Source organism: Rutidosis leptorrhynchoides, chromosome 5 (assembly GCF_046630445.1).
Source record: "Rutidosis leptorrhynchoides isolate AG116_Rl617_1_P2 chromosome 5, CSIRO_AGI_Rlap_v1, whole genome shotgun sequence".
Taxonomy (NCBI): Eukaryota; Viridiplantae; Streptophyta; class Magnoliopsida; order Asterales; family Asteraceae; genus Rutidosis; species Rutidosis leptorrhynchoides.
Genome location: NC_092337.1, coordinates 26947752 through 27019840, shown reverse-complemented (window position 1 = coordinate 27019840; position 72089 = coordinate 26947752). Strand labels below are relative to the sequence as shown.

Here is a 72089-nt window from a genome sequence, read left to right as displayed (position 1 = left end):
AACAATCTGTCAACGACCAGGCGGAACATACTTGGACACACTCCCAGATTTGGAACTTGCCTCTGTTGGTAATTGTTCTACCTTAGGACCTGATTTATTTATCCTGCCCTTACTGACAAACTTAGGTGACACTCCCTGGGTGTTCTTCTTCTTATTCTGTTTGGGAGTCACAGTTTTCTTAGGCTGAGCCTTTTGACTCTCAGTCATCTTACTAGCATTAACTGGATTTTTCATAATGGTAACTGGTTTAGTGACAAGCTCAAATGGTTTGCTGTCTTTCTCAGTGTCGATATCAGTATCTGACTCTGTTTCATAGACAACATCTAAAGGCTTTTTCGAATCAACTATCTTAACAGTACTCTCAACAGGTGCTTCTTTAGGCTTACCATATTCTAGTTCTACAACAGGACCCTTACTTTTCTCAACTGGTTTGTTGATATACTCACCTAAAAGTGGCGGGGCAACCTGGTTGTAACCTAAACCCTGCTGTTTAGGAGGATTCAAAGTCTGTTTCACATAAGACATCCTCTGCCAATTGTCGATCCTAGCTTTTTCAGACTCGTATTTCAACTTAAATGAATCCCTTTCAGCCTTAAGAGTCTCTATCTGTCCCAAATACATAGTAATCACTTTTCCATCATCTATAACCGTTGATTTTAAGTGACCCACCTGATTTTCTAAAGACTTAATCACATCAACATAGTCTTTCTGTTTATTAAGGTAGAAAAGCGCATCATCATAGTTCTTTTTATTAGTCTGATTCTCCAAAATTAAATTCTTAAGGTCAACTCTAAGCTTAGGACAAGTCTCACATGTAACAGATATCTCATTAAGCTTTGTGATAACACATTCAAGCCTCTCAATTTCCTGTTCATAACCAATGCATTTAGAACAATTAGAAACTGAGTCAATACATACCTTATCATTTCCGGGCGTGTTAGCCATGAATGCATAGTCATTTATTCCAACCTGAGAATCTGCATCTGATTTTGACTCTGACTCTGAGCTCGTACTATCCGAGTAATCAGCCTCATAACCACCTCTACTCTCACCTTGATCTCCACAAACTGGACTCTGAACAGTAACAATCTTCTCATCATCACTCTTAAGATCATAGGATGATGAAGGATATTGTCCGCAGGGGTTTAAAGTCAGGAGCAAGGTATTCGTTAATGACTTCAGCAAGTACTAAATCATTTGGATTCTTTGAAGGCAGGTTCAGCCTTTGTGATTTGTCCACAGCCTCCTTCATACTTTGCTCAATCCGTTTTCCAGTTCCAAAGCTTCTCTTTTTCTGAGCTTTGCCAATATACTATCCTTTATCATCCAACTTTTTACTGTTAAGGTCATTTACAGTTTTTGCTGTTTCATCAGTATTTTTCAAAATTTCGAGAACTGGTTCGCAGTTTAGGGTGTTTTTCAGAAATTTCTCATTCAAAGAATGTAAGTCTTGGAGGTAGACGTTGTGTGTATATGTAATTGTTGATGTACACATGCTACGAGGTTTCAAAATACTGATTGCTGATTCTCAATAATTGGTATGGCAATTCTTGTTATAAGGTACGAATGAGTATATGATAGGGTTTCGATAATTATAATGATTTTTTTTTTTGGAAAGTCAAAGATCAGTGAAGTTGTTGGTAAGTTTATTGCTAATGTGGTGAATATAAACGATTCCCCGGTAACGTTGGCGAAAGGGCAACATATCTATCGAGGTTATAATAAGACTGTTTTGATTGAGAAGTCGAAGTTGACTTGCTGGAGCTGTGACAAAACTGTCTATTTTGAAACGGAATTGAAAAGCTATTTTAGCTAGTAAATGCCAAAGGGTCTAACACGGATACGTGTCGAACTATGACTTGGGTTTTGAGAGTTTTTCTGGTGTATAACTGTGGGTAACATGTGGTTGGATCATCATCTCGATTGTTCCTTAGTTGAAGTGTCTTCAGGAATTTCGAAGGGTTTGAGCACATATTGTAATCGTTAATACATATGATGTTCTAACACAGTTTTGAAGTCAAAGTATAGCTTTGAAAGATATAGGAATCTAAGAGTGATGATACTGGTTATATTTCGAATTGAATTATGTGATTTCAAAATCAGAATATGTAATTGAATTTGAATGAGTATGATTGTTTTGATTTATATGAAAGAATGGATATTGTTGTGAAAGTAGGGAGTATAGTTGATGATTGCTGAATCAGTTTCGAAAAATGTAATATATTAATTGTGAATTTATATCTCTCGGGTATTACCTACCCGTTAAAAAAATTTTCACAATTAATATTTTGTACAAAAGAAGTTTATTACAGTCTTTATGAAAATATATGTGTATATTTTCTTTAGATGTAATATAGATTTAATGAGTTAATATTAAATTAAACTCATTTGTTTTATGGTTGGAACTAGAATTGAGTAATCCCTAAAACTTTATAAATTGCATAAGTATTTCTTCAATAATATTGAAATTATGAATCATTACTTTGTTATTTATTGGTTTTCGTGAAATTCTTGTGAACTTCGCAAGGTACGAATGATGTTATTTGAAAAGTTTCGAGTACATCGATGATGAAAGTGTAAAATCAAACATATATTCGAATAATACACTTGATTTATTATGAATTGGATTTTTATTGAATTGAGACAGAGATTGTAATTAACGATGGTTAAGTTGCGGACGAAGGACGTACATCATTGCATATTTGTAATATGAATTAACTGAGTAGTTAAGATTCACACATAATAGCTTAGTACGGGAAGATTTATTATGGTTTAAAAATTTATACATATAAAATATACATATAAATCTTTCGATTGGAAATGAGTTAATACTTCATAACTCGTTGATACAATATATTTGTTGTTGATTCGTAATGATGTCCACAATGATTCTTGAACTGACAGAGTTTGTGATGTTACAGGTGCTGTTGATTCTGACGATACTGACGGCACTGACTATGTTGATGATGCTACGGTCCTGTTGATGCTATTGGTAAAACAATTCTAGCTTGTAAATCATACACCATTTTCGATCAAAGTTTCTACTCTACCATCTCCGTTCACTCATCCGATTTACGGTCAGAATTAAATAATCTCTAAGATTTTGGAGATTACATAACTGCCACAGAGATATCTCTTCAATGAGGTTTATGAATTAATACTTCATCGTTTGTTGTTGTTGATATTCCTGGATATTTACAGGGCGTATGACGTTGATGTTTGAGATACAGATTGTGATGTTGCGGTGTGGGATGTGGATGTTGTTGTTGGTGGTGGTGATGGTACTGTTGGTGTTGCTGATGGTGGTACTGTTTATGCTGCTGGTGCTGCTGGTGGTGTTTGTAACCTTTGCACCATATTCTCCAAAGCCACTACCCGAGCGCGAAGCTCGTTGACTTCTTCTATTACACCGGGGTGATTGTCGGTTCGGACGAGCGGATAAATAAAATCAAGAATTTGATGTAGTATATAATCGTGACGAGATACTCTGGAAATGAGAGAGAAAATGGTGTTTCGGACAGGTTCGCGGGTAAGTGCTTCAGATTCTTCGCCAGGAGGGCAATGTGATGGATGGAAAGGATCGCCTTCTTCTTGTCTCCAATGATTGAGGAGGCTACGAACCCATCCCCAATTCATCCAAAATAGATGATGGCTGATTGGTTGATCCATTCCAGTCACACTACTTTCGGAGCTTGAGTGGGATTCCATATCGGAATTCGAGGGACTTGAACTAATGACGAATTCCATTTTGTTCGATTGAATAAAGGATTTTTCGATATGAAATGATTTTCCGGCTATCGGGTGGTATTCCAATTACATAGAATATCCATATATATAGCGCAAAAGATTTCGTAGATTACGGAGGAATTTACGGGATATGTCAGGTAAAGTTTATAGTAACAGATACGCTAAGATATGAATTTTATCTATACACTATTTATGCAATCAATGCAGTAAGACGTGTCTAGACTAAGAATGATAAGCAGGCAATTTCTGACAAAAATGATAAGCAAAAGTTTTGACAATGCAGACACGGTCGAAGTCCAGACTCACTAATGCATCCTAACGACTTATCAGTTAGACACACTAATGCAGACCTGGTTCGCTAAGACCACCGCTCTGATACCAACTGAAAGGACCCGTTCATATACATTATAAACAATTCACAATAGTTGATTACATCGCGAGGTATTTGACCTCTATATGATACATTTTACAAACATTGCATTCGTTTTTAAAAGACAAACTTTCTTTACAACGAAAGTTGATGGCATGCACACCATTTCATAATACATCCAACTATAATTGGCTTAATAATAATCTTGATGAACTCAATGACTCGAATGCAACGTCTTTCAAAATATGCCATGAATGACTCCAAGTAATATCCTTAAAATGAGCTAATGCACAGCGGAAGATTTCTTTAATACCTGAGAATAAACATGCTTTAAAGTGTCAACCAAAAGGTTGGTGAGTTCATAGGTTTATCATAACAATCATTTCAATATATTAATAGACCACAAGATTTCCGTTTATAAATATATGTACACTCGGAAGTGTATAAAAGTGTTCTATAAGTTGTAGGCACCCGGTAACAAGCCTTAACGTTCATGTTTTACCCTCTGAAATACACCAGATCAGGTGTGTTTAAAATAACCTCGAAGTACTAAAGCATCCCATAGTCAGGATGGGGTTTGTCAGGCCCAATAGATCTATCTTTAGGATTCGCGCCTACCGTACATAGAAAAGTAGTTTAATGTTACCAAGCTAAGGGTATATTTCTGGTTTAAACCCACGTAGAATTAGTTTTAGTACTTGTGCCTATTTCGTAAAACATTTATAAAAACAGCGCATGTATTCTCAGTCCCAAAAATATATATAAAAGGGAGCAAATGAAACTCACAATACTGTATTTCGTAGTAAAAATACATATAACGTCATTTAACAAGTGCAAGGTTGGCCTCGGATTCACGAACGTATCAATATTGAGATTCAATATTGCAGGAAAGTAGGTAGACGCAACGGAGATGATAAACACTAGATTGACCTCACGAGCATACCCATGAACCATACCCATCACCTCCATAGCTATAACCCATAATTTCCTTAGCTTCGACTCATTCAAAAAAACTATTTTGAAATCACTCGGACAGCACTCCATCGTAATATTTTATGTATACTAATAATATCTTGAAATAATACAGAGCAAATATATAAATCGATTGAGAGAGTTTAGAGAAATATATTTTCAAGTTTCTATGAAATAATGAAACATATTGAATTCTATTTATAATAGATTTTTGAATTATTAAAGTGAATTATTAAAGTATGAATTATTAAAGTGAATTATTAAAGTATGAATTATTAAAGTGAATTATTAAAGTATGAATTATTAAAGTGAATTATTAAAGTATGAATTATTAAAGTATGAATTATTAAAGTGAATTATTAAAGTTAAAGTAAAGTAAAAGTAAAGTAAATGTAAAGTTAAAGTATAGTAAAAGTATAAAACTATGTATGTATAATACGCGTATAAATATATATAATATTAATTTAAATCGTTATATATATTTAATGAAATAAAATATAAATATCATTATATTTATTATACTGGTTAAGTAATGAGTTGTCAAAAGTGATTCTAGATATTTGTAAAAGTTATATACGTTTTAATAATAAAGTTCTATTTAAACTGAAAACGTGTTTGTACGTTTGAAAATAGATTAATAGAATATTATGGAAACCAATTCTCCACTAACTTTTGTCTAACTTTCATAAATGACATTTTTGTTTTTATTTATAAATAGCTTTACAAATTATTCTGAATATCGTTAAGAGGAATAGATTTTCTCAAATCATAGTGGACCTCTCAACAGAGACTTGTAATCATAATTCAATGTTTCTGATAATTCAATCATTTAATATATATATATATATATATATATATATATATATATATATATATATATATATATATATATATATATATATATATATATATATATATATATATATATATATGTATGTATATATATATATATATATATATATTTAATTTTGTCGAAAATCATATTGAAACAAATACGTTCGTGTAAAGTATTATACGTTTAATACTTTATTAATATTCTCAAGTTATAATATATATATATACATATACATATCTATTCATATATAACGGTTCGTGAATCGTCGGAATTTGGTCGAGGTTATAATGAATGTATGAACACAGTTTAAAATTCTTGAGATTTAACTTAACAAACTTTGCTTATCGTATCGGAATAATATAAAGATTAAAGTTTAAATTTGGTCGGAAATTTCCGGGTCGTCACATCAATCATCTTAATTGTAGAATTTTGAGCTTGTAATTTAGCATTAAAGTAGCCCGACTGAGACGATGGTGCAGACATTTTTAATGCATTGGCTGATATGTATGCTGTCTGTAGTGGAGCATGAGTACCAGAAGACGAAGCTAAAGATGATGCAGCAGCTGCTACAGAACCAAGTCTCTTTCTCTTTGCTTCATCTTGAATGTCTTTCTCCATCAACTTCGACGTAAAAGCTGTTAGTGTCAACGGACAACCTGATGAGCCGTACCTGTTCTGAATCTTTTCAATCTCATGATCCCACTTTTCTGGAAGACCATCTTTCAACACCCTTACTGCCTTTTCATCAGGCACCTCAATCCCATAATCTGCCATCTCTGCAACCAATAATCGATATCTTTCCAAAGTCTGTCCTAGAGATTCTGAGGGAAGAGCCGCAAACACCCTCCATTCATCCTTCAAAACCTTACCCTTAGTCGCACGATAAGTAGCTGTACCCTCTGTTGCTGATTGAAGAGCCAACCAGATAGTATATGATGTTTTGTTCCTGTTCTTAAATTGCTGAAAAATCTCCTTAGACAACGCTTGGGTTAGCTGAGCATAACATCTACACTCAAGATTGTACTCTTCACGCTCTGTGGGACTAAACTGTGAAGTTTCTTTGGGTTCACCATCTGTTCCGCATGGCCATACATACGGATTCTCAATACATTCCCAAAGTCTAGAGTCAACTCCGTTTAAGTAAATAACAAACCTAACTTTTCAGTCCAAGAAATTCTTAAGGTTGTCAAGTCTAGGTACTTTATTCGCTGATCCAGATTCACTTTCATTAAGTAACAGTTTTTGTAGTCCAGGTGCAATTACTAACGCGCTGTATTCATTTGTCATTTATTCATTAGTGTCAGACATTTTGGCTGATTAAGATTGATTAAGAATACTTAAGTGCAATTAAAAGATTCTGTCTCAAAAGTGGATCGGTCGAAGGACGAGACGATCGGTCGGAGGACTGTGACAATCGGTCGGAGGTCTAAGACTGACGGCCGATGGTGAAAACTGAGTAGCTCAATCTTAGCGTAAGGACCTTCGGTCGATGGACGAGTCAGTCGGCCGATGATAACAGACGATCGGCCGATGGACAAAAGACGAACGACCGATGGTTAAGACAAACGGTTCTAAGTTATGAAAGACTGTCCTCCGGTTCACTGCTAGACGATCGGTCGATTGTGTCTGACGTACGGTCGAGGGTCGTGACGAACGGTCGATGGTCGAGGACGATCGACCGAGGGTAGTTCTTACGAATTCTGGGCAGATAAAACTAGGGTTTTTCGACAAAAACTTCAATCTTGATCAAATTTGACGTTCTAGACTTAAACAAAACCGATAGAAACCTCAGAAAAACACCCTTGAACAAAAATAGACTCGAAAACACAAGATTTAAACGTAAAAATTTCAACTTTTGATTGAAAACCCGTTTTGACCAAAACCCTAAAACAAGAAAACTATAAAATCGACTCAAAAACGTTTGGATCAGCAACTCTACGCTCTGATACCACTTTGTAGATGAACTATGGACCTTAGATCAAACGTATTAACCTAGATTAACGGCGGAGACGATAACTAGGGCGAGTCGAATACTTAATTAACTATCGAGATCAATCTAACCAACAAATAGTTGATATAATCGATGCCTAGAGCCTTGTATTCGGTTGGGAATTGGTCTGGGACGATAAACACAGAATGATACGACGGCTAAAGGGTTAGTGGTGTGTAACCTTGCAATGAACCACAAAACCCTTATATATATATATATATATATATATATATATATATATATATATCTTCAGTGACCATCGGCCGGTGGTCTGTGACCTACGGCCGATGGTGAGAGTCCCTCGACCGATGGTCCCTACCATCGGTCGATGGTCTGAGCAGCCAACCAACTGCTCTTAACTATTTCACGACATTATACTAAGCAATTCAAATACAAAGTATTAATGACGATGTTCATACATGACTGAAATACGAAATACAAAACTAATAAAACTTATTACATAATAGAACTTGGGATTATGCACCAACAGTAACAATACCCCACTCTTCATGGTCGGATGAAATTGTGGCTTAATATGTAGCCAACGGGGGTTGAACTTCTGACCTCCTCTCTCTGCAATTGCTAAGTACGTTAGTTATTATACCGAAAATACTTGTACCGTACCGAACCGGTACCATTTTCTTAGTTCGGTTTGGTATTCAGTTCTTGATTTTGAGCAATTTCGGTTTTCGTACTTTCGATTTGGTACGGTTCGATACGACGTCCGTACTAATCTCATCCCTAGTTTCCGATAGACCGAAAATGTTTGGAATTATAAAGGAAGAGAGAAAGACTTCAAAATTATAACGACATTAAAGTTTATACTACATCAAATTTAATGCATAATTAACTACCTACAAGTAAGATAACTACCTACAAGAGAGTATGCCAATTAGACAATTATAAAACTACTCAGAAGTTGAGTTGCAGAACAATTGTTGACTACTGACTGTACTGTAGACTGTACCTACAAGAGAGTCACGCTTCATCAGTATAACTAGAAATGTGGCATGCGGCGCGTTGCGGTGACGGACCTGAGATGCTTAAATGTTTTGTTCAATGGTGGTAGCGGTAAAACTATGTGGGGACCAGGGGCACCCGCGGCACCCGCGCCCCAATGGATTTGCAATTTTTAGTGTAAAGATTTTGGATTTTTCAAGTTTGCCCCTAGTGAATTTTTTTTTGCCTAAAAGTCTCCATTTTTCTCTCAAAAACCTTCATATTTTACCTAAAAACCTTCATATTTTGCTAAAAACCTCAATATTTTGTCCAAAAACCTTCATATTTTGCCTAAAAAAATTTCACCCCTGGTGAAAAAATTCATGCTTCCACCACTGAACGGTGGCATACATAACATTCTAACGTTATAGTTCGTTGTTAGAATAAAAATGCTTCAGTTGCTCTTAGATATGTATTGCGAATCATAATACATGTACAACGACATACATTATATGATCTAATTGTTTACAATACGTGGTTATGTTTTACTATTTTTTGACATAACTATATGTTTTCAATGGACAATATACCGATTCAACACTTTAGTTAGTTAATATAAATATAAATATGTACGAAGAAGACGCATTGTAGCCTACATTTTGGATCTCGAAATATTAATGTGGTTTTTCTTAGAAAAGCCAAAAAATATTTTTATATTTAAATTTAACGATTAAAACATTTAAGGACTCAAAAAATTAATAATGGTTCAATTAAAAAAATTAATAAAGAGTTAAAACTAATACAAAAAATTGATAAGGGTTAAAATAAAAAAAAAGTTAAAAAAAAGAAACCTAGGCCCAAGAATTGAATCTATGTTCTTGAGTACACTATAAAATACGCCAACTATCCAGACAAAGTTGCTTTTTTTGTTATAAACAGCAACTTTTTTGTTTTATCACCAGTTAAAAGAAAAGAAAAAAAGAAATGTTTGGCTCTATTGATAATTGATAATTGATAATAAGAATAATAATATCTCACTAGAAGGTTTACTTTTTTGTTTTATCACCAGTTAAAAGAAAATAGAAGAAACAGAAAAATAAAAAAAGTGCGTTGTGGCATTCTTTTCAAAGATAAAACTATTGTGTGGAATGAATTGGGATTTGGGAGGATTCAAGCGAGATAAATTAATATGTCAAGTTAGTTTCGTTCAAACATACCATTGTTGATCTTTTATGTCCATATATGATATATGATGGAACTCTGAGAAATTAATATGCTCTACAATAATTTTACTTCCATATATTTAAAAGTACAGTGTACTTTGATTTATTCATTCATTCTCTCTTTTTCATCGCATCGTTTTTCTACTTGATATATGATGGAACTCTGAGAAATTAATATGCTCTACAATAATTTTACTTCCATATATTTAAAAGTACAGTGTACTTTGATTTATTCATTCATTCTCTCTTTTTCATCGCATCGTTTTTCTACTAAAAAAATATACTATAAAAAAAATGTCACGTAATGACTTCAAATTAATATCGTAAATACAAAGTAGGCATTAAATACAATTATTTGGGAAAGTAAATATAAAAAGTCACGTACTGTTTGCCAATTAATAGATCTCGAAAAATACATGATTTAGAAAAAAAGGTGATTAAATCAGAGCCACGAGTCAAAAGATACAATCATTCAAAGTTCAATTCTCGTGTAGCTCCCCCCACACACCAAATCCCATGCACGGTGCGTAGTGTGTGGTACGTGTTGCCCCAGAATTAGGTTGTCTCGATGAAAATCTTGGTAACACGCACTACGCCGAGTGGTATATCCCCATTCATTGTGTTTAGGGTTAGGGTTGAGGTCGTAAGTTCGAGGCTCCCTCAACTCACCCTCTTAATTGATTTGCCTGAAATTTGGAGCTCCAGATCGACCTTGAGGGGTTTTTTTTACTCCTAGATCCATTCAGGATTCAAACCTGATTCGCCTGCCCCTTCGGATGGTTTAAGGATCGGATTCCTGCAATGTGATTCGGGTTTTCCTCCTGAAAGTGTGTGCGTGTTGCAAATAACCGCGAAGGTGGTTAAGCCACGGTGGGTGATGCCGACAACTTGCCTTAAAAAAAGCACCTTACGTTGATCAGAGGACATATTTGCAATTACGATTTTTTGAGAGCATATTGTTAAACAATTTCGGTAATGCAGACATTTTGACCAATTTCCCTTTTCTTTGTGTATGTGAAACAAGTTAATCCATTGATCATTTGCAACTTTTTTTGTTTATGAAGTTTAAACTTGAGATCTCGTGTGAGTATATCATGATGGAGTTCACAGTGCATAAATGGCAAATGAGAGTATGCGATGCCAACAACTTGCCTAAAAAAAAAAAAAAAAAATAGTTGCAAAATCTTAAAAAGAAAAGGCTAAACTTTTTTTTTTTTCTTTCGATATTCAGATAGCTTATTAGAAATGCCTAAAACATATTACACATCACAGTGGAACTTAAACGAATAAAAAAAAAAAAACTAACATAACATTCTTGATCATGCAAGCTCCATCAAATGTTAATAATATACATTCTTGGTAACTCCACTAATATCAAAATCTCCAAGAAAACTACTACAAGTTCTCTACAATCTATCAATGAAATCAGTCAACTTATCTTCCACCATCCTGTTCTTCGTTCGGTTCTTGGGTCAGCACGGGGTAAGACTAGGACCACTTAATCTTCTAACAAGACAGACTATCTATTGACAATCATTGAGACATTCGATTATTCCTTTGTTTATTACCTTTCTTTTGTGGTAACTTAAACGGGCTCCAACTTTTTCTACGTTTGGATGTTTCACAAAATAAGCCCGAGGCTAACGCTTGTTGTAACCATAACTCAAATTCTTCCTCTTCGTCTGTCATTTCTGCATCCAAATCCCATGGATATCTACTCGAGTTTGACCGTCGACCTTTCTCCAATCCAACCATGTTTACTAGAAAACTTGGACGATGTCTGTTTGGCCTACAAACCATTCCCTGTACATCAATCAAAACTTTTACCTTCTTACTCTCGGCACAAACAAAAGCACGTGGAATTTCCACCTACATGAATAATTAACTAAACAGCATCGTGTGCATCACATTCTGAAGGTTATAATCTTTCACATAATTTGGTGTTCGTGACAGATCAACAATCAATAAATCTATATTACATGTTATATGTTATGAACAATGTTGCAGAACTCGGAATTACGTGTTCAAAACTCGGGATTACTTGAAACATTGGTCAAAACTCGGGATTAGTTGGAAAATCGGTCAAAACTCGTTCAAATCGGTCAAAGTCAAACTAGGTCAACATCCGACTACTCCCCGAGTTGCCAAGTACTCCCTAAACAGTCCCGACCGAGTATTCCCTGAGTACTAATTTGTGCAACCTTAGTTTTAAACGCTCAAAAACAAAATGTTACTCGGTAAAACAGAAAAAATGATCTCCAAACCTGTTGAGGCCGATCAAACACAAGTGAGCCTTTATATTCTACCCACCAGCCCCCACCTTTCGCTTAATGATATTGACAACAATCCTTAAACAAAGACAATCAGTTAAAACTTACAACAATAAATATTGTCGGTCTCACCTGACACCATCTTGCCTTAGACTTGGTCCTATTGGTACATATCCATATATGTGAATGACCACATTTTGTATATTGTATACGTCTTGATTCCTCCGAGCAGTAATCAGCCATGTCCTGCTTTGGGTCAATATAGATGATTAGCATATAAAATTAAAATAGATAATAATTAAAAAATAGAGAGTTTAATTGTTAAAGTAGACGTTTATTCACAAATGTACCTGACGGGAAGTACTCAGGGACTTGTCGAACAAACTTTTGGTTTCTTTTTTTCTCATATGATTATCATAGTCCCTCTTTTTCACAGAATCAGAAAGAACCTAACCGCAATACCAGGTTAGTGATTTATACATATATCCACAAATCCAGTAGGAGAGCTATAGATCGCAGTTTTGGAGTTGGGGAGTAGTCGGTCTGGACCTTTTAGGACTAACCAATCAAGTCGGGGGCTAGTCGGACGTTGACCAACTTCAGACTTTCAACAAATTTAACCAGGCTTTGAACGAAAAAATCAGCCAAGTCGGAGACTGGTCGGACGTTGACCAGACTTTGACTCTGTTTGACCTACTTTCACCGGTTTATCCGACTTTGACCGACTAAATCGGACTTTTGAAAACTTTGTTGAATCAATCAACCAACCAAGTCAGTGACTAACTGGACCACTTCAAAATCCTAACCGGGGACTTTTACAACCATGCTCTTATCGCAAATGGGTCAAATCCATATGAAATAAACAGGTAATTTGTTTTTTTTTTTCGCAAAAAAAACGAAAACACATATAGAAACGAAGACGTGTTCAAAAAGAATTCACAAACAACCGAGGAATACAAAACGGGGGGACGGGACGAAAACTCATATAGATAAACATGTAATTAATCTAAACTATGACGTATACATTTAAAGCATACAACTTCTTTCTTTTTCAAAAAATAGTTTTAGGGTACAAAAAAAGTGTGTTTGCTGGTCAATCCAACCCCAAACCGGCCCGCTTAACCCAACACCACTGTGTAAATTGGATAACAGGTACCTCATATGCACATCGAATCTTTCTAAACGATTCACTTGCAAGCGGACTTCCCATGGTATTATCCGGGTGCACAAGTATAGCTTGAATATAAAAACATGAAACAAGTAAAATTAACCAAAAGGAACAAGTAACAGTAAAATGTGAACTAAAATGGCACATTTGAGAATTGAGACTATAGTGTTAGGATATTAGGACCCAAACAACGCAAGTGATTCTTCAAGATCACTCACCCACTTAATGAACGAAATAATATAAATGCGAAAAAAGTAAATCGACACAAGATATAACGTGGTTATATGCAATCGTTGTGATTGCTTTAATCCACGGACCAACTAGAGAGTGTTTATTACTGAGAATCTGTATGTGGTATGTTACAATTGCATACAATGAGTTCTATATATAGGAGAAAACAAGAACACCATGACAACTAGCTAGGAATCTTCATCATGACAAGTAATCATCTTGTTTACCAACTAGCCATGCTTTCCACCTTGTAATGGCATGATCACAGCCCTAATTTTAGGTGTAAAGTGATTAACTTTGCACCTAAAGTGAAAGGAGGCCAAAGCATGCTCGGATGTAAAGGTTGCAACTTGCCAACTTGCTGCCAGACACCAGATGCGCCGCATCTGATGTGTGATGCGCCGCATCACTTGCTTTTCACGTTTCAGATTAGAGAACCAGCACCAGATGCGCCGCATCAGTTGAGGATGCGCCGCATCTGACCCCCTGATGCGCCGTATCAGCTTAATGCTCCGCATCTAAAACCTTCGGACCTTTTTGCTCTATGAATGCGCCGCATCCACCCTTGGATGCGCCGCATTTGATTGTTTCACGCTTCCCGAAATCTGTAAAATCCGTGCAAGTGTTGAAACAGTTTTTTTTTCTCGTTTTGTATAAATGTCTCCATAATCTAACAAATCTCCCACTTGGAGACTTTGAACAAAACTCCAATCATATCAATGAATTAACCAAGAACATTAAACCACCTTCGATTACCGCCAAATACCATTTGGGACACGCACGCTCAACACATTCTTCGGATGAGTAGACTTTCGATAAAAGGTTTTCAATACTACTTGTTAAACTTGTAACACCATTCACATCTCTAGCTGGGGTCTTCTCTCATCAATTCATGAGAAGACCAATTGAGGTAATGCAAAACCTCAATTTCTCCGTCGTAACCACCTTAGTAAACATATCGGCAGGATTCTTCTTACCAAGGATTTTCTCCAAGAATAAAGTGCGATCATTTATATGTTGTCGAATAAAATGATACCTTATCTTGATGTGTTTCGTTTGACTATGAAATACTGGATTCTTCCCAAGATGAACCGCACTTTGATTATCACAATACAAGACGCAATAGTCTTGTCTTTTACCCAACTCACCTAAGAAGTTCTTCAACCACACTAGCTCTTTAGAAGCTTCCTCAATAGCCATGTATTCGGCTTCGGTGGTTGACAAAGCAACACTCTTTTGCAATCGAGATAACCAACTAATCGCCATCTTCCCCATTGTGAAAACATAACCCGTAGTGCTTTTTCCCGAATCATCACATCCACCCAAATTAGCATCCGCATAACCTCTAAGTATGAGATTGTTTTTGGAGAAACACAATCCCATATTAGAAGTACCTTTCAAATAACGAAGCAACCATTTGACCGCTTCCCAATGCTCTTTTCCCGGATTAGACATATAACGACTTACAACTCCCACTGCTTGAGCAATATCGGGTCTTGTACAAACCATGGCATATATAATACTACCCACGGCTGATGCATATGAAACCTTTTCCATATCCTTCTTGTCTCTTTCCGTCTTTGGTGATTGACTTTTCGATAACTTTAAGGTGCTTCCCAAAGGCATAGAACGGGCCTTTGAATCTTCCATGTTGAACCTCTCTACTACTTTCTCAATATATTTGGATTAAGACAAGTATAGAGTACCCTTCAAACGATCATGCACAATACTCATGCCAAGTATTTGCCTAGCACCGCCAAGATCTTTCATCTCGAATTCTCGGGAAAGTAATCCCTTCAACTTGTTAATTTCGGACATGTTTGAACCTACAAGTAACATGTCATCAACATACAACAATAAGATTATGTAAGAAGACTTGAATTTCTTCAAGTAGCAACAGTGATCCGCTTCACATCTTAAGAAATCAATCTTCTTCATAAACTCGTCAAACTTCAAGTACGATTGCCGAGGTGCTTGCTTCAACCCATACAAACTTTTCTTTAGCTTACAAACCCACTTCTCTTTACCCTTTACCTCAAAGCCCTCGGGTTGCCTCATGTAGATCTCTTCAACAAGATCACCATGTAAGAATGCAGTTTTTACATCTAGTTGCTCAAGATGTAAGTCTTCGGATGCAACCATAGAAAGTACCAAACGGATAGTAGTCATTTTAACTACCGGTGAAAATATCTCTTTGTAGTCAACCCCTTCCTTTTATTGAAAGCCTTTGACTACCAAACGAGCCTTGTACCTTTTCTTGCTATCCATCTCATTCTTGATTCTATATACCCATTTGCTTTGCAATGCCCTTTTATCATGAGGTAACTTCACTAGTGACCAAGTCTTGTTCTTCTCAAGTGATCCCATCTCTTCTTTCATGGCAAGTTCCCATTGTATGGATTCATTTGTTTTTCTTGCCTCAAAGTAACTTTCGGGTTCACCATTCTCGGTATATAGCAAGTAGTTTGCTGATGGAGAATACCTAGGATTAGGTTTGGGCACTCTAGTTGAGCGTCTTGGTGTAGGAGTAACCGGAATGGTTGGACCGGTTTCATTTGTGTCCTCCTCATCACTAGAACTCGCACTATGTTCGGAATCATCACCGCTTTCCGAATCATCCCCATCATTAGCATTTTCCGATGCCTCACCGTTATTTGGTAATTCATTGTTCCCCGTACTCCTACTAGAACCTGCAAGATCATCAATAGAAACATCGTCAAAAGTAACTTGACTCGGTTTAGGACTCCCCGTTTCCGGTTTGCCATAGACCGAATCTTCATCAAAAGTAACATCTCGCGAACGAATTACTTTTCTAGCTTCGTTGTCCCAACAACGATAGCCCATTTCATCCGACCCGTAGCCTATGAAAGTACACTTCTTTGACTTAGCTTCAAGCTTGTCTTTATCCGCATCTTTGGTCTTCACATATGCATTACACCCAAAGATCCTAAGGTAACCATAACTCACCTTCTTACCTTGCCATTCTTCCTCGGGAATTCGGAAACCCAACGGTGTTGAGGGTCCCCTATTTATCAAATAAGCCGTCGTGTTAACCGCATCCGCCCAAAACATTTTAGGAAAAACGGCATGTAGTCTCATACTCTTAGCCCTTTCATTTAACGTACGATTCATACGTTCGGCGACCCCATTGTGTTGCGGTGTCTCCGGTGCCGTTTTCAACATTCTAATACCGAGCTTTGCACAATGGTATTTAAACTCAAGACTACCATATTCCCCTCCATTATCCGACTTCAAGCTCTTGACTTTCAAGTTAGTTTCATTTTCTACCATAGCTTTCCACTTCACAAAAGTATTAAATACATCGGATTTAGCTTTAAGAAAATAAACCCATACCTTTCGAGTGGAGTCGTCAATGAAGGTGACATAATAGCGAGAACCTCCATGTGATTCTACATTGGTTGGACCAAACACATCCTTATGAACGAGCTCCAATTTCTCCAACTTAGGTGCATTCCCTGATTTCCCAAAGGTCACCTTCTTTTGCTTCCCATATACACATGGTTCGCAAAACCCAAGTTCTACCTTTTTTAAATCCGGAATTCTCCCACTCGAAACAAGCATCTTCATACCCTTCTCACTCATATGCCCGAGTCTTCGGTGCCATAGAGTTGATTCGGACTCAACATTAACCGTAGCAACCATCGTGTCTTCATCAAACACTTCAACCATATAAAGTGTTCCCCTTTTATGTCCACGAGCCACAATACTACTACCCTTAACCACCTTCCATTGGCGGTTTTCAAAAGTAACCGCGTTACCTTCATCATCTAATTGACCAACCGAAATAAGTTTCCTTTTCAATTTAGGAATGTACCTTACGTTCTTCAAAGTCCAATTAGAACCAAGAGTAGTTTTCAAAACAACATCTCCAATGCCCTCTATGTTGAGTTGCTTATTGTCCGCCAATCTCACCTTGCCTTGATATGAACGAAAATTCTTCATCATGCTTTTGATATGAGTAGCATGAAACGAAGCTCCCGAATCCAAAATCCAAGACTCCATAGAATTTTCAACACTACACAAAAGTGCATCATCACTTTCCCCTTCGGCTAAGTTTACACCTTTCGCGGAACCATTTTTGCAATTCCTTTGAAAGTGCCCCTTTTGATTGCAACCCCAACAAGTAACTTCACTTCTATCCTTCGATGAATTCCTCTTCTTAGACTTCTTCCTACCCTTCTTCTCACCGCGTTCAAATTTTCTACCACGGTTGTCGGTACTTAACAAAGAACCGGATGTCGATTCTCCCGAGTTTCTTCTACGAGTATCTTCACCAAGAATCAAATCCCTTATAGCTTCAAACGCTAGCTTAGTAGTTCCCGTAGAGCTACTAACCGCGGTAACCGTACCCGACCAAATTTCCGGTAATGATGAAAGCAAGATAAGTGCTTTTAGTTCATCATCAAACTTAATCTCTACCGATTCAAGTCTTGAAACGATATTATTAAATTCATTGATATGATCCGTTGCACTCGTACCTTCCTTCATCTTAGTATTAAACAATTGACGCATGAGAAATACCTTATTTGCAGCTGTAGGTTTCTCATACATGTTAGAGAGTGCTTTCAAGCAAGCAAACATCGTCTTCTCATTCACAACGTTGTATGCAACGTTCTTAGCAAGTGAAAGACGAATAGCACCCAAAGCTTGACGATCCAAAAGCGTCAAATCGACATCGTCCATGCTTTCGGGCTTGGTCTCTAACAAGGGTTGGTGTAGCTTCTTTTGATACAAGTAATCTTCAATTTGCATCTTCCAAAAGCCAAAGTCTCTCCCATCGAATCGGTCGATTCTAAACTTCCCATCTTCCGCCATCGTTCCCTTAACGAAACCTTGTGCTCTAGATACCAGTTGTTAGGATATTAGGACCCAAACAACGCAAGTGATTCTTCAAGATCACTCACCCACTTAATGAACGAAAGAATATAAATGCGAAAAAAGTAAATCGACACAAGATATAACGTAGTTATATACAATCGTTGTGATTGCTTTAGTCCACGGACCAACTAGAGAGTGTTTATTACTGAGAATCTGTATGTGGTATGTTACAATTGCATACAATGAGTTCTATATATAGGAGAAAACAAGAACACCATGACAACTAGCTAGGAATCTTCATCATGACAAGTAATCATCTTGTTTACCAACTAGCCATGCTTTCCACCTTGTAATGGCATGATCACAGCCCTAATTTTAGGTGTAAAGTGATTAACTTTGCACCTAAAGTGAAAGGAGGCCAAAGCATGCTCGGATGTAAAGGTTGAAACTTGCCAACTTGCTGCCAGACACCAGATGCGCCGCATCTGATGTGTGATGCGCCGCATCACTTGCTTTTCACGTTTCAGATTCGAGAACCAGCACCAGATGCGCCGCATCAGTTGAGGATGCGCCGCATCTGACCCCCTGATGCGCCGTATCAGCTTAATGCTCCGCATCTAAAACCTTCGGACCTTTTTGCTCTATGAATGCGCCGCATCCACCCTTGGATGCGCCGCATTTGATTGTTTCACGCTTCCCGAAATCTGCAAATAGGAAACAAAAAGAATTGAGACTATAGGAAACAAAAACTGATTTTTTTTTTCCTAAAAAAGGAGTAACCTATTATTAACAAAAAAGAGGTCATCAAGATGAAACTCAAGTTGTACACACATCGAACTACCGATCTAAACTAAACAAAAGCTAACGACTATAACAGCGATCAAATAACAAACAAAAGAAAACGACACCCTGCAACGAAAACAACCAAACCAAGAGGGTAGCCAATCTACACATCGAAACGGAAGATTAGAAGCCATCTAAAACAAAACACAACTACTGAAACAATCAAAGGGAACATGGCCATAAATATCCTTGATAATTTCACCGAATTGTTTTTGCTCGGCCCCTTTACCGGTTCATTCCTCTTTTCTTTTTACCTTTGATCGGGGCCATAGGCAGGTCGCCTGAGTTAATTAAAATAGCCTTGACCGGTTCACCCTCCATCTCGTCAAACGCTGCCTCGGACTTAGCATGTCTTGCTTTGGATCGAAACATTCAAAGGCCAATCCGAAACCGGTCAATCAACTTATACCCACCATTTGACACAACAAAATTACGGAGTCCCCCAGGCGGTACCAATTAAACCGTCTCATTTAACAAATCCCCACCATTAGTCACAACAAGATTTGGGAGCATATCAGTAACATGTTTACCACCAGTAGCAGAGACATGGAGGGGACAGAGGGGTGGGCAATACGCCCATTTTCAATGAAATATTAGTAACTATTTTTAAATATTTTAGCTAAGCCTCCCTCAATGATTCATCTAAACCAATTGTTTGAGTTGCCAATTTTTCCAAACCTTAATATTAACTGAAACATATCGTATAAGTTTACCTATTAATTATATTTACATGGGCCATATTAGTTTTCATACTGCAAATATAATTGTAGCATTAAAGCTTCGTAAACCAGTTATATATCTATGCTTTAAACAATAAAATAGATTATATATATGAAGTTGGCATCTTTTAGTTTTATTAGGTTTGACACTTTTAATTGTCGAGTAAGCCTCCCCTATCGTCAAATCTTGGCTCCACCCATGTTTACCACAACCCTTCAAACAAACTAAACCACAACTGCAACCAATATTATCATGCAAACTAAAATTAAAACCAAAAGGGTTACCATTAACCGATACGGGTACACTTGAATCACCAACGAAGTGAGGAGGGGCAGCTTGCATGTGATTATTTACAATATTGTATACACGAAGCAAATTATTGAGGTACTCACCATCAAAAGTAGGAAAACCCTCATGAGCATAAACCTGTTTCGACACCAAGAGCATCCTTAACCGAATTAACCAGTGGAATATTGTCTCCAAAACACACGACTCGATTATAGCATTATCCATTCGAAAAAGAATTCATCGTTGAAGACACAATCACGATCACCCTCTGCCACTTCGCTCACACGGATGAAAAACGAGTCCGGGACCAAGTTATTTTGACCTCCTTGACCGCGTCAACTATCAACATTAAAGTATCCAACTCGATAAACAAGCCCCATAAAAAGATCTCGCAACCGAAAAAAACCTGATAACACCCCGATTACATTTATACCGCTCATGACTATAGATATTTCTAGAATTAAAACCGCTTTCTCTCACACATTAACTGTCAACCGTCCATGGATTCCACAAAATCAAGAACAAAACGGAAAGTAAGTTGCTATCTCTCAATGTGTATTTGTGTTTTAGGTTTATTCAATATCCATGTGTATTTGCGTTGTTAGGTTTATTCGATTTCGATGTGTATTTGCGTTATTAGGTTTATTCGATTTCGATGTATATTTGTGTCGTTATTAATTGCTACGTGAACAAATACAAGTATATTTACTTACCTTTGTTGGCATTCCGGAGTAGGAAGCAAACGACATATCTATTATCCGTATGTAGCTTACGAATGTCAAAACAAGCCATTGAATGTGTGGTGGTCCGTAATAAAATCCAAACGGTAAGAGTAAAGAGCTCACAAAAATCAAAGAAAGGTACCAGCCACCAAACGGGTTAATAACGGCTGGTGATATGGGTCGTCGTCCCTATAAGTAGTCAAGAATTCAAGTGTTATGCATATTTACACCAAATTAATGTGTAACACAAATACATTTACACAAATAATGTGATAATCATTCATGTCGCGAGAACAGTAACCATCATTGCAATTTATTCACAATGGGGCTCAAGTACCTCTGTAGCAATCTTACTTGGTTATTATTCTCGTGACAGGAATCATCATCACATTGTTTGCGCAAATGTATTCGTTTTATGCATTAATTTGGTGTAAATATACATAACGCTTAAACTCATGACTACTTATAGGGACGACGACCCATATCACCGGTCGTTATTAACCCGTTTGGTGGTTCGTCCATTTCTTTGCTTTGTGTGAGCTCTTTACTCTTACCGTTTGGATTTTATTACGGACCACCACACATATTATGACTTGTTTTGACATTCGTAAGCTACGTATGAATAGTAGGTAATCCATTTGCTGCTACTCTGGGATGCCAACAAAGGTAAGTACATATACATGTATTTGTTTACATAACAATTAATAACAACACAGATGCACATCGAATTGAATAAACCTAATAACGCAAATACACATCGAAACAGAATAAACGTAACAACGCATATACACATCAAAATCCAATAAACCGAAAACGAAAATACACATCGAAAGAGATACCAACTTACCTTTAGTTTTGGTCACGATTGTTTGTGGAATCCATGGACGGTGACGGTTAGTGATAGGGAGAGAGAGCGGTTTTAGTTCTAGATATATCTGAGCGAGGTGAATGTAAACCGGGAGTTATCAGTTTGTTTTCTTTGGTTGCAAGATCTTCTTTCCGAGCTTAAACAAATCGGAGAGACTTTCATGTTTATCAGATTGAATACTTTAATATTGTTAGTTAAGCGATGAAGAAGGTCAAAATAACTTGGGTAAGGACTCGTTTTTCATCCGTGTGAGTGAAGTGGCCGAGGGTGATCGTGATTGTGTCTTCAACGATGAATTCTTTTTCGAATGGATAACTCTAATCGATGTGTGTGTTTTGGAGACAACATTCAACTGGTTAATTTGGTTAAGGATGCTCTCGGTGTCGAAATAGGTTTGTGCTCGTGAGGGTTTTCCTACTTTTAGTGGTGAGTACCCCAATAATTTGCTTCGTGTATCTAATATTGTAAATAATCATATGCAAGTTGCCTCTCCTCACTTCGTTGGTGATTTAAGCATACCCGTGTCGATTGATGGTAACACTTCTGGTGTTAATTTTAGTTTGCATGATAATATTGGTTGCAATTGTGGTTTAGTTTGTTTGAAGGGTTGTGGTAAACATGTTAGTGATATGCTCCCAAATCTTGTTGTGACTAATGGTTGAGATTTGTTAAATGAGACAGTTTTATTGGTACCACCTGTTACTAAGGGCTCCGTAATTCTGTTGTGTCAAATGATGGGTATAAGTTAATTGACTGTTACATTGGTCCAAGATTGGCCTTTGAATGTTTCGATCCTAAAGCAACACATGCCAAGTCCGAGGCGGTGTTTGACAAGATGATCTGTGAGATGGAGGGCGAACCGGTCAAGGCTATTTTAGTTAAATCAAGTGACCCGCCTATAGCCCTGATCAAAGTTAAAAGCAAAAGAGGAATGAACCGGTGCAGGGGGCCAAGTAAAAACAATTCGGTGAATTTATCAAAGATATTTGAGGCCATGTTTGTTTTGATCGTTTCAATAGTTTTGTTTTGTTTTAGATGGCTTCTAATCTTCCGTTTGATGTGTAGATTGGCTACCCTCTTGGTTTGGTTGTTTTCGTTGTAGGGTGTTGTTTTCTTTTATCTCTTATTTTATCTTTGTTATAGTTGTGAGCTTTTGTTTAGTTGTTTGTTTAGTTTAGCTCGGTACTTCAATGTGTTTATAAGTTTAAGGAGTTTCATCTTCTTGATGACCTCCTTTTTGTTAATAAAAGGTTACTCAATTTTTCCCAAAAAAAATAAAAAAAATTACTTTGTTTCCTATAGTCTCAAATGTGCCATTTTAGTTCACATTTTACTGTTATTTGTTCCTTTTGGTTAATTTTACTTGTATCATGTTTTTATATTCAAGCTATACTTGTGCACCCGGATAATAACATGGGAAGTCCAGGAAAGAATTCAGCCTTTCAGAAGAAGCAGATACTTAAATGTATTTATAAGTTCACAGTATTTGATCTATGAACACCAGACTTTCAATCTAACAATAAATAAGAATTATTTGTACAGAAATTGAGAGAACACAATAATAGAATAGAAGACAAATGATATTGATCGTGAAAGTACATATATCAAATGAACCATACGTCCCTATTTATACAGATAAAAACCAAATCTGGAGATTTGGTTTCCAAAACTACTTAGCTATAAATATGGAAAAGATAAACTTAAAAATAAACCAAATTTGCTTTTAACTAGGAAGTCAATTCTGGAGATAAAATCAAATCTTCAAAACAAATCTTCTTAAATAACAAGCATATCTTCAGAATATTCTATGGCTTTTGCTTCAAGAAATCTTCAAACGTTTACTCCAGCAATTTCAGAGTCTGCAACTTCAGACTCTAAACCTTCAGACTCTAAAATCTGCAAAACACTTTTGACTCATCAGATTATTATTTCTATTTTTCCAATAATCTCCCCCTATCTGATGATGTCAAAACAACCTGTACTCCTAAACAAACATCTTTGCATACTCCCTTTCAATTAGCTTGCACTTGCCCTTTATATGAGAAATTTTCTTCAACATGCTCAGCTTGCTATGCAAGTGTTTTAACAACTGCACCCTGAAAGGAGTTGTCTGCTGTGTTTTACATCTGGACAGTAAACTGATCAACATATCAATGCTAGCTCCTTCAAACTGATCAACCCTAACCAACATTCTTTGATTTTCATTTGTCTTAAACATCAAACCATCCAAATACTCAACATACTTATCATCAACAAACTCTAAATGTTCAGGAACAGCATACCTTTCAACATGTCCCTTAGCTCTTCTCTCCTTCATCTCTAAATCAAACATTCCACAAAATACCTCATAATCCTTAAAACTTATAAACCCTTCTTCAAACACCAAATGTACCAGCATATAAACTCTCTTCAACACTTCATCAACAACAGCTTGATTCCCTGCATATTCTCTGATATACACAGCTATGCCCTTCCATTCACAAAAACCCAAACGCACAATTTGATTTATTTTTACTCTTAACCTCCTATCTGGTAAGTGTGTCATTGTTAGCAGTAGAGTTACACCTTCAAATTCAGATTTATCAACCTCAACCTTGACAACATCACCTTCATATCTTCTGAATCTAAATCTCTTGTTCATCTAAGCCCTTAAATCACCATCTGCTCTTTGAGTAGCAACAACCACAACAACACTAGAACTCCCCTGAATATCACCAACACCACCAACCATTTGAGTATCACCAACACCTCTATCAGTTATATTCTCCCCCTCAACCTGATGCTCCCCCTCAATTTGAGCTCTCTTAGATTGCTCCCCCTCAACACTTGCAAAACCTGCATCTGCAGTACCTGTACCTGTATCATCTGACCTCTTTCTTTTCTCCCCCTTTTTGACATCATCTAAAGGCAGAGAAGATATGACCTTCAAAATTTCAGTCTGTTGATTCTTGAGGGAACAAATATCAGAAGCAAGCCCAGTAAAACATTGTCTCAGTTCATCAACACCAATCATCCTTCTCTCCAGCTCAGCCAACCTGTGATTAATTTCTGTTACAGACCCTGAACCACCTGCACTAGACAACCCCTGCATATCCCCAACCAACCTCCTTACCTCCAACAACTCATCTTTGGAAACAAAATTATTATTAAAGTTAAGATTATTAATCTTAGACTACACACCAGAGAGCTTGTCATCAAACTCCTTAGTCAACTTGGTCAAAGCCTGATGTAGGCCAACCATGGTGACTGGTGCCTCAGTCTGAGAAGTAGTACCAGAAGATAAGGATAGGGTTGGTATGTCCTCACAGCCTTCCTGTTGAAAAGTAGGGCGATCTTTGGACATAGAAGGATTTGAGGCCTGTATCACACCCTGTGACATGAGTGTAACATTGGCAGCCTATGCAAGAATGTGTAAGGATGGAACATTTTGGATGGGTAGTGACAGACTTAAGTCTGGGGTAACAGTTGGCTTGGTCATTGCAGCTGGTTTTTGGATTTGGTTATTTGAGTCCAGGATTGGGACTTCTTCAAATAAGTCAACTGAGTGGGTTTCTTCAGTGACTGTAATGAGGGTATCCAAGTTTACTATCCTATCAGGTTTAGGTTGGGTCAAAGCACTGCCTTCACCAACCTCTAGCAGAGGTGATGAAGTAGTACTAGAAGCACCTTGCCTAGTGAATTTTTGAGGTGAATTCACAAGTGCTGTAACATCTAGGGTTTTAAGTATGGTGGTATTCTCAATATAAACTGGTGAGTTTATAAGGTTGGTTAAATGGAGATTTTGTTCAGTAGCAGCGGGAGAAGATGGGTTAGAATGAGGTAGGATTTCCTCATTCATGTCCTCAGCTTGCTCTGTATGTGTAACATCATGGGGTGGAGTATACCGTTAATTCCAATGATACCAAAAAGGCTATCGTTATTGGTTTTAGCCCCAATAAGGCTCTAGTGTGGGGTTCATCCGCGGGTTACAAGCTTGTGTATTCAAAGTTGTTCCCTGTTTCGAAACAACCACACGTCGAGTAAAATTACCGAGCCAACTAAACCTGGTGTCGGTGTAGGGCGGAAAAGATACTCGAGAATGGCAATTTGTACAATCAATTCAATTCAATTATGGGGTAACAACTCAGACTTCGATTGCTCAAAATCTGCAGGTTGGTCTGCACGGCCAAGATTGACTCAATGCATCATAACAGAAAGTTATCAAAAAGATTGACACAATCATTATCAAATTAATACTCTTGACAAAAATTTTCAAAAAAGTTACCATTAACTCCCTTCATTAATACCAAATTTGACCCTTTTATTTTAGGAAATAGAATAAAGAAAAAAAAATTAACCGAAAAATGAAATTTTAAAAAAAAAACTTTATTTGACTAAAGAAGGAAACAAATTTATACACAAAAATACACTTGAGTAAACTTTCCCAGACTCTGAACAATATTACGTCACCCAGACTCTAAGAAAATAATTCAGACTCAAGAAATATCATCACTGGACAACATTTCAGTTGATGGATTTAACATTCTAAGTTGTCCAAGAAGATAAAAATGCCTTTCTTCAGGAAGTGCTTTAGTGAAAATATCTTTTAGTGAAAATATCTGCCAATTGATCTTTAGTACCAATATGCTTTAAAAACACTTTGCCCTTCTCAACACAATCCCTTATAAAATGATGCCTGATTTCAATATGCTTGGTTCTGGAGTGAAACACTGGATTCTCAGTAATAGCAATTGCACTTTCATTATCACACATTATTGGAGTTTTGGTCAATGATAACCCAAAATCCAAAAGTTGACGTTGTATCCAAAGTAACTGAGCACAACAACTTCCTGCAGCAACATATTCAGCTTCTGCTGTTGAAGTGGCCACAGAATTCTGCTTTTTACTCGACCAGCTGACCAATTTTCTGAAATGTCCCGTTCTTATTGATTAAAAACGTTCCATATTAATTGATTTCGTTGCGAGGTTTTGACCTCTATATGAGATGTTTTTCAAAGACTGCATTCATTTTAAAACAAACCATAACCTTTATTTCATCAATAAAGGTTTAAAAAGCTTTACGTAGATTATCAAATAATGATAATCTAAAATATCCTGTTTACACACGACCATTACATAATGGTTTACAATACAAATATGTTACAACAAAATAAGTTTCTTGAATGCAGTTTTTACACAATATCATACAAGCATGGACTCCAAATCTCGTCCTTATTTAAGTATGCGACGGCGGAAGCTCTTAATAATCACCTGAGAATAAACATGCTTAAAACGTCAACAAAAATGTTGGTGAGTTATAGGTTTAACCTATATATATCAAATCATAATAATAGACCACAAGATTTCATATTTCAATACACATCCCATACATAGAGATAAAAATCATTCATATGGTGAACACCTAGTAACCGACATTAACAAGATGCATATATAAGAATATCCCCATCATTCCGGGACACCCTTCGGATATGATATAAATTTCGAAGTACTAAAGCATCCAGTACTTTGGATGGGGTTTGTTAGGCCCAATAGATCTATCTTTAGGATTCGCGTCAATTAGGGTGTCTGTTCCCTAATTCTTAGATTACCAGACTTAATAAAAAGGGGCATATTCGATTTCGATAATTCAACCATAGAATGTAGTTTCACGTACTTGTGTCTATTTTGTAAATCATTTATAAAACCTGCATGTATTCTCATCCCAAAAATATTAGATTTTAAAAGTGGGACTATAACTCACTTTCACAGATTTTTACTTCGTCGGGAAGTAAGACTTGGCCACTGGTTGATTCACGAACCTATAACAATATATACATATATATCAAAGTATGTTCAAAATATATTTACAACACTTTTAATATATTTTGATGTTTTAAGTTTATTAAGTCAGCTGTCCTCGTTAGTAACCTACAACTAGTTGTCCACAGTTAGATGTACAGAAATAAATCGATAAATATTATCTTGAATCAATCCACGACCCAGTGTATACGTATCTCAGTATTGATCACAACTCAAACTATATATATTTTGGAATCAACCTCAACCCTGTATAGCTAACTCCAACATTCACATATAGAGTGTCTATGGTTGTTCTGAAATATATATAGATGTGTCGACATGATAGGTCGAAACATTGTATACGTGTCTATGGTATCTCAAGATTACATAATATACAATACAAGTTGATTAAGTTATGGTTGGAATAGATTTGTTACCAATTTTCACGTAGCTAAAATGAGAAAAATTATCCAATCTTGTTTTACCCATAACTTCTTCATTTTAAATCCGTTTTGAGTGAATCAAATTGCTATGGTTTCATATTGAACTATATTTTATGAATCTAAACAGAAAAAGTATAGGTTTATAGTCGGAAAAATAAGTTACAAGTTATTTTTGTAAAGGTGGTCATTTCAGTCGAAAGAACGACGTCTAGATGACCATTTTAGAAAACATACTTCCACTTTGAGTTTAATCATAATTTTTGGATATAGTTTCATGTTCGTAATAAAAATTATTTTCTCAAAATAACAACTTTTAAATCAAAGTTTATCATAGTTTTTAATTAACTAACCCAAAACAGCCCGCGGTGTTACTACGACGGCGTAAATCCGGTTTTACGGTGTTTTTCGTGTTTCCAGGTTTTAAACAATTAAGTTAGCATATCATGTAGATATAGAACATGTGTTTAGTTGATTTTAAAAGTCAAGTTAGAAGGATTAACTTTTGTTTGCGAACAAGTTTAGAATTAACTAAACTATGTTCTAGTGATTACAAGTTTAAACCTTCGAATAAGATAGCTTTATATGTATGAATCGAATGATGTTATGAACATAATTACTACCTTAAGTTCCTTGGATAAACATACTGGAAAAGAGAAAAATGAATCTAGCTTCAACGGATCCTTGGATGGCTCGAAGTTCTTGAAGCAGAATCATGACACGAAAACAAGTTTAAGTAAGATCATCACTTGAAATAAGATTGTTATAGTTATAGAAATTGAACCAAAGTTTGAATATGATTATTACCTTGTATTAGAATGATAACCTACTGTAAGAAACAAAGATTTATTGAGGTTGGATGATCACCTTACAAGATTGGAAGTGAGCTAGCAAACTTGAAAGTATTCTTGATTTTATGTAACTAGAACTTGTAGAATTTATGAAGAACACTTAGAACTTGAAGATAGAACTTGAGAGAGATCAGTTAGATGAAGAAAATTGAAGAATGAAAGTGTTTGTAGGTGTTTTTGGTCGTTGGTGTATGGATTAGATATAAAGGATATGTAATTTTGTTTTCATGTAAATAAGTCATGAATGATTACTCATATTTTTGTAATTTTATGAGATATTTCATGCTAGTTGCCAAATGATGGTTCCCACATGTGTTAGGTGACTCACATGGGCTGCTAAGAGCTGATCATTGGAGTGTATATACCAATAGTACATACATCTAAAAGCTTTGTATTGTACGAGTACGAATACGGGTGCATACGAGTAGAATTGTTGATGAAACTGAACGAGGATGTAATTGTAAGCATTTTTGTTAAGTAGAAGTATTTTGATAAGTGTATTGAAGTCTTTCAAAAGTGTATAAATACATATTAAAACACTACATGTATATACATTTTAACTGAGTCGTTAAGTCATCGTTAGTCGTTACATGTAAGTGTTGTTTTGAAACCTTTAGGTTAACGATCTTGTTAAATGTTGTTAACCCAATATTTATAATATCAAATGAGATTTTAAATTATTATATTATCATGATATTATCATGTATGAATATCTCTTAATATGATATATATACATTAAATGTCTTTACAATGATAATCGTTACATATATGTCTCGTTTAAAAATCATTAAGTTAGTAGTCTTGTTTTTACATATGTAGTTCATTGTTAATATACTTAATGATATGTTTACTTATCATAGTATCATGTTAACTATATATATATATCCATATATATGTCATCATATAGTTTTTACAAGTTTTAACGTTCGTGAATCACCGGTCAACTTGGGTGGTCAATTGTCTATATGAAACATATTTCAATTAATCAAGTCTTAACAAGTTTGATTGCTTAACATGTTGGAAACATTTAATCATGTAAATATCAATCTCAATTAATATATATAAACATGGAAAAGTTCGGGTCACTACAGTACCTACCCGTTAAATAAATTTCGTCCCGAAATTTTAAGCTGTTGAAGGTGTTGACGAATCTTCTGGAAATAGATGCGGGTATTTCTTCTTCATCTGATCTTCATGCTCCCAGGTGAACTCGGGTCCTCTACGAGCATTCCATCGAACCTTAACAATTGGTATCTTGTTTTGCTTAAGTCTTTTAACCTCACGATCCATTATTTCGACGGGTTCTTCGATGAATTGAAGTTTTTCGTTGATTTGGATTTCATCTAACGGAATAGTGAGATCTTCTTTAGCAAAACATTTCTTCAAATTCGAGACGTGGAAAGTGTTTTGTACAGCCACGAGTTGTTGAGGTAACTCAAGTCGGTAAGCTACTGGTCCGACACGATCAATAATCTTGAATGGTCCAATAAACCTTGGATTTAATTTCCCTCGTTTACCAAATCGAACAACGCCTTTCCAAGGTGCAACTTTAAGCATGACCATCTCTCCAATTTCAAATTCTATATCTTTTCTTTTAATGTCAGCGTAGCTCTTTTGTCGACTTTGGGCGGTTTTCAAACGTTGTTGAATTTGGATGATCTTCTCGGTAGTTTCTTGTATAATCTCCGGACCCGTAATCTGTCTATCCCCCACTTCACTCCAACAAATCAGAGACCTGCACTTTCTACCATAAAGTGCTTCAAACGGCGCCATCTCAATGCTTGAATGGTAGCTGTTGTTGTAGAAAAATTCTGCTAACGGTAGATGTCGATTCCAACTGTTTCCGAAATCAATAACACGTCCTCGTAGCATGTCTTCAAGTGTTTGTATCGTCCTTTCGCTCTGCCCATCAGTTTGTGGATGATAGGCAGTACTCATGTCTAGACGAGTTCCTAATGCTTGCTGTAATGTCTGCCAGAATCTTGAAATAAATCTGCCATCCCTATCAGAGATAATAGAGATTGGTATTCCATGTCTGGAGACGACTTCCTTCAAATACAGTCGTGCTAACTTCTCCATCTTGTCATCTTCTCTTTTTGGCAGGAAGTGTGCTGATTTGGTGAGACGATCAACTATTACCCAAATAGTATCAAAACCACTTGCAGTCCTTGGCAATTTAGTGATGAAATCCATGGTAATGTTTTCCCATTTCCATTCCGGGATTTCGGGTTGTTGAAGGAGACCTGATGGTTTCTGATGCTCAGCTTTGACCTTAGAACACGTCAAACATTCTCCTACGTATTTAGCAACATCGGCTTTCATACCCGGCCACCAAAAATGTTTCTTGAGATCCTTGTACATCTTCCTCGTTCCAGGATGTATTGAGTATCTGGTTTTATGAGCTTCTCTAAGTACCATTTCTCTCATATCTCCAAATTTTGGTACCCAAATCCTTTCAGCCCTATACCGGGTTCCGTCTTCCCGAATATTAAGATGCTTCTCCGATCCTTTGGGTATTTCATCCTTTAAATTTCCCTCTTTTAAAACTCCTTGTTGCGCCTCCTTTATTTGAGTAGTAAGGTTATTATGAATCATTATATTCATAGATTTTACTCGAATGGGTTCTCTGTCCTTCCTGCTCAAGGCATCGGCTACCACATTTGCCTTCCCCGGGTGGTAACGAATCTCAAAGTCGTAATCATTCAATAATTCAATCCACCTACGCTGCCTCATATTCAGTTGTTTCTGATTAAATATGTGTTGAAGACTTTTGTGGTCGGTATATATAATACTTTTGACCCCATATAAGTAGTGCCTCCAAGTCTTTAATGCAAAAACAACCGCTCCTAATTCCAAATCATGCGTCGTATAATTTTGTTCGTGAATCTTCAATTGTCTAGACGCATAAGCAATCACCTTCGTTCGTTGCATTAATACACAACCGAGACCTTGCTTTGATGCGTCACAATAAATCACAAAATCATCATTCCCTTCAGGCAATGACAATATAGGTGCCGTAGTTAGCTTTTTCTTCAATAACTGAAACGCTTTCTCTTGTTCATCATTCCATTCAAATTTCTTCCCTTTATGCGTTAATGCAGTCAAGGGTTTTGCTATTCTGGAAAAGTCTTGGATGAACCTTCTGTACTAACCAGCTAGTCCTAAAAACTGGCGTATGTGTTTCGGAGTTTTCGGGGTTTCCCACTTTTCAACAGTTTCTATCTTTGCCGGATCCACCTTAATACCTTCTTTGTTCACTATGTGACCGAGGAATTGAACTTCTTCCAACCAAAATGCACACTTTGAAAACTTAGCGTACAATTCTTCTTTCCTCAATACTTCTAACACCTTTCTCAAATGTTCACCGTGTTCTTGGTCATTCTTTGAGTAAATAAGTATGTCATCAATGAAAACAATGACAAACTTGTCAAGGTATGGTCCACACACTCGGTTCATAAGGTCCATGAACACAGCTGGTGCATTAGTTAAACCAAACGGCATGACCATAAACTCGTAATGACCGTAACGTGTTCTGAAAGCAGTCTTTGGAATATCATCTTCTTTCACCCGCATTTGATGATACCCGGAACGTAAGTCAATCTTTGAATAAACAGACGAGCCTTGTAGTTAATCAAATAAGTCGTCGATTCTCGGTAGTGGGTAGCGGTTCTTGATGGTAAGTTTGTTCAACTCTCGGTAGTCGATACACAACCTGAATGTACCATCTTTCTTCTTGACAAACAAAACAGGAGCTCCCCACGGTGATGTGCTTGATCGAATGAAACCACGCTCTAAAAGTTCTTGTAATTGGCTTTGCAGTTCTTTCATCTCGCTGGGTGCGAGTCTGTAAGGAGCACGAGCTATTGGTGCAGCTCCTGGTACAAGATCTATTTGAAATTCAACGGATCGATGTGGGGGTAATCCCGGTAATTCTTTCGGAAATACATCGGGAAATTCTTTTACAATGGGAACATCATTGATGCTCTTTTCTTCAGTTTGTACTTTCTCGACGTGTGCTAGAACAGCATAGCAACCTTTTCTTATTAGTTTTTGTGCCTTCAAATTACTAATAAGATGTAGCTTCGTGTTGCCCTTTTCTCCGTACACCATTAAGGGTTTTCCTTTTTCTTTTATAATGCGAATTGCATTTTTGTAACAAACGATCTCTGCTTTCACTTCTTTCAACCAGTCCATACCGATTATCACATCAAAACTCCCTAACTCTACTGGTATCAAGTCAATCTTAAATGTTTCGCTAACCAGTTTAATTTCTCGATTCCGACATATATTATCTGCTGAAATTAATTTACCATTTGCTAATTCGAGTAAAAATTTACTATCCAAAGGCGTCAATGGACAACTTAATTTAGCACAAAAATCTCTACTCATATAGCTTCTATCCGCACCCGAATCAAATAAAACGTAAGCAGATTTATTGTCAATAAGAAACGTACCCGTAACAAGCTCCGGGTCTTCCTGTGCCTCTGCCGCATTAATATTGAAAACTCTTCCGCGGCCTTGTCCATTCGTGTTCTCCTGGTTCGGGCAATTTCTAATAATGTGGCCCGGTTTTCCACATTTATAACAAACTACATTGGCATAACTTGCTCCGACACTACTTGCTCCGCCATTACTCGTTCCGACACCATTTGTTGCTTTCGTTCTATTAACCCCTGGTCCGTAGACCTCACACTTCGCCGCGCTATGACCATTTCTTTTACACTTGTTGCAAAATTTGGTGCAGAACCCCGAGTGATACTTTTCACACCTTTGGCATAGCTGCTTCTGATTGTTGTTGTTGTTGCGGTTATTATTGTTGTTGGGATGATTGTTGTAGTTGCTGTTGTTGTTGTTGTTGTTGTTGTTGTTGTTGTTGTTGTTGTTGTTGTTGGGCCGTTTGTTGTAGTTGCGATTGATGTTGCGATTATTGGGATAATTGTTGCGATTATTGTTGTAATTGCTGTTGTTGTTGTATTGGTGATTCTTATCACCGTTTTCCTCCCACTTTCTTTTGACTTGCTTCACATTGGCCTCTTCAGCAGTCTGTTCTTTAATTCTTTCTTCAATCTGGTTCACTAGTTTGTGAGCCATTCTACATGCCTGTTGTATGGAGGCGGGCTCGTGTGAACTTATATCTTCTTGGATTCTTTCCGGTAATCCTTTCACAAACGCGTCGATCTTTTCTTCCTCATCTTCGAATGCTCCCGGACACAATAGGCACAATTCTATAAATCGTCTTTCGTACGTGGTAATATCAAATCCTTGGGTTCGTAACCCTCTAAGTTCTGTCTTGAGCTTATTGACCTCGGTTCTGGGACGGTACTTCTCGTTCATCAAGTGCTTGAATGCTGACCATGGTAGTGTGTACGCATCGTCTTGTCCCACTTGCTCTAGATAGGTATTCCACCATGTTAACGCAGAACCTGTGAAGGTATGCGTAGCGTACTTCACTTTTTCCTCTTCAGTACACTTACTTATGGCAAACATCGATTCGACCTTCTCGGTCCACCGTTTCAATCCGATCGGTCCTTCGGTTCCATCAAATTCCAAAGGTTTGCAGGCAGTGAATTCTTTGTAGGTGCATCCTACACGATTTCCTGTACTGCTAGATCCAAGGTTATTGTTGGTATGTAGCGCAGCCTGTACTGCGGCTATGTTTGAAGCTAGAAAAGTACGGAATTCCTCTTCATTCATATTCACGGTGTGTCGAGTAGTCGGTGCCATTTCCTTCAAAATTATCAAATGGAACAAGTTAATCATATAGAATATTAAGAGTAGTTAATAGTATTTCGTAGCATAATATGAACTCATTTATAAAAGCTTTTTCTTCATATTAGCATTTTATAAGTTTAAATTCGGGTAGTACCTACCCGTTAAGTTCATACTTAGTAGCTAATATACAATTCAACTACTACAATTCTATATGAAAAACTGATTATAATAATATTTCGCGTTCAAACTTTTATACAATATTTTACAAACTTACAATACCGCTTATTTTATATAAAGCATGAAGTATAGCACCCAATAACTTTGATACAAGATAGTTGTGAAGATAATTCTAGCTAGTACACAAGTCGTTCAGCAAAGGCAATAAAGACACGTAATTCATACGTCCAGAAACAAGTCATGCATTCTGGTTTTACTAGGACTACTTCCCATCCTTGGTCTTGTGGAACATAACCGTTATGGCCGTTGATAAGACAGCGTGTTGTAATGTCGTCAAAGGGACGAGGGTTACGTAATGTCCAACAGTCCCGTAACAATCTAAAAACCTCATTTCTTACCCCAATTACCGACTCCGTCACTTGTGGGAACGTTTTGTTTAATAGTTGTAGCCCGATGTTCTTGTTCTCACTTTGGTGAGAAGCAAACATTACTAATCCGTAAGCATAACATGCTTCTTTATGTTGCATGTTAGCCGCTTTTTCTAAATCACGAAGTCCAATATTCGGATATATTGAGTCAAAATAATTTCTTAACCCATTGCGTAAAATAGCATTTGGGTTCCCCGCAATATATGCGTCAAAGTAAACACATCGTAACTTATGGATTTCCCAATGTGATATCCCCCATCTTTCGAACGAAAGCCTTTTATAAACCAAGGCATTCTTGGAACGTTCTTCGAATGTCTTACAAAATGATCTCGCCTTAAATAGTTGTGTCGAAGAATTCTGACCGACACTAGAAAAGATTTCATCAATCATGTCTCCGGGTAGGTCTCTTAAAATATTGGGTTGTCTATCCATTTTGTGTTTTTATACTGTAAAATAGACAAGAGTTAGATTCATAAAAAAAAATACTTATTAATACAAGGAATTTTTACATATATCATAAAGCATAAGCACACTATATTACATATATTACACCACACGAATACAACTATCTTATTCCGACTCGCTTGTTTCTTCTTCTTCGGTTTTGGTTCGTTTTGCCAAGTTTCTAGGGATATATGATGTTTCCCTAATACTAGCTGTTATTTTCCACAACAGTTTAGAAAAACCTGGTGGTTTAGAGGTTCCTGGGTCATTGTTACAACTTAAGGACTTCGGGGGTTGACGATACATATAAAGTTCATCGGGGTTGGAATTAGATTTCTCTATTTTTATGCCCTTTCCCTTATTATTTTCTTTTGATTTTTTAAATTCAGTTGGGGTAATTTCTATAACATCATCGGAATTCTCGTCGGAATCCGATTCATCGGAGAATTGGTAATCCTCCCAATATTTTGCTTCCTTGGCGGAAACACCATTGACCATAATTAACCTTGGTCGGTTGGTTGAGGATTTTCTTTTACTTAACCGTTTTATTATTTCCCCCACCGGTTCTATTTCCTCCTCCGGTTCCTCTTCTTCCGGTTCTGATTCTTCTTCCGATTCCGACTCTTCTTCCGGTTCCTCTTCGGGAACTTGTGAATCAGTCCATGAATCATTCCAATTTACATTTGACTCTTCATTATTATTAGGTGAGTCAATGGGACTTGTTCTAGAGGTAGACATCTATCACATAATATCAAACACGCTAAGAGATTAATATATCACATAATATTCACATGTTAAAAATATATAGTTTCCAACAAAATTTGTTAAGCAATCATTTTTCAAGTAAACACGGTCGAAGTCCAGACTCACTAATGCATCCTAACAAACTCGATAAGATACACTAATGCAAAATTCTGGTTCTCTAAGACCAACGCTCGGATACCAACTGAAATGTCCCGTTCTTATTGATTAAAAACGTTCCATATTAATTGATTTCGTTGCGAGGTTTTGACCTCTATATGAGACGTTTTTCAAAGACTGCATTCATTTTAAAACAAACCATAACCTTTATTTCATCAATAAAGGTTTAAAAAGCTTTATGTAGATTATCAAATAATGATAATCTAAAATATCCTGTTTACACACGACTATTACATAATGGTTTACAATACAAATATGTTACAACAAAATAAGTTTCTTAAATGCAGTTTTTACACAATATCATACAAGCATGGACTCCAAATCTCGTCCTTATTTAAGTATGCGACAGCGGAAGCTCTTAATAATCACCTGAGAATAAACATGCTTAAAACGTCAACAAAAATGTTGGTGAGTTATAGGTTTAACCTATATATATCAAATCATAATAATAGACCACAAGATTTCATATTTCAATACACATCCCATACATAGAGATAAAAATCATTCATATGGTGAACACCTGGTAACCGACATTAACAAGATGCATATATAAGAATATCCCCATCATTCCGGGACACCCTTCGGATATGATATAAATTTCGAAGTACTAAAGCATCCGGTACTTTGGATGGGGTTTGTTAGGCCCAATAGATCTATCTTTAGGATTCACGTCAATTAGGGTGTCTGTTCCCTAATTCTTAGATTACCAGACTTAATAAAAAGGGGCATATTCGATTTCGATAATTCAACCATAGAATGTAGTTTCACGTACTTGTGTCTATTTTGTAAATCATTTATAAAACCTGCATGTATTCTCATCCCAAAAATATTAGATTTTAAAAGTGGGACTATAACTCACTTTCACAGATTTTTACTTCGTCGGGAAGTAAGACTTGGCCACTGGTTGATTCACGAACCTATAACAATATATACATATATATCAAAGTATGTTCAAAATATATTTACAACACTTTTAATATATTTTGATGTTTTAAGTTTATTAAGTCAGCTGTCCTCGTTAGTAACCTACAACTAGTTGTCCACAGTTAGATGTACAGAAATAAATCGATAAATATTATCTTGAATCAATCCACGACCCAGTGTATACGTATCTCAGTATTGATCACAACTCAAACTATATATATATTTTGGAATCAACCTCAACCCTGTATAGCTAACTCCAACATTCACATATAGAGTGTCTATGGTTGTTCCGAAATATATATAGATGTGTCGACATGATAGGTCGAAACATTGTATACGTGTCTATGGTATCTCAAGATTACATAATATACAATACAAGTTGATTAAGTTATGGTTGGAATAGATTTGTTACCAATTTTCACGTAGCTAAAATGAGAAAAATTATCCAATCTTGTTTTACCCATAACTTCTTCATTTTAAATCCGTTTTGAGTGAATCAAATTGCTATGGTTTCATATTGAACTATATTTTATGAATCTAAACAGAAAAAGTATAGGTTTATAGTCGGAAAAATAAGTTACAAGTCATTTTTGTAAAGGTAGTCATTTCAGTCGAAAGAACGACGTCTAAATGACCATTTTAGAAAACATACTTCCACTTTGAGTTTAACCATAATTTTTTGATATAGTTTCATGTTCATAATAAAAATCATTTTCTCAGAATAACAACTTTTAAATCAAAGTTTATCATAGTTTTTAATTAACTAACCCAAAACAGCCCGCGGTGTTACAACGACGGCGTAAATCCGGTTTTACAGTGTTTTTCGTGTTTCCAGGTTTTAAATCATTAAGTTAGCATATCATGTAGATATAGAACATGTGTTTAGTTAATTTTAAAAGTCAAGTTAGAAGGATTAACTTTTGTTTGCGAACAAGTTTAGAATTAACTAAACTATGTTCTAGTGATTACAAGTTTAAACCTTCGAATAAGATAGCTTTATATGTATGAATCGAATGATGTTATGAACATCATTACTACCTTAAGTTCCTTGGATAAACCTACTGGAAAAGAGAAAAATGGATCTAGCTTCAACGGATCCTTGGATGGCTCGAAGTTCTTGAAGCAGAATCATGACACGAAAACAAGTTCAAGTAAGATCATCACTTGAAATAAGATTGTTATAGTTATAGAAATTGAACCAAAGTTTGAATATGATTATTACCTTGTATTAGAATGATAACCTACTGTAAGAAACAAAGATTTCTTGAGGTTGGATGATCACCTTACAAGATTGGAAGTGAGCTAGCAAACTTGAAAGTATTCTTGATTTTATGTAACAAGAACTTGTACAATTTATGAAGAACACTTAGAACTTGAAGATAGAACTTGAGAGAGATCAATTAGATGAAGAAAATTGAAGAATGAAAGTGTTTGTAGGTGTTTTTGGTCGTTGGTGTATGGATTAGATATAAAGGATATGTAATTTTGTTTTCATGTAAATAAGTCATGAATGATTACTCATATTTTTGTAATTTTATGAGATATTTCATGCTAGTTGCCAAATGATGGTTCCCACATGTGTTAGGTGACTCATATGGGCTGCTAAGAGCTGATCATTGGAGTGTATATACCAATAGTACATACATCTAAAAGCTTTGTATTGTACGAGTACGAATACGGGTGCATACGAGTAGAATTGTTGATGAAACTGAACGAGGATGTAATTGTAAGCATTTTTGTTAAGTAGAAGTATTTTGATAAGTGTATTGAAGTCTTTCAAAAGTGTATAAATACATATTAAAACACTACATGTATATACATTTTAACTGAGTCGTTAAGTCATCGTTAGTCGTTACATGTAAGTGTTGTTTTGAAACCTTTAGGTTAACGATCTTGTTAAATGTTGTTAACCCAATATTTATAATATCAAATGAGATTTTAAATTATTATATTATCATGATATTATCATGTATGAATATCTCTTAATATGATATATATATACATTAAATGTCTTTACAATGATAATCGTTACATATATGTCTCGTTTAAAAATCATTAAGTTAGTAGTCTTGTTTTTACATATGTAGTTCATTGTTAATATACTTAATGATATGTTTACTTATCATAGTATCATGTTAACTATATATATATCCATATATATGTCATCATATAGTTTTTACAAGTTTTAACGTTCGTGAATCACCGGTCAACTTGGGTGGTCAATTGTCTATATGAAACATATTTCAATTAATCAAGTCTTAACAAGTTTGATTGCTTAACATGTTGGAAACATTTAATCATGTAAATATCAATCTCAATTAATATATATAAACATGGAAAAGTTCGGGTCACTACATTTTCCACCTAGCAATTGACATCCACCAGAAGTGCTTTTTCTGTCTAATTTGCAACCTGCATAGTCTGCATCTGTGTAACCAATTAGATCAAACCCTGAGTCCTTGGAGTACCAAAGACCCAGGTTAGGGGTACCTTTTAAGTACCTAAAAATTCTTTTCACAGCTTTATAATGAGACTCCCTAGGATCTGATTGGTAACGTGCACAAAAATATATATCAAACATTATATCAGGTCTACTAGCAGTTAAATATAGCAAAGATCCAATCATACCTCTATAGGTTGATTGACAAGTGAGTTTTCCAGATTCATCTTTATCAAGCTTTTCAGAAACACTCATTGGAGTTCTCAAAGTAGAACAATTTTTAAAACCAAATTTAGTTAACATGTCAGAAATGTAGTTACTTTGGTTAATAAAAATGCCTTCAGAACTCTGTTTAATTTGCAACCCAAGAAAATAGTTTAAAGTACATAAATTGCTCATTCTATACTCTTCGGACATAATGTCAGAAAACCATTTTCTTAAGTGTGGATTAGTAGACCCAAAAATAATGTCATCAACATAAATTTGAACAAGTAACACATCACCTTTGTCCTTTTTTATAAACAAAGTCTTGTCAATGGCTCCTCTGGAAAAATTTTTTTCTAGAAGAAATGTTGACAAGGTATCATACCAGGCTCTGGGAGCTTGCTTCAGACCATACAATGCTTTCTTCAATCTGTAAACATGCTTGGGAAATTTCTTACTTACAAAACCAGGAGGTTATTTCACATACACCTCTTCTTGCAATTTACCATTCAGGAAAGCGCTCTTCACATCCATTTGAAACACCTTGAAATCTTTGTGAGCAGCATATGCCAGAAACAGTCTAATAGCTTCAATTCTAGAAACAAGAGCAAAAGTCTCATCATAGTCTATTCCTTCTTCTTGTCTATACCCTTGAGCAACCAATCTTGCTTTATTTCTGATCACAACACCATCTTTATCAACCTTGTTTCTGTAAACCCATTTTTTGCCAATAGCAGTTTTACCATCAGGCTTTGGAACCAATTCCCAAACATCATTCCTTTCAAATTCTGTCAATTCTTCAGTCATAGCCTCAACCCAATCATTGTCAGCCAATGCTTCATATACTTCTTTGGGCTCAATTAGTGAAAGAAAACAAGAAAAGAAGCAGTAATTTGCTATAGCAAAGTCAGACACAGGTGTCTGAGCAGAAGAACTAGGTTTAGGCAAACCAGTAGGATCCACAATATAATCCTCAAGTTGCTTTGGAGGGACTATATTTCTAGATGATTTTCTAGTAGGAACAACAGGATCCATAGTGGTATTTGATGACTGATCACTTTCTTGAATAACAACAGTATCATCTTCTTGTGGAACTTCTTCTGTATGAGTTTTATCTGCAGAATCATTTCTTAACCCAGACAAATTTGGTTCATCTGACTCAGACTCTGAATCCAGAGTCTGAACACTATTTCCTGAAATCAAATTTGACAATTCACCAAGTGCAGATAGTTCAATCCCGAATGACTGATCCATTTCTAAAGAACTTTCATCAAAAGAAACATTAATGAATTCTTCAATCTTCATTCTCCTCTAATTGAATACTCTGTAAGCTTTAGATACAGAAGAGTATCCCATAAAAATACCTTCATCAGACTTTGGCCTCATTTTATCAAGCTGATCCCTTTGATTCAAGATATAGCACTTACACCCAAATACATGAAAATAATGAATAGTAGGCACCTTTTTATGATATAACTCATACGGAGTTTTGCCATGTTTCTTCACAATCAAGGATCTATTTTGAGTGTAACATGTTGTATTGACAGCTTCAGCCCAGAACCTTAGGGCAACATATGATTGACATAGCATGGTTCTAGCTGCTCCAATAAGTGTTCTATTTCTTCTTTCAGCAACTCCATTTTGTTGTGGAGTTCTAACAGCAGAGAAATTTTGACCAATTCCAGACTCCACACAAAAATCAATTAAAGTGACATTTTTGAACTCAGTACCATGATCACTTCTCAACTGTTTGACAAGAACACCCTTTTTCACCTGCTCTCTCTTGATCAAATTGATGATTTCTTCAGGAGCATCACTTTTTGCAGCTAAGAAAATAACCCATGTAAATCTAGAATACTCATCAACAATTACCAGAGTATATCTTTTCCCACCCAGACTACTAGTGTTCATTGGACCAAACAGATCCATGTGTAGCATGTGAAGTAGATCACTAATAGTAGCTAGGGTTTTTGAGGGAAACTTTGTTTTGGTCTGTTTACCCATAATACAAGTAGAACAAGGTTTATCTTTCTTGAAAGCTCATTAATGTTTTTGAAATTGAGATGTGACAGCCTTTTGTGCCAAAACCAATTAAGTTCAGGGACAGTCTGTGAGTACAGACATATTTCAATTCCAGCATCAACAGAATCTAGATCCAGCATATACACATTTTGAAATCTCCAGGCTACAAGTGTTGGCCTTCCTTTTGGATCATAAATAATACTAGCTTTCTTTCTTATTCTGATTTCACAGTCTTCATCAGCAATTTGGCTCACACTTAGCAGATTATGCTTCAACCCTTCAACTAAAGCAACTTTCTTAAATGAAACACTTCCAGCTATAACAGTACCATAACCAATAGTCTTAGCAATTGAATTATCACCATATCTTACAGAAGGACCTTTTTCTTTAACAAACCCTACAAGATGCTCTTTGCATCCAGTCATGTGTCTTGAGCAACCACTATCCAGATACCACATATTACCCTGCTACACAAGACACAAACAAAAGAGAATGATTAGTTTTTAAGGGGAACCCACTTTTCAGTGAGTTCAACTGGAGTACCCTTCACTCTCCAGACAAAAGCTTTGTTCCCAATCCAAATCAACTTGTCCTTAACTGTTTTCAAAACATTTTCACAAACTTTAGGTTTTCATACCTTCTTAATTTTCTCAGGAAAACAAGATGTTCTTTTAACTGAAGGTTTTTCTTGACTCTTGATTTTTTCATTGAGTTTTGAAATTTTTCTTTTGAGTTTTTGAATAGTCTTAGCTTGTTTTGACCTTCTCTTAGTTGACCTTATTGGATCTGGACAAGTGTCACTATCAGAGGATGATTCAGAATCACTTTTGCTACTTGACTCTTGGGTGTCAGACTCTAGGTCAGAACATACACTTTTATTTTGAGAGACTAAACTATTAGAGTCTGAAGGTTTCAAAAGTTCAGACTCTAGTGGATTTCTGCTTTCAAGTATTATAGTCTCAGAAGGTTCAACAGGATCTAAAGATCTTACAAAAGCATTAGTTAAAATCTTTTTATCACCATCAAAATTTACAAATGTGTTTGGTAGAATGTCAGGTTTGAATACACTTGGATCAACTTCCACATTATTATTTAATATGTAGTTTTCACCTAGTATAGCTTTGACATCATTTGGAATTTGTTTGGCAATAGCATCAGAATTCTTTTTGGAAGATACACACCATGATTTACAAATTGATTCGTAGTGATTTGACCTTTTCATTGATCTTCCTAATTCAGTATTTAATCTTTTAGTTTCTTCTATGTATGCCATTTTATAGGTGTCAAGTTCAACCTCACATTTTTTAAGTCTTTAATTTCAGCATCTTTGTCTTTGATGACATTTTTAAGATCAAAAATTTGTGTTCTTAACCTATCAATATCTTCTAAACACCACTTAAAGTCAAGCAACAAGTACTGAAACATTCTCACTTTTTCATTATCAAGATAATTCACAAAGTTTTGTACCTTATAGGCAGAAGCTTTATTGCAAGTAGAGTCCTTATCCATCATCTCAACAGCTTTCAGATCTTCCTCAAACTTGCTAGAACCACCATCCCTTTCAATTACAGCCATATCTGGAGTAGTAATAGTACTGATAAGAAAAATATGGATCGTTTTAAAGATCACCGAGATAGGATTTACACCTTTCCCGCTCTGATACCAGTTATAAGTTCACAGTATTTGATCTATGAACACCAGAATCTCAATCTAACAATAAATAAGAATTATTTGTACAGAAATTGAGAGAACACAATAATAGAATAGAAGACAAATGATATTGATCGTGAAAGTACATATATCAAATGAACCATACGTCCCTATTTATACAGATAAAAACCAAATCTGGAGATTTGGTTTCCAAAACTACTTAGCTATAAATATGGAAAAGATAAACTTAAAAACAAACCAAATTTGCTATTAACTAGGAAGTCAATTCTGGAGATAAAATCAAATCTTCAAAACAAATCTTCTTAAATAACAAGCATATCTCCAGAATATTCTATGGCTTTTGCTTCAAGAAATCTTCAAACGTTTACTCCAGCAATTCCAGAGTCTGCAACTTCAGACTCTAAACCTTCAGACTCTAAAATCTGCAAAACACTTTTGACTCATCAGATTATTATTTCTATTTTTCCCAACAGTATTCATCCCGAGTAAAAACAACAAAAAGTTAGAAAACATTTCAGAGCAGTGGTTTAAAGGTGGCATGAAGTGCGGGTGAATAGCAGCACATCAAAACAAGTACGAGTATAAACAAACGTTTTTTTACGGGCTAAAACCATTGTTGCAGAACTAGGAATTACTCCCAGACTACTCGGTTTTTCGAGAGCTCCAAGTACTCCCCGAGTACACGGTCAAACTTGGCCAAATTCAGTTGAAACACAATCAAAATGATGAGGCCACCATCTACTCAGTATTGCTCGAAAAATCGGTAATATTTCGGCCAGAACTTGGTATTACTCAGAAAATCAGTCAAAAGACGGCCAAAACTCGGGATTATTCAAAAAATTGTTCATAATCAGTCACAATTGGCCAAAATTCAGTAAAAAAACACTCGAAGTCAAAATTAGTCAACATCTAGAGCACTCCCGAGTTGCCGAGTACTTCCTAAAAAGTCTAGACCGATTACGCCTCGAGTACCAAGTCTTGCAATACTTTTTGTCAAGTAACTGAACTATCATTATGTGTAATTAGTGTCCCAAATAATCGTCAAGATTAAAACTATCGTCAAGATTAAAACTAGTCCATAGAAATTAGCTTTGAATAAAAGAATTTTTAAGGTTTTATTGCATTAGCATAAGACAACCATTTGACATGTTATGTAGTATTTAGATAATTCTTTCGACATTTCCCCTTTCACTCATTAACGATAATAATATACCACATATGGCCGATTCATAAGACACGGGTTGAACTTCAAACGTTTGAAGTTACCATCTGTACACTGGCGTGTTAATGAAATATCAAATAGAAGGGTCAAAAAAGTCAACTCACAGGTTGAAGGAGGTCTGCCGAACCAAATATTGTATTATGCACGACTCGCGTTGACCATTTTGTATTATGCACCCCTCCCTCCCCTCCCCTCTCTCTCACTCTCTCTGTCTCTGTTTCTCTAACCGTCAGCCATGGCTTCCGCATCCACAAACGATCAACAAAATAACGGAAAGTAAGTTTCTTACTATATGTGGAGGAGTAAGATTAGGATAATAGAGTAAGACCATGGGTTAGTATTTATGGGTAAGGGCTATAGATTTTCTTTTGGTTTATCGGTCTCGGTCTCGGTATGACGACGACGACGACCACTACTACTACCACTACCACTACCACTACCACTACCACTACCACTACTACTACTACTACTACTACTACTACTACTACTACTACTACTATTATTATTATTATTATTATTATTATTATTATTATTATTATTATTATTATTATTATGTGTTGTTGTTGTTGATAATATTAGAAGGAAATCTTTTTGTAGGTTTTTTATATGCTTTCTATGTGTGTTATCTGAAGCTGGGCAGGTATGTTTAGCTATGGGTTTGCAAGCGTATGTTATGTGTGTCTGGGTATGTATGTGTATGCATGTTATGTATGTTTAGGTATAGTTGTATGCTTATCGCGGTTTGTATGCATGTTTAGGTATGTATATGGAAGTACGTACGTATGTGGGTATGTAGGCTTATGGGTATGCATGCATGCATGTATGTGGGTATGCATGTATGTATTTATATTTATGTATGTATGTATGCTTATATTTGTTTATGTATATCTTCGCATCGTTCGGTGCATCTTGGGGCTATTATGGCTGAGGACGACCTCCTCTGCCCTTGCGCTTAGGTGGTTTCCTTTTAGTCATGTGGTTTCAAGGATGTCTACCGTAAAGGTGCATGAGTGGTGCATGGTTTGTTAGGGTGGTCGGCTCTTTGCTTGCGCAACAACTTCCACCTGGCATGCCTTTCGAGTTCTGTTTCCAATGCCATTCGGCTCTATTAATTGAGGCAACAGCAAATGACGTCTTATTGGCGATTTGACTGCCTCGTAGAGCCTAAATTGAAATCACAACTAACTTGAAAACCCATTGAAATTTGATTCTACCATTTTCATGGTTTTTTTTCATGGCGTCTCAATTTTTTTTTTTTTTAATTTTATGTTCTATTTTCTATCTTACTATTTTTCTTTTAAAAAAAAGAAATTTCCTACTTTTTGGCCGGAGGTCCACTCGGAAGCAATCTCCTTATCCGTCGAATAGAGAGAGGGATGACTGCCTCGTAGAGCCTAAATTGAAATCACAACTGGCTTGGAAACCCATGAAAATTTGATTCTACCATTTTCATGGATTTTTTTTCACGGCGTCTCAATTTTATTTTTCTTTGTTTTAATTTTATGTTCTATTTTCTATCTTATTATTTTTCTTTAAAAAAAAAAGAAATTTCCTAATTTTTGGCCGGAGGTCCACTCGGAAGCAATCTCCTTATCCGTTGAATAGAGAGAGGGATGACTTTCTCTACTTTTGTGAATGTTTTCACTCTGGGTGGAGAAATGATTTGTTTCTATTCTCGGATAGGGGAATGATTGTGTATCTCACACCTCCCTCATACACCACTCAGGTAGTATTGAGTTTGTTATTGTTGTTGTTGTAAGTTTCTCACTATAGATATTTGCCGTATTTGCGTTTCGTATTTGCATGTTTGTGTATTTGTTTTGCGTTTTCTTATTTATATTAACTAGATAGGGAAAGTGAATTAAATAGTCGAACGAACCGAATATTAATGGATAGACGTTGAGTGTATTAGCTTTGCTACTATATGTAACGTAAACAGATACATTTATATTAGCTGGATAGGGAAAGTGAATTAAATCGTTGAATGAACCGAATATTTAATGGATAGACGTTGAATGTATTAGCTGTGCAATTAATTAATAATTGATGGATAGAGAGTGACAGATTAAATTAATGACAATAGTTAATGATTTGCCTCGATTTCCCCAAATTTTAGCCCTAATTTAGCCTCATTTTCCCAAACTACCAACTTAAACTGTCTATCTAAAGTTTTAAAATACTCCGCAATAGTTACGGTTATTGAAGATGGTTATACACGCATTAAGGTGATGTTTTGTTCTTGTAATTAGTGTTGAAGGGCTAATGGAAAAGCTCGGAAATGGCAGCAGTTACTTGGTTACTGAAAGTGCACTTAATAGCAGTAGTTACTTGGTTTCTGAAAGTGCACTTGGTGTCTATGTACACATTAGCAAAAATGACTACACATGTTATCAATTCTGGCGAACTTTGGAAGGATGAGTAGAAGAGTTTTTAGCAAAGAGACGGGCTGTTTCTGAACTTTACTAAAAAGCTACTGGATAGTTGCGGATTGTCCAAGCACACATGTACACTCGTTGAGGTATCGCATTTTGAGTTCCTAATTTCACGTGATACTTACCGTTATTATTTTTGTATGAAATAAAGGTGGCCCGCCGAGACTGAGGGTAGGGTAAAAATGATTTTAATTAAAAACTTAGTGAACAGTTTTGTCAAGTATGAATACAAAAATTACATCATCATTCATATTTAGACAAGCCTGATTGAACTTTCATCAGGATTGTTTACTCTCGAACAGGTATCAAGAACATAAACAAAATCCACAAACAAGTCTGCATCATTCATATTAAGACAAGCCTGTTTGAACTTTCATCATGATTTTTTACTCTCGAACAGGTATCAAGAAGATAAACAAAATCCACAAACACTAAACAAGTCTGCTGACTAAACCAACAACAACAACAAATACGAATAGTTGGAAAAACAAATCAACAGATATCCTCGCTACTTGAACTATGATCATTTGCCGCTACATGAGGAATTTCAAGTGTAACATGCACACTACCATGTTCTTCATTAGTGACGACACCACCCACGGTTGTACTTGAAGTCGGATCACTTACCACATTATGAATATCTTCTAAAGCAACTTGCTCTTCACCTGCATTGGCATTGGGTAACACCCGAGCAGGGACGGAGCTTGAACCATTTAGTTGGAGGGGTCGAAATTGTTCCAAACTAAATGTACTTCTAATACAAATTAAAAAATATAAAGCCATCTTAACAAGTAAACTAAAAGAACAACATATCATGTTTTCTATGTGTGAAAGTTAACATATGATAACATGAAATGACGTTTATGTTCATTATAATGAAAATTCATATTTATTTTTATCTAAATGAAGGTTTAATAAGTATTGTTTAAAGTAAAAATGAAGTTTAGGAGATATATATTATAGAAAATATGGCATGTGATGAGATATTTATGTTACTTCCTTTATTTAATAGGGGCCAAAAGGGTAAGTATAATCATCAATCAGTTACTCGTGTAATATGATATCTATAGTTAACAGTTAAACTTTTGGGGGGACCACAACCCCTTCCAGCTCCAACAATCCTCCGTCCTTGCACCCGAGTCGATTGAACTCAAGAAGATGAAGAAAGAAACAGACAGACAGAAGAGTTATATATTTATTTGTGACAAATATATTAGAAAAAGAGAACAGATCATATGGTTTGGGGTTATGTTAGGTAAACGAGAGGTTGCGGGTTCGAGCCCTGTTTTGGGCAATTTTTTTAGAAAAAGCTTTTTAAGGTAGTTTTCCCATTTCTATATTATTATTATTATTATTATTATTATTATTATTATTATTAATATCTTTATTATTATTATTACTAATGTTATTATAATTATTGTTACTAGTATTAAAAGTATTATAAGTATTACTATTATTATTATAATTATTAGTATTATCATTATAATTATTAGTATTATCATTATAATTATTATTATTATTTATATCATGATTATTATTATTATTATCAAAAATTATTTTTTTCATTATCATTATTATTAAACCTTTCATTTTATTTAAAAACTACTAATATCATTATTACTATTACTATTGTAAATATTACAAAAATTATTAATATCATTAGTATTAACATTATTATTATTGTATTATTATTGATATCTTTAATTATTATGATTAAGATTATGGTTATGTTAAGTATTGTTATCAAAAATTATAATTTTTATTATTATTATTAAACTTTTCATTTTTATTAAAAACTGTTATCATTATTATTATTGTTATAAGTATTATTATTAATGAAATCATAAACATTATTATCATTATTGAGTATTATTATTATTATCATTACAAATATTATTTTAGTATTATTATGATTACTATTTTTAACAAACAAATGATATATATATAAGGAAATACATTTAATACATATAACACAACAAAATTAATATTTTTTTATATAAAATAAAAATATATGAAAGATATATATTATTAAAATAAAAAGGATATAACGAATGAATTTATATATATATATATATATATATATATATATATATATATATATATATATATATATATATATATATATATATATATATATATATATATATATATATATATATATATTTGTTCAATTTCGATTATATGTTTTAACATATATAAAACTGATATAGGTTCGTGAATCCGATGTCAACACAACTCTGCACTTGTTCAGTGCCATCATACACATATTTACTACAAACTATCGTATCGTATCGTGAGTTTTCATAGCTCCCTTTTTATATATATTTTTGGGCTGAGAATACATGCGCAACTTTTATAACTGTTTTACTCGTTAGACACAAGTACTCAAACTTTTATGCTATATACGTGCTTTGTCATGCTAAATCCCTGCCGTAATATTGTTAATGGCCGAGGTATAAGATGCAAGCTTAGTTATTGTGAGTAGCGCTACTGAGAGTGACGTCTCTAGTCAGTTGACCGTTGGTCTTTGACTACATAATAAGGATTCAACGACACGAATAACAAGTGTCACGGGGTAACTTTTGTTTAGTCGCGATATTACAAACTCAGCAATACTTTTATGTTGATATTTCTATATCAATCAACCCTTATTAAATCTTGTGGTCTAACACTATTATTGAAATCATTATTTATGATAAACCTATAAACTCACCTACCTTTTGGTTGACACTCTTTAGCATGTTTATTCTCAGGTCCTACATAATGCTTCCGCTGTGTATTTGCTAATTGAAAGCAACATTTCAACGAGTCATTCATGGATAATTTGAAGGACTTGCATTTGCTAAATTGATGATGATTGCTTGCTATGCTTGGAGTCTTCATTACATATCATATCAATTAAAAACATTTAATGCGTTGTTTATTAAATACAATGTAATCTATTTATCTTCCGCTGCAAAAATCAATAAAACGTCTCATATAGAGTCGTTCTCGTTTATACAACTGTGATTTGATATAATTAGTCACAAATACCCCAGGCCCTATTTGGGGGTGTGACACATGTTGGTGGTGGTCAACTGTAGAATGTGGTGTTAGGGTTCCCTTCTTTTTCCCCCGTCGTTGCATGGGTGCAACGCTTCTCGGTGGCCCACCACCCCGTTGGTGGTGGACACGAGTGGTGGTGGTGGTGGTGGTGGTGGTTTGTTGACTGGTCACGACAGTGGTATACCACCCTGTTGGTGGTAACCACCGTTGTTGGTTGTTTGTTTGGTGGGTTGTGATGATTGTGCTCTTCTAGGTTCAGTGGTCTACCACCCTATTGGCGGTGACCATCGGTGCTTTGTGGTTCCATTCTCTCTTTTTTCAGGCGGTGTTTGGTGGCTAGTCGATGGCTATTAGAGGCAGGGGGTTTTGATGGTGGTGGTGGAGGGCACAAGAGCCTTGTTGGGGGTAGGGTTGGGTCGAGCTTTGTTTTTTAGTGCGGTCTTTACCTTTTCGAGGCGCTCTCGGGTTTTGTCCAGACGACGATCTCCCAGTTGGAGATCTGGCTCAAGATGCGGGGGTTCGTTCGAGTTTTTGCGGTTAGGGCTTTTCTTTTGACGGCTCGGGAAGCTGTGCGGATGCTAGTATTTTCCTGTTCTGTTGTTGCGGAGACGATCGGCGTTCTCCCGATCGCTGACGCCGTTCTGTTTTTTATTCGTTGTGTTTGTGTAGTATTGTTGGTTTTTGAGAGTCCTGTAGTTATAGCTTAAGTTGTATTTTGGTCTCCTTGTAAAACGCAATTTCTCACCGTGTTGGTGAGCCGTTTGAATAGGTTTGTTTTGTATGACTATAGCTTGTTTTGGATTCTCTTGTATCGGTTGTATGAGTTGATCCTCGGATCCGTTATTAATGTTATCGTTTTTTGGCTAAGAAAAAAAAAACATACAAATCGTTTACAACAGCTATCCCATTTAAGTTTTCACTCTCAACAAACCCTAGCCCCCAATTTTGATTCACCTTCGCTCGTACAATATGGAATTACGAAATGGTTAATTGTTAGTGTGGTTGACAAAGATGTACATAGTTACTAAGTCTTTATTTAAGTGGGAAGTTAAGTGTCGCAAGTCGTCCAGGGATACTACTTGATGACGTTGATCGAGTGGAGGTTGATAAAGATGTACGATTTGCAGAAAAACTTTAGTATATATGTCTTAAGATCATCGCAATTAAGAGCCCAAAGGTATTAACGGTATCAAGTGATATACGCGGTTGATGGTTTATTGATGCTTGCAAATGGGCCTTCGAGATTTGCAAAAGATGAGAATAGGATGGTTCATGACTTTAATTTGAATGAATCACCTTTAAAAGGTAACGACAATTAGAATGGCACAATAGTACAATAAGAGTGTAGTTTTTATGGTCAAACATTAGTAGTTATATGTTTTGATATATTGTACTTTTATTGTAAAACAAGTTTTTTCAGTTTGATTATATGAATCCAATGTGAGCCATCAGTGAATTTACTGTGATCCATCAATGAAATTCAGTTTGAAATATTTCAATTTCATACTTTTCAATTTCAGTTTGTTTATTTCATTTTTGTGTAGTCAATGAAGGTTTGCAAGTATGTCCAGGCCAGGTTCTTTGCAAGTCAATGAATTTTTTTTCTATGTGCGGGTTATAACAAGTTTTGTTTACAGGTTTTGTATGTCCAAGGTATACAATTTTTTAGAGTATATATCAGATTCCATCACTTTATATACAAGATTAATTGTGAATGTTGTTTTGTGCTATTTGGGTCATAAATACCATCATAATGTTGTGTTCGTGCAGTTTGTGCTTTATGGGTCATAATATGTAGCAAGTTTGTTTTGTGCAGTTTGGGTCATAAATACCATCAGTTTGTATAATTTGTGCAGTTTAGGTGTACATTTTTGTCCAGTTTGGGTCACAAAGCATTAGCATAAAAACAGTTTGGGTGTACATATCTGTATGTACTCAAGAACATGGTTGATCCAGTAGGTTTATCTATCAATGAATATACTATTCCATTGGTCTGATTCATCAATGAAGCCTTTTTGTTCTGTGAGTTAAATCATCGAAGTTTTGTGCACGTTGGAACATCCATGGATTCATCAATTAGATTGAAGATACTGCAGTTTGTTTGATAGGGTTTTATTTACGTGAATGTAGAGTCGAAGAAGAAAAGTTGGGAACTTATAGCAGACGTGGGTTTAGGTATGGTTTTGTGTTTTAATTAGGGGGCATGTTTAGGTTTATGTTTATTAAACTACTGCCCTCATATGATTATGTAGTAACTGTATTGAGTTTATGGATGTTAATTTTTGGAGAAAAATTTGAAACCAAATCAAAACATTAAGGGTTATGATTGAAAAAAAAAAACCTTTAAGGCCCAGGATGAAAAAAGAGGTAAACTTTAAGGACTATTGGCACATTTAAGTCTTAAAATTAAAATTAAAATTGAAGTAAAACGAGTATTCAAGTTTTGAGATACCTATGGAATCACAAGATATTAAAAAGAAAATTGTTGAATGATTATGTTATATTTTACGAATGTTATTTAACTACAATGTGGATCTTATATAAATGTATATCTTCTATATCTACATATCTGTAGTATAATGAGTTAGAAAAATGTATATATCTATACTAAGATCCGAAAACCAAAACTTGATAATTAACCAAAGATTCGAAAGAATCTCAAGAATATGTCCAAGCCTTTAAGGCGTATTCTTAGATATTTCTTTAACAATCGTCAAATGAGATCTATAAGTAGGGTTATGGTGAACTTAAAAAAGAGTCAGAATCACGATCTATCTCTTACACACGGTCCTACCGGTATGTATATAGTAATGGTGCTTATGGACACCATTATTTATTATTGAGGTTTTATAATTATGATGATGATGGATGATTGATTTTGAAATGTCATTTTATTATGTACCGAGAAGACACAGACTATTTTGGCAATTGTGAGTGTTTTGCTTTCAAAATTAGCGGAAACGAATACCGCTGCTAGTCACGTGAGAGGTCGAGTTTTCGTATGTGCACAAACGAATGTTGCAGTTGATGAACTGGTTTCAGAATATCCAGCTATGGCTTATACGGCAGCATTCGTTTGTGCATATATGAGAACTCGACTTCTCATGTGGCTAGCAGGGATATTCGTTTCGGCTAATGTTGATAGCAAAGCAAGCACGATTGACAAAATAATTTTTGTCTTCCAATACCTAATAAAATGAGTTTTCAAAATTAATCATTATCATTAACATAATCATAAAGCCTTAATAATAGATAATGGTGTGGATAAGCACCATTAATATATACATATGGGGAGAACCCTGTATTAGGGATAGATCATGACTTTGACTCATTTTTAAGTTCACCTCAACACTACTTATAGCTCGCACTTGATGTTTGTTAAAGGAAAATCTAGGAATACACCTTAAAGGCTTGGACATGTTCCTGAGATTCTTCCGATCGTTGGATGATTATCAAGTTTTGGTTTTATGATCATCGAAAGATAACGATTTTTATGTATCGTTGTCATAACTTCAAATTCTCGTATTTGAGAATTGATATTCAAGATTTGACGAATATACCATTTGCTTCCTTTAGTTAGATGAGAACATAACTTCATACATAAGACGGATCAGTCAACCGTATCATACAATATCCAGTCATGGCTTATAAGGAAATGATGGGAAATTGTACGAGCCATCAGCTCATCATCCCTTGTTAGGGTCGGTAAACCAAATACATATCAGTCACGCTCTAAACCAAAGACGGATTTGTCAAGCTTTAAACCTTTTTTCATTGACAACCTTGTTGACAAGCGTTCAAAGACTAAGGCTCCATGGAAAATAGGTTTAAAATCTAAAATCCGTAAGTCTATTTTAAGAGAAGTTGAGATCGTGTTAACTAAATTGAACGGCAGTGGTGGAGAGCTCTATGCGGTCTCCTCTGTTTATGTGCTTACTCATAAGTTCAACCCATCATCGGAGTCTTCACCTCTATGAATGCAGTATGTTTGAGCGTCTGCAAAAGGCTGGGCATCTTGTTACTATGCTCTCCGAGCAGGTAAACTGGTTCCATTTTATGCAAATATACTTATGTGTGTTTCAATAATTTAGATTTATTATTTATTTAGTATTATGTAATAACGTCTACCTAGCTAATTAATGTGTTCACACCTTCCTTTCATTGACGTACATCTATACGATGTATCTCTATATATATGTGTTTTGTATATGGACATTATACATCATATCTTTGTTTAGAACCAAATTGATTTAAGTAACAAGGTGTAGGAATTCGGTATTAGGTAGCATTCATATCTTTACATAATACAGGGTCATAGATAAGAGCTTTGAGAGATTATTAAATGTAAGCAAAATAACTTAGTATAGTAGATTAACATGGATATGTTCTTTTTTGATAGCCAAGGATGATCCAAAGCAACTTCCTGCAACTTATTTTTTGATATGTTGTATAAGGTTCGAGATCCAAAGCAACTTCCTGCAACTTCCTGCAACCGTTGTCTTTGATGTTGCACGTAAACACCTCTATGAATGCAGTATGTTTGAGCGTCTGTCGAAGGCTGGACATCCTGTTATTATGCTCTCCGAGCGGGTATATTGTTTCCATTATATGCAAATATACTTAGACCATAGATAACGCAGCGTTTGTGGCCTCTATGTCGCCTACATTGGCGTGGGAAACGCGCCACAAACGCCCATAATGGGGCGTTTGTGCCGGGGCGTTTGTCGACAAAACACGTTGAGGAGAGAGGACGTGACAATGAGGTGGCGGTCCATGATTGGTTCTAGATATTTTGTCTCTTCAATTTTAATTTATTTACACCTCAAATACCAATCAAATTTTACAACTCCCTCATTCCCCTGTAACAGCCATGTCAGCGGCTTGCCTCCAAAAGTACACCATATACATTCCACCTCACAATCACCATTATCCGTGGTCTTATGTGTTTCAATTATTTAGATCTATTATTTAGTATTATGTAATAACATCTACCTATATTAATATGTTCACACCTTCCTTCCATTGACATACATCTAAACGCCGTATCTCGATATGTATGTCTTTTGTTTATAGACATTATACATCATATCTTTGTTTAGAACCAAATTGATTTATGTAACAAGGTCTAGGAATTCGTTATAAGGTAGCACCCTTATCTTAATAACTTAACATGGATATGGATATGTTCTTTTTTGATATTTAAGGATAATTCTTAATAACTTAACATTTTATTTTTAACCAAATAGCGTTCTTTGGCTAACTTAACATTTTATTTTTAACTGGTCAAGCTTAAAGCCTCCTCAATCTGTTAAAATCGGACCTTCAAATGGATGGATATGTCACTATAAAATAATTTGCATTTCTTGACACTTTCATTATTTTTGACACTTGTAACACATTAATAACTCAAATTATTTTTGACACTTCCATCCTGTTATCTTGATCTTTGATTAGTTTTTGTGTGAGGGTTGCGTTCTCGGCATCCTATTGTTGATGGTTTGTGTTCGTGTTTTGAGTTAGCCGGCTTTTGTTTTTTCGGCTTTGCTATTCCTTTTTGCTGTTCTTGTTGTTTGTTCCTTTATTTATAAAATCTCTCTTGCCTTTCAAAAAAAAAAAACATATTTTTGACACCTATAAGTATCACTAAGTTGGAAGCGTGAAAAAATATGGTGTCAAAAATTTTAGTATAAAAAAATATGGTGTCAAAATTTTTTGAGATGTCATTAACTTTTTGACACTTTTAAGTGTTATTGGGTTTTTCTTTTTGACGCTTTGAAGTGTCAAAACTTTGTGACATTTATAGATGTCAAAAACATTTCAAATTATTCACATGTTAAGGTGTTAAAAAATAATTGAAGTGTCAAAAAATGAAACATTTTTGTAGTGTGTATGCTTTATTATAGGAAAATGAGCCTTAATTCGGAGTACTTTTAATTCCAAGGTAAACGTGGTAGGTATAATTTACTTTCAATAATCATTTGGTGGGAAGACAAAGTGTTATTAGCCACAACAACCTTGTACTAGTCTCCCCTTTTCTGTTTATATCAACTGGATGGTTGGTGAAGCGATGTCTAGCAAAGACAAACCAGGAATTTGCCATTTTAATCTCTAAAAGATGTTAATATACCAAGATTAAATATAAAAGGTAACATTTCAAACCACCAAGATCACAAGACGTATATATAAAGGAAAACGAAGATATAAGGTGACTTACGCTTGACTTCATTATAATTCATTTTCATCAAATCTGCCTTCAAACAATACACTGGTCTCCTTTTATAAGGGAATCAAAGTTCTAGACCCTTCTACACTCTAGACGCAACAAAATAAAAGGTGTACATTTTAAGAGGTTGTTGTTATAAGGGAATCAAAGTTCTAGACCCTTATACACTCTAGACACAACAAAATATAAGTTGTACATTTTAAGAGGTTGTTGGAAATGTTCAGAGATTGTTACATGGTACAAACCATATTCAACCAATAGTACAACAAATAGGAATCTGGGACCACTTGGGACCATGACCACTTCTTTTGCTGATTTGTTTCTATCTTTCTTCATGCTCAATTGCTTAGCTTCTAGCCTTCTACCTTTTAAGTTCCATTTCGAACTATAATATAGCGTAACTGAAACTACTACGATCACACACATATATGTTGCAGATCCATACATGATACATTACACAAAGCATGTGACATGGTTATTAATAGCAAGTAAAATAGGAATGGTAATGGCCTTATGCTACCCATTTAAGTCAGCTACACACTTGGCTGAATTTAGGATCACCTAACAAACCCTCAAACTGAGACATCTCAGGTATCACAACCATAGCTTGACTTGTATCCATCACCAAATCAGGTTGTGCAATTATATTCTTCTCATTTAATATTAGAACCGTATCATAAATCGATCAGTAAAAAAAAAGATACCTTGAACGATGATATGTCGAGAAAACGTGCCTGAGCTACATAATGCACCACACGAAGAAGAATATTATGATGAATTGAAGCCTTCAATTAAAAAAACAGTTTCCTAATACATTCATGAAATATGCACTTTTAATGGCTAATTACTAGAAACAGTTAGTGTGATCTATCTTTTGTTGTAAAAGACTAAAAGTTTATGTTGTTTCCAACTCTTTAAAAGTATCAAAAGATGATCGTTTAGCTTTAGTTAACATATCTTTGAAAAAAGTTCTTGGGCTAGGGCTAGGTGGCATCCAATCTCCAAATACATGAACATGATCACCCATTAAAATCCAAAAAGGTAACTCCTTTCTTTTATGATCAACTAAAACACAAAGAACCCATATTAGCTAATTAGTTACTCAACTAAAAAAATACAAAATTTATAATAATTAGAAAAAATGTTACTCAAATGTTGAATTAGCAGAATAAATAATCCCGTTCTATAAGAAACAAGACAAAACATCTGATATTTATAACAATAGCTTCTGTTGTGGTTATAATCGACAAGTAATACAAGTAATAGCAGTAAAGCGAATAAGTAAAGAAGCAAGACACAAGGTTTACGTGGAAACCCTCAACTTAATGAGGGAGAAAACCACGGGCAACGAACAACGATCCACTATATGAAGAACGAGTACAACGGATCCAACAATTAGTTGGAATAGCAGATATGTAAAGTATGCGTATGTATGTGTGTAGGGTGTTGGATATAGCAGGCTCTAAAGGGATACCCGTACAATGTGATTTGTATAATACTTATAATTATATTAGGAGTCTAAGTTCTAGTCGATATCCAGCTGTAAGTTAATATGGATATTTATCTATCCCTAAACTTGAGGACCAAGCCAAATACTTGGGCGGTTTGGATCACGACTTCAACAGCTTCAAAAGGGGAAACTTGCAATTGAATTAATAATGACAAAAAATTAGGTTTGCACGAAATGCAAATAAATGTTGATCAAACATTTCTTTATTGAGTTTTGGCGTAGATTATGCCCAAATTTGAGATATTTAACACAGAAAAAAATAGGGTCAATCACCAAAATACCCATTTTTTTGGCCTTTTCTGAGCTGGAACCCCCTTTTTTTTTTTTGAGAATTTGCCCGCGCAAGGCGCAAGTATCTTTAGACCTTGCGACCTTGCGGCTTGCGCCTTTGCGTGTAAACGCAAGGCGCAAGGATAAGGGCTTGCGTCCTTGCGTCCTTGCGCCTTGCGCCTTATCAGAATGGATTTTTCCTGATTTCTGGATAAGATTTTTTTGGATTCTTTGTACCTTTACGGATAAGATTATGTACCTGTCTATTTAATGAGGCTAGAACTCCAGATTAATAATTTTATTTTACTTCATTTTCAAAAAGATCAAGTCATTAGAGCATCGTTAAGGTACCAACTTTTATCTATTTTTTCACTAATTTGTGTCTTAATGAGCTGTAGTAATGATGAAGCATTTGTTGTTCATGTATGTTGTGGAGGTAATTTTGAATTTGTTAACAACATACCTATGTATCTGCCTCTTGACTGTTTTAGAACCAGATTAAAACTACCACTTGCTCCACAAAAACCAATAAATCGAAGAGTATTGTTAAGGAAAATTCTCAAAAAAATTGAATTGCCACCTAATGCACCTGTTTCGCTAAGATATATTGATAATAATCATATTTTTGATATTACTGATGATCATGAAGATTTTTTTGAGTTTTTAAAACACGCTGTCACAAACGAGCCTATTGATATTTATGTTGTCGACAAAATTAGAATGCTTCAACCCGGACAAAATTCACAAACACACCAGCCCCAACAAAATCCACAAACACACCATCTCCAACAAAACCTCCGGATTCTCGAGTCTCAACCAAACAAACAAACTCACCATCTGCAAAAAGAACAGGATGAAATACACAATTCCGAACCAAACCTCGAAACACACTATTCGGAAGAAAAACAGGCTGAAATACCACCTCCAAACACAGAAGAATTTGACTTGTTCAACCATGGCGCCGAGAACGTGTGTAAAATAAAAAAAATAGAGAACCCGTTTATACCTGTTGTTGGGTCTAGTGAATCGGATGAAGCAAGTGACGAGGAAGATGAAGATGAAGAAGATGAAGAAAAACAAGATGTATTCTGGAATATGCCAACTCTACACAGTCAGCAAGATGAAGAAAACCCAGAATTTACGACCCCAATTCCAACCACGTATCAGGTATCTGATTTGGTCAAAGTTCGTCAAACGTTTTCGAACAAGGAAGAATTCCTAAACCAGCTATTTACAAAATGCCTTGAAGAAAACTTTCAAATAAAGCCTGTAAAGTCAGACAAATCTCGGTACACCGCTAAATGTGTGTTGCCAAATTGTGAGTGGAAATGTAGTGCATACAAAATAAGACACACTGAAAACTTTATGGTTAAAAAGTTGCATGACGTACACACTTGCTCACGCACACAAATTATGGGAAACAATAAACATGCTACTAAAAAGGTGTTGGGTAGTATTCTTATGGATTCGTTCAAGGCTGCTAATCGAGAGTATAAACCAAAAGATATACGTGATGATGTAGCTAATCGGTTTAGAGTGAGTGTATCATACAATCAAGCATGGAGGGCCAAGTGTCAAGCAATAGAGATGTTACGTGGCAGTAGTGATGACTCCTTTAGAATGCTTCCCATTTACCTTCATAACCTTAAGATCCACAACCCGGGGACCATCACCAATTTGGTTACCGATAAAGAAAATAAATTTGTGATGTGTTACATGTCCATTGGAGTAGTTGTAAGTAAATATATTTTAGCAAAAACCACCTTTTAATATGTACACCATACGCAAAGGCGCAAGGGTCACCTTGCGCCAACTAATACGCAATGACGCAATAAAAACCTTGCGCCTTGCGTATGGTGTATGAGGTCTTTATTAATAATATTTGATTTACTGTGAAAATTTCATGCAGATTCGATCATTTATGCAACATGTCCGCCCGATAATCATCGTCGATGCTGCACATTTAAAGGGTGGGTACCTGGGTACTAATTTAGTTGCTGTTGCGATGGATGGCAATAATGGAATTTTGCCATTGGCTTATGGAATTGGTGAAGGCGAGACAAACAGTGTTTGGTCATGGTTTTTTGGTAACCTAAGAGATCATTTAATGAGTTATGGTATGGTTGATCGTATGTCAGAGATTACTTTTATTTCTGATCGTGCTGCTTCAATAGCACACGGCATTGCAAACGTGTTTCCGGAAGCGTTTCACGCTCATTGTGCACGTCATTTATTCATGAACATCAAAACTAAATCCAACAAGATGAAATTCTTCGAATGGCACTTTTGGAAAATGGTTAAGGCGTACCGTGCGTCGGATTTTCATGATCATCTGGATGTATTTCGAAGGAGATTGAAAGCGTCTTATAAAGTTCTATGTGAGGATGGTATCAATAGATGGTCCAGAAGTCAATCTACTCATATTAGGTATTCATACCTTACAAGCAACAGTGTAGAGTCTATAAACTCTCTATCAAGACATGCTCGTAAACTACCCGTTTGCATGTTGTTCGAATTTTTTCGTTGTTCAATACAGGATTGGTATTTCAAACATCGCAACAAATCAGTTAGTCTTACTTCACCGGTTACTCCATATGTTGAACGTAAGCTAGCTAAGAGGACGGACAAATCAAGAAGATGGCGAGCATTTCCATCGACAAATGATCTAATAGAGGTACATGATGGACGAAAAAATGGGTTGGTTAATCTACAAGATAGAACTTGTTCATGTGGTCAATGGCAATTATCAGGCATACCCTGCGGTCATGTGATTGCATCAGAACGACACTTCGGAGTGGAGGATATTAGTTGTTATGTATCACATTGGTTCAGCACTCAAACATACATAAATACATATTCCGAACACATTCTTCCTCTCCCCCATCGGTCTGAATGGTCGGATCCGGTTCCCGGGATTTTGCAACTTGTACACCCCCCAGTTCTAAAGAAAAGACAACCTGGACGTCCTAAAGGTAAAAAACGCATTCCTTCAAAAGGTGAAGAAACTTCAAAAAAAGTAAGAACTTGTAGTCGTTGCAAAGAACCAGGTCATTCTCGATCAACATGCCCAGCTGCTTATGACCGAACAGGTGAATCAACTTCTCAACGGGCAAGAAACACAACCTCGAAGGTGAAAGAGACAGTCGAACCATCTCAAGCTTATCAATCTCAGTTTTATCCAACGTACAGTTTAGGTAGTAATTAGTTCCTAGAATACGTTTATTTTCAGGAACAAATTAAGGTGTGATGTCTTCCATTGTTGTAATATTTTTTAATTAGTATTTTATGATGTGGTTTCGTGTGTTACTTCATATGTTATAATATTGAATGCACAAGCTAGTGTTACAATAATAATAAAAATTTTGTGGCGCAAGGTCGCAAGATGAACCTTGCGTATGTTTCAAAAATAGGCGCAAGGACGCAAGAAGAACCTTGCGCCTGCTTAATAAAAAGGCGCAAAGACGCAAGAATCACCTTGCGCCTGCTTCTAAATACGAGGCGCAAGGACGCAAGAAGGACCTTGCGTCTACGGCTATTACGGGACGCAAGGTCGCAAGGTCTGATTACACACCTTTGCGCCTTCAAAAATACAGTTACGGACCTGTTCACAGTTTACAACATTTACAGTTTTATACACAAATTACATAATTAACTACAGTTTTCAAAATAAAACCTCAGTTACCAACTTTTGCTTTCTCTTTTGGTGGGGGTTCCTGGGTATCAAAGCGTGCACGAAAGAAGGTCTTGGCCATTCTCACTCTGTAGTCTTCTGCGGCCTTTTTAGGATCTCCAATGTTTGGGATTTCATCCCACCCAAAGATCACCCTCTCCATATGGATGCAGACCCAAACACCACAGTCCCCATTACTTCCACCTTGCACCGGCACGACTGGTGCTGCCTCGGTCATGAACTCGATGCTCTCCTTGTTTTCCAAGTAGTCAACAATCTGGGAGTCTTGCTTTTGGTTAAAGTAATCAATTGCTCTTAAGTATACAGGCAATTGATCTCCCAGATCTTTGGTGAGCTTGACAATTTCTTGATCAACATGACCGGGCAAACTATCGTACACCAATATCTTCTGTTCCTCCAAGTTCAACACAATCAGAATAAAGCGTTGAGCATCGTAAAAGTGAACGGGGATCAAAATCTGCAAAAAACATACACAATATTAGCTAAACTGTAATAGGCGCAAGGACGCAAGACCATACCTTGCGCCTGCAGAATGGAAGCAAGGACGCAAGACTAAAGGGCGCAAGGACGCAAGGACAACCTTGCGTCAACCAGAAACAACAGGCGCAAGGACGCAGGGACAACCTTGCGTCAAACCTAAAACACAAGGCGCAAAGACGCAAGTCACACCTTGCGCCTGTGCCAGAACACCTAAAAAGACCAGGCGCAAAGACGCAAGACTGAACCTTGCGCCTGTGCCAGAACACCTCAAAACACCAGACGCAAAGACGCAAGGACAACCTTGCGTCCAACCTAAAACACCAGGTGCAAGAACGCAAGACTTAACCTTGCGCCTGTTCCAGAACACTTCAAAACCTAAAATTTGTATTGGGAATTAAAACATACCTTATCACAATAGGCCCAGGATGGATATAGCTCATCACTACCATCCCCTAATCCAATCAAATACATATAATCAGGTGGATTCTCCCCTGTGATTGCTACTTCTCCTCTTTTCTCCGCTTCTTTCCGTTTCTCTTCCTCCCTTTGTGTATCATCATAATAGGACTGAAACGCTGCAAGGCTAGAAAGGAAACCCAATGGCATGACAGTCCATCGAGAACTACACGCAAACGAGTCGGTCGGGATAATAGGAGTGGAATACTGGCTTGCTCGGGGGAGAACCCTCTGACGATATCTCAACATAAGTGTAGCCCATCCATCAATATGCTACAATTGTGATAAAACAAATAAGCATGAAACTTACTTAGTTTTCCAAGAATGGAAACAAATAAGCGAGCAACTTACTAAGTTTTCCAAGTATCCGGAATATCCAAGACCAAGTAACCTGATCCAAAACTCAGGTGTGAGGTATATAAAATTTTCGTTCTGAAAAATGAACATGCACCGCGTTTCTTGCTTACTATCCACCATACTCTTCGGATCTTTTGCAGGCCCAACGTGCTTTCTACCGTCTCTCCAAGCATTGGGTGGTGGTGGTAGTAGAGTTCCTTGATCATTCACTAGCCTGTCTACCATCGACCAAATTTCCTCGTCATTAACCCAATCCTTTTGCGACCGTTTACGCTTTTTCACAATCGGAGCAACAACATCTTCTTCAACAATAGGGTGGGGTTCTTCTTCAACAACACCCTGTTCTTCAGTATCGAGATTAACAACCTCCTCAGCCTCAGACACCCTCAGCCTTTTCACTTTGCGAGCAACATCATCTGACAGCTGTGAATTATAGAAAGTCAGGAAAAAAGGCGCAAGGGCGCAAGATAACCCTTGCGACACACGCAAGGACGCAAGGTATGACCTTGTGCCATTTATGTAACAAAGGCGCAAGGTCGCAAGACCATACCTTGCGCCTGTTTGTCAAAACAAGCGCAAGGACGCAAGACATGACCTTGCGCCTACTTTTAACAAACACAGCCTGTTTATTCTCGATAATTAATGACAAAACTGCAAGTTTAAGGTAAAAAAAATGTAATTAAAGATATACCTTCTCGGTTGGTTTTCTGTATCCCGGTGTTGTGAAAGGGGAGCTTAGTACACGCGTTGGTCGTCGATCTCTCATTCCACGTCTAATCCGTTGAGCTGATTTGTCGTTTTCATTGTCTGAGAAGGATCGACCAAGTAACTCCTCATCTTGATTTTGCTCTTGTTCTGATATTCGTTTCTCTTGTTCAGATATACGTCTCTCGTGATCATTTATTTGCGTTCTACACTCTTGCAGCTCCTTCTCTTGCCTATCCATCCGTTTCACCAAAGACATGTATAATTCCTTTGCATCAGTAGATAAGTTTGATTGAGTCTGAGATTGAGACTGAGATTGAGATTGAGATTGAGACTGTTCTCCACCACCATGTTCCTCATTGACAGGTTCATCTTCAACAGGTTCTTCAACTTCCTCATCCACTTCCGTCCCATCAAAGTATTGGCAACTTTTTAACCACCATTGACATCCACTCTCAACATCAGTGGGATGCAGAGTACGAAAAGGTCGTTTATTCTTCGGACAATCATCCTGTACAACAGCAGCAAAAGTTAAATCCAAAGGCGCAAGGACGCAAGACCAACCTTGCGCCTCGTAAATGATGACGCAAGACTACTCTTGCGTTGACCATAAGACGTTAGCTGAAGGCGCAAGGACCCAAGGACAAACCTTGCGTCCCGGAAACAAACACGCAATCCGTGAACCTTGCGTGTTACGTCATCAGTAACCAAGCGCAAGGTTGGTCTTGCGTCCTTGCGCCTAATTACTGATGACGCAAGACTACTCTTGCGTTGGCGATATGACGTAAGGTGCAGGCGCAAGGTCGCAAGAACGAACCTTGCGCCTTGGTCACGCAAGGACGCAAGATATATCTTGCGCCCATCACATAACCCATTTTATCCTAAATCCTTACTCTGTATTCTTCCAGCACCAACAAAACTTTTATGTTAAAAACAACACTTACCATAACGTTTAGTAGATGCAGGTAATCAGTGACTGAAAAAGTCTCAGCCGATGAACGTTTCCAAAATAAGGCCCTCGGTACTCCATTTTTGTCTGTCTTGTGGGCAAAACTTTTAATTGTTCGTCGATATGCCTCGAGAATCCAAATCTACAAAATTAGTTAAATAAATAAGGACGCATAAAAAAATAATATACGATTCAAATGTAGAGGTATTAACCAAATCTACCAAACTTGTTTATTTTTACCTTAAATGACCACATAAAACCGACCAAAGTATAACCCTTTCCCACCTCTAACTGACTTTCCCGAGCTTGAAATCCATCTTTAACTACGGGGTATGTGGCATCCCAAATACGATTACCCCACGGGTAGTCATTCAATTTAGCAAAGTCTTCGACTAGCCATAGGTATTTTTTGCTCACCACATGAATCCCTTGCTTACCCATAAACGCTCTCTCCACAATCAAAATAATGGCTAGTCGCACGACATCATCATCACTAACCACAAAATCAGCACCATCATATAAAAGCTTTTGGATATCGGTAATTGTAATGTTTGAATTAACTTTACGATTTGGGAAACAATGTCGTCTAATCGGTGGTGTTTCTACATCATAACTTCTGGGAATGTAATGTGCCATGTCCGTGCGACGACTAAACTTAAACCCCGTGATGAGACAAAATTCCCGCCTACTAAATCTAATTTTGAAATTCGGACGGAAACTAAACCATATTTCCTCATCATCAGCAGGGTACTTTTCATCTATTCCTATCGGTCGCTCACTCTTTCTTTGGAGCATTGCATGTACAAGGCCCGGATCATTGCCGGTGTAAGAAAGATCTAGCCAAGGACCAAAACAAGTTCCCCTAAAAAATTTTTGTTGATTCTCAGTCATTGATGCCTTTAGTTGAGGTATAACATTAAGCATATTCTTCATCGTCAACTTCGCCTCAACATATCCCTGAAACAGACAGTTTTTCAGAAGAAAAATACAGGCGCAAGGACGCAAGTCGCACCTTGCGTCTCGTGTATCACACAGGCGCAAGGACGCAAGACGTGCCTTGCGCCAGCTACTAGGGACAAAACGCAAGGACGCAAGACTTTCCTTGCGCCTATACCAGATTCTAGTTTTAAGCCCTAAAACAATCGTGTTCCAGTTTTTATAAAATGTTAGCTTCCAAATACTGTAACTTTAACAAATCTAGCAACACTATAAGTGAGTTTTGCATCACCAAGCTCGTTGAAGCATTTCATCGAACACTTGGTGTGCAACAAAAATTATATATCATTTTCGACATAGAAATGGAGTAATCGAACGGAGATAGTTGAAAGGAAACACTTACCTGTTCTTGTGACATATTGATCACGTTTTTTGTCGGTTTTTTTTCTCTTCCTTTTTCTCAATCGTGGTGGTGATGGTGATGCTAATGGAGGCGGTGATGGTAATGGTGGTGAGATGTACTGATGGCGGTGGTGCTGGCGATGGTGGTGGTGGTGGTGGTGATGTGGTGAGTCTCAGAAGAAAGGTCGCAAGGGTAGACGGGTCGCAAGGGGGTCGCAAGTGCAAGGTTCTTTGTAATCGCCGTCGGTCGCAAAGTGGTCGCAAGAGCTGAGTGTCGGGGTGTGTGTGTGTATGTGGTGTCTGATTTCTATATTTGACCTAATTTTTTAACACAAGGACGCAAGGCGCAAGGACGCAAGTCGCAAGGTCGCAAGGTCTCTTGCGCCTTGCGCGGGCATTTTGTCAAGGTTTTTTTTTTTGGGTACCAGCTCAGAAAAGACCAAAAAAATGGGTATTTTGGTGATTGACCCAAAAAAATAATATAATAATAGAAAGGAAAAAACATTTCATTAAAATCAAAGATCTACACGGGATGTCAAAATCTAAGACATATCCAAATAAATACAATTTTGAAATAAATTTGAAGCAATTATAAACACCCACTTGTAAAAACACACACACACAAAAAAAAAAAAAAAATAGAAGCACGTCCATAATCAAGCCACGAGGCTAAGTGTAAAACTCACTACCAAGCCACAAGGCTAAGTGTAGAAGTCACTACCAAAAGTTAGCTTGAAGAAGGAGGAAACATCCAACCTTATAAATCATTTTTTGGTATGCACCCCATCCAATGTGGAATCGTAACAATACCCCACTCTTCATGGCCGGATGAAATTGTGGCTTAATATGTAGCCAACGGGGGTTGAACTTCTGACCTCCTCTCTCTGCAATTGCTAAGTACGTTAGTTATTATACCGAAAATACTTGTACCAGTACCGAACCGGTACCATTTTCTTAGTTCGATTTGGTATTCGGTTCTTGATTTTTGAGCAATTTCGGTTTTCGTACTTTCGATTTGGTACGGTTCGATACGACATCCGTACTAATCTCATCCCTAGTTTTCGATAGACCGAAAATGTTTGGAATTATAAAGGAAGAGAGAAAGACTTCAAAATTATAACGACATTAAAGGTTTTTTTTTTTTTTTTTACGGCGAAAAAGAAGCATATATATTAAATAAATCTTCATTAGAAAGATGAAGAAAGAAAATACAATGCAAAGGCAATTGAACCCGATAAAATTTGAAATACAAATTGAAAGGAAAGACAACTAAACATAGACGTTCCTAAACATATGATACACAAATTGATTGAAAATTCGCAACTAGCCCAATGGAGAACGTTTGAAGAAAACCTGTTGAAGGAGACAACCCAGAGTATACAGGCCTTAGGAGCCCATTGACCGAGCATCACAAAGAGAGCCCAACAAGTGCTTATAACCCACGACCTTGCCAAAGACAGAATCAATCCCTACATTGAAATTGACGAACGACGAAGCAAGTAACGAACAAAACCAATTGAGGAGCAGCATTGAAGAAAACCTTTGAACAAAAACCACTCAACCCTGAAGAAATCACTACCCATTGAAAAGACGGACTGAGGAGAAAATGAAAAAACTAATCAAATAGCTAATTGAACCGATTGAAACCAGGGAATTGCAAGAAAAAATCTCAAATTGACCTGGAAGTTCAAGGACATAAGGGGAAGTAAACTCAAAGTTTTGGTTTGGATTGTTTGACAGGAGTTTCGTCATCTGCCATGTTCTGCATCATCACCCCGAAGTTGGCCAATTCTTCTTTGAAAGTGAGTTTTTTACCACCAAATTGAGAACAAGTTTTTTTGTTGTTTTTCGCATTATTACCATCAACCACAACGTGATTAATTTCACTAGAGGTATCAAATAAAGCTGTGAGATTTGGAATTTGTTCTACCCATTCTTGACCTTTTGCTATGGATTTAGATGGGATATTGGACACTTTATTATGAAAAATGGATTCGGAATTGATTGTTTCTTTACATCTAGCTTTAATTTTTTCACAAGACTCCTTGCACCCTTTATCAATGCATTGATTGGACTCAAAAATTTTGTCAGGACAGGAAGGTTTAACAATGGCTTCAAAGGATGAATGATTAACAAAATTAGGAGAAGTGTCGAAATTTGAAAGGGCAGGATATTCATTGAGATTATACTTGAATGGTGTCGGAATTTTATTGGGTGAGGTAATTAAGGATGTTGACTTAATATTGGATAAAGGGGTATTTGGAATATTACAGGTTTTGGAAACAAAGAGAGACTTTTTTATCTCTTGTGCTACTTTACTTTTTTCTTTGCTCAGAGCACAATTCACTTTTTCCATTGAAAGATGTAGTTCCTTTTGAAATTGAGTAACAGGATTAATTTGTTTTTTGGGGGTTTCGAAAACAAGGTCATGAGTTGCAACGGCTGGAAATATTGGTTTTGAAATCGGTGGGGCCCCTTTTGGAGATACAGGTGAGGTTTCCGGCATAACATGCTCTGACTCCGGCGAAGGAGACGGTTTAACATCATTCTGAACAATTGTGCCTAACAAGAAATTATTATGATCACTGATAATGCTAAAAACGAACATATATTTCATAGCATTATTCCTCAAGAAAGACAAGCTTTTAGTTGCAATTGTTCTATTTACAAGTGATATTCGTTTAAATATTAAAAGGTGAAGACAAAAGACAGATTCGACGAATTGAAGACGCAAACAACCAAAAAGCTCAAAAGTACAAAATACAATCAAAGAGGTTCCAATTATTGATAAGAAACGTCTCGAAATTACAAGAGTACAAGATTCAAAATGCAAAGTACAAAATATAAAATTGTATGCAAGGACGTTCGAAAATCCGGAACCGGGACATGAGTCAACTCTCAACGCTCGACGCAATGGACTAAAAATTACGAGTCAACTATGCACATAAATATAATATAATATATAATTAATTCTTAAAATTAATATATATATTATAATATATTTATAAATCGTCGGTAAGAAAGAAGCCAAAGGAGGGTGAGCTGTATTTTCAAACTCCGCGATTCGCGGAGTTTGAAGGCAAAAGTTGCCGCGAGTCGCGGAGTACCCCTGAACTCAATTCCCTATAAAGCCAACCGAATTCTGATCATTTTCAATATCCAAATTCAATCTCTCTCTCAATATATACGTAAATATATATATATAATTTATATTTTAATTTTAATTTTAATTTTAAATCCTAATAATAAGGGTATGTTAGCAAATGTTGTAAGGGTGTAAGTCGAAATTCTGTCCGTGTAACGCTACGCTATTTTTAATCATTGTAAGTTATGTTCAACCTTTTTAATTTAATGTCTCGTAGCTAAGTTATTATTATACTTATTTAATCCGATGTAATCATGATGTTGGGCTAATTACTAAAATTGGGTAATTGGGCTTTGTACCATAATTGGGGTTTGGACAAAAGAACGACACTTGTGGAAATTAGACAATGGGCTATTAATGGGCTTTATATTTGTTTAACTAAATGATAGTTTGTTAATGTTAATATAAAGATTTACAATTGGGCGTCCCTATAAATTACCATATACACTCGATCGGACACGATGGGCGGGGTATTTATATGTACGAATAATCGTTCATTTAACCGGACACGAGAATGGATTAATAGCCACTAGAATAATTAAAACAGTGGTGAAATTATGTACAAGGACACTTGGTATAATTGATAACAAAATATTAAAACCTTGGGTTACACTCAGTCGACATCCTAGTGTAATTATTAAACAAAGTATTAAAATCTTGTTACAGTTTAAGTCCCCAATTAGTTGAAATATTTAACTTCGGGTATAAGAATAATTTGACGAGGACACTCGCACTTTATATTTATGACTGATGGACTGTTATGGACAAAAACCAGACGGACATATTAAATAATCCAGGACAAAGGACAATTAACCCATGGGCATAAAACTAAAATCAACACGTCAAACATCATGGTTACGGAAGTTTAAATAAGCATAATTCTTTTATTTCATATTTAATTTCCTTTATTTTATATTTAATTGCATTTCTAATTATCGCATTTTTATTGTTATTGTATTTAATTGCACTTTTAATTATCGTACTTTTTAATTATCGCAAGTTTATTTTATCGCACTTTTATTATTCGCAATTTCATTATCGTTATTTACTTTACGCTTTAAATTAAGTCTTGTATTTATTTAATATTTTACATTTTGTTTTAACTGCAACTAAAGTTTTTAAAATCGACAAACCGGTCATTAAACGGTAAAAACCCCCCTTTATAATAATAATATTACTTATATATACATTTGTATTTTTACAAAAGTAAACTAATATAGCGTTAAGCTTTGTTTAAAGATTTTCCCTGTGGAACGAACTGGACTTACTAAAAACTACACTACTGTACGATTAGGTACACTGCCTATAAGTGTTGTAGCAAGGTTTAAGTATATCCATTCTCTAAATAAATAAATATCTTGTGTAAAATTGTATCGTATTTAATAGTATTTCCTGCTAAAATATAAAGCTATTTTATATACACCTCGCATAACTATCAAGTATTTTTGGCGCCGCTGCCGGGGAATCGCTTAAAAGCCGGAAGCGCAACGCTAATATAAAAAAAAAAAGATTTTTAGTTTACTTTTATTAAAATTCGTTTTTATAAAAATACGTTTTAAATATTCGAAAATATAAAAATAAAAACAAAAATATAAGTATTTTTAAGATTTTGTTAAATATTTAAGTTTTATAAAGTTTCTTTATTTTTATATAAGTTTTATTTAAGTATTTTGTTTTTATTTAAAAAATAAATAAAAAAAAACCAAAAAATATATATATATATAAATCTAGTTTTAAGATTTTTATTTATAAAATTATAAAGTAGTTCTATTTTTATTCTAGTTTTTAAAATATAAGTTTTTATTATATAAATATTTTAGATTTTAAAACAGAAAATATAAAACAGAAAATATAAAATAAAAAAATAAAAAAGAAAAACGCGTCGAATTTCAAAACTGTACCTGAGTTGAATTTTGAAACCCCGCGACTCGCGGAGTTTGAAGCATCGAATACCGCGACTCGCGGAGCAGACCTGACACGGGTACACAGGAACCCTAATTCGCATTAATTACGGGTTTTATTAATTTTAATTAATTTTAAACCCTAATTAGTTTATTTATATTATATTGTTTAGTTTAGTTTTTATTTATTTGTTTTATTTAGTTAAATTAGTTTAAATAAAATATAAAATTAATAGTTTTAATAAATAAATAATATAAAAATAATATTTTTATAAAAATTGTAATTTTTACAACTTTTTGTATATTTTTATATTTTGTCCCTTTTTAA

General features: G+C 35.8%; 1 protein-coding gene across 1 annotated transcript; it reads right to left on the bottom strand.

Annotated features, from left to right (window-relative positions):
* Nucleotides 1-11383: 11383 nt before the first annotated feature.
* On the bottom strand, nucleotides 11384-45420 carry LOC139847536 (uncharacterized). The gene is made up of 4 exons (XM_071837217.1): nucleotides 45364-45420; nucleotides 12697-12795; nucleotides 12455-12592; nucleotides 11384-11879 (listed from the first exon to the last, which is right to left on the bottom strand). Exons 2-4 carry the CDS (start codon nucleotides 12751-12753, stop codon nucleotides 11610-11612), a joined length of 465 nt encoding a protein of 154 aa, XP_071693318.1. The 5' UTR covers nucleotides 12754-12795; nucleotides 45364-45420; the 3' UTR covers nucleotides 11384-11609.
* Nucleotides 45421-72089: the final 26669 nt, after the last annotated feature.

Excerpts from the sequence above, each read along its gene's own strand:
- LOC139847536 (XM_071837217.1), bottom strand. The coding sequence starts at position 12,753 with ATGAGAAAAAAAGAAACCAAAAGTTTGTTCGACAAGTCCCTGAGTACT. Across the intron at positions 12,593-12,696 it reads CCCTGAGTACTTCCCGTCAG|GACATGGCTGATTACTGCTC; the intron begins GTACATTTGTGA and ends GACCCAAAGCAG. Across the intron at positions 11,880-12,454 it reads GACCGACAATATTTATTGTT|GGAATGGTTTGTAGGCCAAA; the intron begins GTAAGTTTTAAC and ends ATTGATGTACAG.